Source organism: Boleophthalmus pectinirostris, unplaced genomic scaffold (genome assembly GCF_026225935.1).
Source record: "Boleophthalmus pectinirostris isolate CB_2022bp ecotype Guang Dong unplaced genomic scaffold, ASM2622593v1 HiC_scaffold_3, whole genome shotgun sequence".
In the NCBI taxonomy this organism is placed as follows: domain Eukaryota; kingdom Metazoa; phylum Chordata; class Actinopteri; order Gobiiformes; family Gobiidae; genus Boleophthalmus; species Boleophthalmus pectinirostris.
The window spans coordinates 24,746,772-24,818,860 of NW_026571299.1; the positions used below are offsets into that span (position 1 = coordinate 24,746,772).

The 72,089-nt window shown below is 39.2% G+C and overlaps 2 protein-coding genes and 1 pseudogene across 2 annotated transcripts; 1 reads left to right on the forward strand and 2 right to left on the reverse strand.

Annotated features, from left to right (window-relative positions):
* Positions 1 to 1,923: 1,923 nt before the first annotated feature.
* On the reverse strand, positions 1,924 to 14,290 carry faim2b (Fas apoptotic inhibitory molecule 2b). The gene is made up of 12 exons (XM_020937038.1): positions 14,276 to 14,290; positions 12,762 to 12,807; positions 12,607 to 12,674; positions 11,439 to 11,503; positions 11,297 to 11,350; positions 9,938 to 9,988; positions 9,810 to 9,849; positions 9,694 to 9,731; positions 9,253 to 9,340; positions 7,130 to 7,225; positions 3,771 to 3,824; positions 1,924 to 2,073 (listed from the first exon to the last, which is right to left on the reverse strand). The coding sequence occupies exons 1-12, from the start codon at positions 14,288 to 14,290 to the stop codon at positions 1,924 to 1,926; spliced, it is 765 nt and encodes a 254-aa protein (XP_020792697.1).
* A 12,269-nt stretch (positions 14,291 to 26,559) lies between these two features.
* On the forward strand, positions 26,560 to 26,677 carry LOC129411164 (5S ribosomal RNA; annotated as a pseudogene).
* Positions 26,678 to 29,840: 3,163 nt separating this feature from the next.
* LOC110171298 (nuclear receptor subfamily 1 group D member 1-like) lies at positions 29,841 to 56,780 on the reverse strand. The gene is made up of 8 exons (XM_020936996.2): positions 55,982 to 56,780; positions 39,788 to 40,123; positions 39,222 to 39,310; positions 38,237 to 38,381; positions 33,745 to 34,262; positions 33,280 to 33,465; positions 32,366 to 32,576; positions 29,841 to 31,809 (listed from the first exon to the last, which is right to left on the reverse strand). Exons 1-8 carry the CDS (start codon positions 56,001 to 56,003, stop codon positions 31,613 to 31,615), a joined length of 1,704 nt encoding a protein of 567 aa, XP_020792655.1. The 5' UTR covers positions 56,004 to 56,780; the 3' UTR covers positions 29,841 to 31,612.
* Positions 56,781 to 72,089: the final 15,309 nt, after the last annotated feature.

Consider the following 72,089-nt stretch of genomic DNA (forward strand, 5'->3'; position numbering starts at 1 on the left):
ACCATCAGTGACATGTGCACTGTGCATGTGTTTCGCACCTTTAAACTTATTCTACTCTCCTCCTCTAAAAGGCCACAGTTTAGTTAGTTCGTATGAAACAATTAACTTTTCTGACTCTAAAACTGACCCGTCCTTTGTGTTTGATCTCTGTGCAACTGTTCACCAACTGGGTTTAAAAATATCTCTTTAGAAAAATATGAAATTCTTATTATTACTGATAATACAATACAAAAGTACTTTATAAACACATGTAGTCAATAAGCATGATTTAAAGTACATGGCTAATACTTTTTACTTCATTATATTTAACCAGTTACTTGAACTGAGCTAGAAAATGGAGTAGCTGTTGCTTGAATTGTATGGAATTGTATTGGTCATTAATCATGTTATAAAGGGGCAATGTGTATTTTTTCTGGTATAGGCAAAGGAGAAATTCATTTTTTCTCAACTGGACAAATGTTTATTTAGGTCAAAAATGTTTCTCAGCTCATCCAAGCTGCTTCTTCAGTTCTGGTCAGATGCTGGTGGACACTTCCTTATATCTGTCTGTAGGGAGGAGCTAACTACACTGAAACTACTCTGAAACTAACACACCTACTTATTTACAGTTTCTGTTTGTTGACTAGGCCTATTCATCTGTACTGAGTGGCCTTAATGATTATTCTAATATGCCCCCTCACTCAGGACAGATGAATAGGCCTAACTAACAAACAGAAACTGTAAACAAGTACAGTGTTAGGCCCCATTTACATATACACTGATATTTTTAAAAACTGAGACATTTCCCTTCGTTTGTACCCATGTTTTACGCGCAAACGGAGAATTCACCTCTGAAAATTAATCTTTCTAAAAACTCCGGCTAGAGTGAAGATTCCGGAAAACTACAGTTTCACGTGTACAGTGAGATAAAAGTGCCAAAAGTGCGACCAGTGTTTACCTTTTGCTCTGATGTTGATCATGGAAGCATTCATCATCGTAGCAGCAGTCACATTTCTACTGGTGCAAACACTTTTCATGTGTTTGCATTTGCATAAACAAAAACTTTTTTGAAAATGATGTTATGTGCACAATGTTATTTTGGAAAATGAAGGTTCTTTGTAAACGTAGCCTTAGTTTCAGAGTAGTTTCAGTGTAGTTAGCTCCTCCCCGCAGGCAGACATACGGCAGTGTCCAGCAGTATCTGACCAGAACTGAAGAAACAGCTTGGATGAGATGTGAAATGAGATGTGTGAATTTCTACCTCGAAATGTTTGTCCAGTTGACAAATTGAATTTCTGCATTGCAATGGATTCTACCTGGATGACTGAGAGATTGTATACGCATTTTCTGGTGTAGATCCGCAAGCTGATTGTTTCCATGGACATGTTATAAATTGCTTAGAATGCCCAAAAGTATTGCATTAAATATGTCTATCTCCATGAAGAAAAATAGGCATGCTACTAAAGCCAAGCTACAGGTCAGATCTGTGGAGAGGTGACCCCGCTTGGAATGACAATGTATACTTTTCAATGTACTTTTTTGGAAATAAAACACCTTTTCTAGATATGATATATTTCTAGAAATGTAATGTTATATTATGGACAGTTCCAGGCACCGTAATAACATCTCCATGGTGACAAGCACTGGAAAAGTTACACAGTGCACCTTTAATGTACTGTATATGGACAATTACTAATTATTTTTAACAGCATGGAAACAAAATAGAAAAATTGGTCCTAACTGATAGAAAAAACATATTCTTATCATGAAATACAACAACCAGTTCAATTCACAGTCCAAATAGTAGTTGAGTCAGGTAGGGCATCCAAGATTATTTTCTGGCAAGATTAATTAGCAATATCAGCAAAAAGTGTGTGTGGTTTTTGTTGAAATATGACCAATTCACCCTGGTGCATTCATTGTCCTGTAAGAAAATCCGAGCCCTCAGTCCCGTCCTCCTCCGAAGATGCTGAGCATGAAGCTGAAGAGGTAGATGATGTCCAGGTAGATGCTCAGGGTGGCGAAGATGTACTCCTCTGGGCTGATGGCGTAGCGCTTGTTTCCCAATAACATCTGAGTGTCAAACGCCAAGAACTAAGAAGGAAAAGAAGATGTTAAATGAAGTGCTCCACTGTGTTTTCAAACTTCATACACCTTCACGAGAATCATCTGGATCATTTCAGCTCTGGAATTGCCGATCTCTGCTGAACTAAACGTCAAATGTAGCTGTTAACTTGAAAACTACCACCTTATGACATCACAAGGTGGAACAGAGCATTTTGAGCTTTTGGTAAACAGACTAATACTAAAGTGTTACTCAAACATGTGTGAATGAAACAAAACGCAACTCCATGTCTGTTTTTGTTGGTATGGTAAATACAAATAAAAAAAGGAAAAATACAAGAAAAAGAACAACTTTTTTGCCCAATCACTCTAAAACTATGACGAATGTAATGAAAATATACCATGATTAAAGGGACAGTCCGGAATTTTGAACATAGGGCCTCATTTCCTAGTGAATCAGAGTGTTGGAGACGTGTGGAGACACTTTTCGAAATATTCCATCCAGTCCTTGTATTTGCAGAGGTCACTGGTGCTAGGCTAGTGCATGTCAATGGCCATAGTTATCCTGCCGCTAAAAACAGTCTTACCCACTCCACAAAACACTTGAAGAAAATCTATTATTACACCAGACTGTCAATGTGAATGTCTGTGTTGACAGAATCATTTTAGAAGTAAAACCAACCTTGCATTTGAAGGATTTATGTCTGAGCAGCAGTTGCAAAGTGCAGAGGTTGGGACTTGTGAGTTGTGACTTGGACTTGAGTCAGACTTGAGTCACTATTTTTAGGACTTGAGACTTGACTTGATAAAATGGGCAAAGACTTGGGACTCGACTTGGACTTGAAGGTCAATGACTTGGGACTTGAGGTTATTTGAGAAGACTTGAAAAGATGTTTAAATCTGAATTCTTTCTATTCTGACTGTAATGATTCACACTAAGATCTTGTCAAGACATTTAAAAAGGGAAATTAATATACTATAACGTTTTAAGTGCAATTTATCTTAATATTCATATAAATTGCAAAAATCTAAGTTACTTTGGTTTAAAGACTTGAAATGAATTAAAGCTCAAAGCAGACGACTTGGACTTGATTTGGACTTATGGGCCAGTGTTTCAAGACTCGACTTGGACTTGCCTGTATTTGACTTGAGACAAAGACTGAAACTTACTTGAAACTTGCAAAACAATGACTTTTCCCCACCTCAGTTGTACTTCCTGATAGAAAGCTCGGCAGCGGCGGACTGATACATGAAATGATAGTCCCTCAACATGCGAAGATTCATGCGATGCAAGATTAGTTTTATTTCAAACATTATTCTATCAACACAGACACTCACATGGACAGTCTGGTGTAATAATAGTTTTGTTTCAGGTGTTTTTTGAAGTGGGTAAGACTGTTTTTAGTGGCAGGAGAACTATGACCATTGACATGCACTAGTCTAACACCAGCGACCTCTGTAAATACAAGGACTGGATGGAATATTTTAAAAAGTGTCTCCACACGTCTCCAACACTCTGGCTCACTAGGAAATTAGGTCCTATGTCCAAAATTCCTGACTGTCGCTTTAAGAGGTTCTGGTTTCGTCCTAGTCTAGTCCAGTTTAGTTCTAATTTTAATATGATGTATGAGGTTACAGCCTTCAACATTTGTGTAATTTTCTTTACGATATTTCTCATAAAATAAAAAATAAAGAACATATTTTTACCAAAATTGAAAACATCTTACCAGAGTGAACAAAATGGCTCCTAAAACGGCATAAGTGGCATGTAACCAAGGGATCTGCGGGGCAAAAAAACACCATTACAAAACCAGAAGAGGCTAATTTAAGAGTGACACACAGAGCACAGGCTTACACTGCTCCATCCTATTAACTCTCCCTCTTCCAGTACACAGCTTCATTCAGACACCTGCTCATAATCTCTGCTATTTTAAACCTTCTAGAACTCTCTCAGTCCTCACCGTCTGAACTTAAAGATGTGCTACGTGACTGTTTGTCTCCATGGAGATATTAACGCTTTACTCAAAATATTACACATGATGGTATTAAACTTTGCAATCTCCATGTAGAAAAGCCGACCAAGGTGTAGGCCAGATCTGTGGAGAGGCGATCCAGTTCACAGGGCATTTTTGTGCACTTAATCACCAGCAGTAAATGTAAAAGTCAATGATGAATCTGGCTACGTTCAGACTGCATGGGGTTAATGCAGTGCTTCTCCTGGGGGGGGCGCGAGGCTCCGTCAAGGGGGGCGCGTTTGACCTCGGGGAGCATGCTTTTTTATTTTTTTATTTAGATTTTTTTTTTTACTGTCTTAAGGGCCGTTCACACCAAAGCGTCAAAAAACGCCTTGTCGCCTCTATTTGGAGCCTTTGCATTTGAGTTTAGACGCCCCCGACGCGCATCTTTGACGCCGTGGACGAACGGGACAAAAATACTTGACGCGCGTCCGTTGCCCTGGAAACAAGAGCCCGGTCCCGCTCTTTTCCCGAAACAATGTCAGACCAGACTGAGAGAGTGTTTTTATGACATAAAACATCAAAGGAGGAGATCGGGTCGACGACTTGGGCGTTTATATATTTCTACTCCGCTAATGACACTGGATCAGTCCCGGTCTAGTCCTGGTCTAATACCGGTCTGGTCCTGGTCTAATCACGGTCTAGTCCCGGTCTAGTCCTGGTCTAATCACGGTCTAGTCCCGGTCTAGTCCTTGTTTAGTCTCGGTCTAGTCTTGGTCTAGTCTCGGTCTAGTCCTTGTTTAGTCTCGGTCTAGTCCTGGTTTGGTCCTGGTGTAGTCCTCGCGATCGGCTCGGTGATTGTGGCGTATATATTTATTCTCCGTTCATGTTTGTGGTTCTCGTTCTGGTTCTCGGGTCTTTCTTCCTGATAATAACGTCGCTGCGTCTCTGGATACTCGTCTCTGATTGGTTGACGCGGCGCGTCTGACGCGAAAAGTTCAGCATTTTCAACTTCTTGACGCTGACGCCTTGGACGCGCGTCTTGGCCGCTGACGCCAAAACGCTGAAGACGCGCTGCGCTGGCGCCAGATTCGCGCCGCGCTGACGCCGAAAACGCGCCGCAAAAACGCAGGACGCTCTAGTCGCGCGTCCACATAGACTTTACATAGAAAGTGGACGCTTTGACGCTTTGGTCTGAACGGGCCTTTAGAATAAAGTGCAATTGCACTTCCACTACATTAGGGGGCAGTGGCGCTCTCATTGGCAGAGTGTGCGCAGGGAGCATTCGCTCGGTGGTGTAGGAGTTTTGTTTGCACTGAGCATGCGCGCTTTGCACACAGCACAGAGTTTGAGTATGAAGTGTAGCAGACCCTCATGTGACACCATGAAAAAATATTTAACAGGGATGAGAAGACAGGCGGAGAGAGACGGAGATAAAGAGACAAACGAAAATCTCCCGAAAGCTAAGACGAGGAAATATGACGAAGCGTATGTAGCGCTTGGCTTCACTGTGACTACGGTGGGAGACGAGGAAAGACCGGTGTGTTACTGTGTCTAAAAATGTTGGCAGCGGACAGCATGAAGCCCAATAAATTAAGGCGTCACTTAAATACATTACACCCCAATCACTCTGATAAAACGCTTGAGTTTTTTCAGCGAAAACGTGCCGAATATTGCCGACAATCATCCCGCTTTGTGACTGCTACTTCAGTAAACCAGCGAGCGTTGTTGGTGTCATATAAGGTGGCAGTGTTACGCACAGGTGTACTTATAACAATTTTATAGACAAATGATACTATCTATAGTCACGCGGGGGGGGGGGGCGAGATGTTTTATTCGTCCTGGGGGGGCATGACAGAAAATAATTGAGAAGCACTGGGTTAATGTGATTTTTTTTGCGAGGTCGTTCACATTTCCAAGTAAATGCGACTTGTGTGTGATCTCCAGTGTGAACTTTAAATGCCCCAAAAGTTTCCCGCATGCACATTGGAGGACACGAAAGTACGGAAGAAGCATAACCGCCGTAACCTGATTCATCAGCCGGTTTCACTTCGCAGAAACCCTCTGGCCTCGCAGTGTTAGAATTCGTTCGCTTGACGGTAGATGGGTACTTTTTTATTTAACCAATCGTTGCTATTTTGTCATGATGTATGTAATGCGCCGCTAACTAGGCTAACTAGTATATTAAGCTTTTCCCAAATCCCGTACGAAGAAGGATAATAACGTCTTTCCCCTTGATAAAAATTCACCAAACATTCTCTTTATTCCGGATTTAAATCCTCGAGCTTGGGAATCATTGACACCACTGAATATATGGCTCTTCGCTGATTGGCTGGTGCCCAAACTTGCACTTCTGGGGTGTTTGCGAACCGTCTAGTGTATTCTGATTCCTGACCTAGTTGCTGGAGAGAAATGAAATTGAGCGGAGGCTCTAGATGGTACCAGCCTGGCTTTAAAAACTGGGCTTGTCTCCCAAAATACGGTCCAGTTGTTGGTAAAATGGACAGGTTAGACGTCCACGGCCACTTTGTTTGTTTGAGTCTTTATCCTCCTTGTATTTGTCTCGCAGGCTCTTTATTTTTCGTTGACATTGGAGCCAGGACCGTCTGTAGCCACACTTGGACATGTCTTTGGCAGTTGTTTTAAAAACCACCTGGTTCTGATAAGACGCCTCCAACTTGGCCTGAATACAGAGATTCCCCCAAATATGAATAAATTCACTAACCTCGCTTTCCCTCCACTGACGAGACTCCGACCCTCACTTGTAGGTGGATGAATGTGATTTGGCCGTTCAGACTGAAGTCGCGTGTCAAAAGATCGGATATGTATCGGTTTTAGGAGCACATATCCAAGTGGCCTGGGTCGCATTTGAAAAAAATGAATCTGTTTTCATTCAGACTGTCATTAAAAGATCAAATACAGGAGCATTGGGACGAAAAAATTTGATTTGCGTCACTTCAGGCTGCAGTCTGAATGTCACCTATGTTACGCCATACTGGGAATCCCATGAGATATGGAATAACATCTCTATGGTGGCAAAGAGGCTGTCTGAAAAGTTCCACAGTGCTCTTTTAAACCCTCCCAGTCCTGGTTCTTACGTATCCCAGTCCTGGTTTAAGGTCTGGACTTACAAATCCGAATGGGACGACGATGGAGATGGTGATGGCACAGAGCAGCATCACCATACACAGAGAAAACAGCACGCCCTGACAAGAGGTCACATCAACCTGGAACAAGAAGAAAGAGACAGAGAGTTAGTGTTATCTAAAGCACATGTGAACACTGTGTCACCTGTTTTTATTGTCATTTTTAGGGGTGCACTGATCCAGCTTTTACCGATCCCCATAATACAGCTTTAAGTCTCTGTCAATGCCCGATATAACCTTCTTTAAAACTAAAATAAAATAAGAAAATAATGATTTAAATGCGTTATGTAGCTGCTATTTATTCCTCAAATAACTACAGGACAGTTTTGTATAAATAAAAGTTCAAACATTGCGAGTCTTTCTGGTAAATAGTCTTACTACATCAATGTTATCCAACAGGCGTCCAGCATCAGTTGAATCGATATAGTCGATATAGCAAAATTTTCAGTATCGGCACAGATACCAGTATCAGATTGGTGCATCCCTAATAATTATTATAGCATAGTAATAGAGTACAGTGTCATATATTGAGCATTTTAAAATGATCTCATGAGCCTTTCGGTCACGCTGGTCCAGCGCTCCACCGTACGCCTGGACTGGAATAATTTCTAAAAGTCTAAAGTCCTGGGGTTTGTGGTCATATCTCTGAAACTGTGTCCTACTGTCAGAAAAAGTCGACCAGTGGAGGTCTGAAAAGGTAAACTACTTCAAATTGTGATATAGACAGTTTTGGGAAGTCACTGAATACATGTACCAAGAATATGTTTGGTACAGTTGATGTAGTGACACTCACTGGTACTACAGCAAAAAAATCCCCTCGACCCAGAAAGGATTTTTCTCATAGAGCACAATGTAATCACAAACTGCCCGTGTTCGGCTGACAGGGACCTACTCTTTTCAAAAACCTCAGATTTTTTGGCGATTATTACCTGTTTTTTGCAGCTCAAAACCCTTCAGTTGTCTTAAAAAGAGCTTTTTAATCGTTAGCTCCACTCTGCTCTTGCTCCTCTCACTGTGATTGGTCAAAGCGATCATGTGATACACGAGGCCACGCTTCATGCATGTGCTCTTGACCTCTGTGAAGTTGGCCCCCCATCAAAGGCACACCTCCACAAAAACTATGTTTATCGTTATATTATTGATATGAACAGTTTTATTTTTGGCTGATGGTGTCTTCCAGCTCCTTAAAATGATTAATACTGCTGTGGAAAGTTATGTATCTTTAGTAACTTGCTTTTGATTAATATTTTATATAATAATACAGACTTTGCCACAGCCTGTGATCATTTACCTTTACTTTTGCAGAGTTTTACTAAAGCCGCTGCCATCAGCTGAGCGGAAATTACATCATACAATTTCCACAAAAATAATGATAATTTTAGAAATATACTCGCACAAATGAAAATTGTCACAGCACAAAACAGCACAAAATACAAACGTTTCGTATAATTTCCTGCCTATGCCTTTCTGCCTTTCAGCCGAAAATAAAACTGTTAATATCTTAAGAACCATAGTCACACAAACAAAACTTTTTGCAGCACAAAACAGCACAAACAAAGCACAAATGACAGACATAGTTTTTGTGTAGGTGTGCATTTGATGGGGTCAACTTCACGGAGGTGTGCGCTCGTGCACTGGCGTGTGCCCACAGGAGAAAAGAGCACTACTGCACATGTTCAATGGGCACCACCGGGCCATCGGAAGTACCTCGCCGGGCGACGTATGGAGGCATACGCCGTTGAGCTCGGCCCATTGACTTGGATGGGCGGCCACTTTTAGATCCCGGGGCTTGGCTTATCAACGAAACACATTAACTGTGAATCAAGCCTGTTGCTAACGCTAGAGGATGCAACCTCAGGGAATGAAGGCGTCTAACTGGTAATTATTTATGTTCATATCTTGATTTAGGGACAAAATGGCAAAATAAAAAATTCAGGATGGTGTAGAGCAAATTAGTACAAACAGAGAGAGGGCGACAATATTCCAGTGTAAGTCAACGGAAGCCAGAAGGAGCCAGAAGAGCCTCCTGACGCACTTCCTGTTTAGAACGTGGCAACTAGTGCATTAGCTATGTCCATGTATATAAATGGTCTGTGATGTAGACTGACCCTGGACTGGAAGCTGAAGATCGTGACACAGAAGCAGACCATGGCCGTGATCCCCAAACACAACAGCACTGACTTTGTGTTGTAGAAACTGGAGGAGAGGAAAAAAAACAAACCAAACTTTAGTACAATTTAAACACTGACATTTTGAGAACTCACTTCACCGTAACAATAATAATCCTAGAATATGAAAAGGCCACACTGACTGACTGAAAGACAGAAGATGAAAATAAAATATATGAGCGCCAACATTAGGAGCAAGTTTTTTTTTTATTTTTGGTCCAGTAAACCATTTCAAATTAATTTTACCCACTGAAATGATTTGGGTTCCACTTTGCTCAGTTTCATCATAGTTTGAGCAAGTCGCCATTTACTTCTTAATTATCTCACAATTATGTATTTGCTCATTTGCATCTTAATCAACAATAAAATGTCTTTCATTACCTTGACATGAAGCCCATCATGAACGCCATGCTCAGAGTCTGTATGAACAAAACAGAAAACAGGTGAGGAAAGAGCATTTAAAGACTGTTTAAAACTCAGACAAAATGAAAACGTACAAAAAGAACCAACAGGATGACGTTCCATGGAAACTGTCGCCTGTGAAAGAAGTAATATAAAGAATGAGAAACTGTTACGATTTTAAATAAACCAACATTATTTAAAGTGAATCAAAAAAGAAGAGTACCTCAGATCTCCACAGCAGGACAGCGCGATGTATGTGGCAAAGAACATGAGGCTGTGACACAAGGAAAGTCTCAGTTATACACAAATGTTATTTTAGTACAGTAAGAAAAATAAAGTACCATATTTTCCAAACTATAAGTTGCACTTTTTTTATGGTTTGGGTGTTTCCTGCGTCTCCGGGGCGACTTATATATTAAAATTTTTACACTGACTGTCTCAAAAGGCTCTAGTCTTGTGTGTGAGTATCTGCTGCTCCTGTTCCTCCTGTACCACTGTCACTTCACTCTACTGCTCATGTCTCCTGCAGAAAGAGCCTCTGTCCTGTCTGTATCATGTCAGTCGATCACATCATTACTTCTGCATCACTGAACAATCTAACTTTTAAACAAACTTATAAAAACGACTGAGAAGACTGAACACAAATGCCCCCAAAAAGAAAATCATATTTTGCAGATTACAAACTGCAAGTAGCAAAATCTGCAACTGAAAATGATAATCGAGCAGCAGAAAGAAAGTTTGGAGTGAGAGAGAAACTTGTGGCACTGGGAGGATGCACCATGAAACTTTCCTGAAGTCACTGGATGGATGGACAAAGCCTGGACTTCAGTGACACTGAAATCATCCTGTCGGGATTCAGAAAGACCAGAATAATTCTAACTGGAACTGATGCTGAGTCTGACGACAGCTACACATTTACCTCCAGAGGTCGCCAAGTTGCTCAGAAGTGACACCGAGGGTGAAGAATTGAATGGATTTAGTGATTTGAAGTGAGATGGAGAGTTTGTTAAACTTGTTCTGTTGTTTATGTTATAGTTTATCTAAAGAACTGTTCATATGTGATGTTAACAGTCTGTTGTTGTCTCTTCTGTTGTTAGTAAGTCTTTATTTATATAGTGCATTTCACAGACATATGTCACAGAGCATTTTTTATAGATTCATTATTCTTTTCTCTCCACACCAGATGGTGGTAAGCTGCTATTGTAGCCACAGCTGTCCTGGGGCAGACTGACAGAAGCGCAGCTGCCATGCCAATCGGCACCATCGGCCCCTCCAACCACCACCATCACTCACGCACACACCACTTTCATACTAGGCAATGTGGGTGTGTCTTGGAAATGTCAGCTCCTGGTCTCTGATTTTATAAAATACATTTCCCCCAAAAAGAGCAACTTGTAAACTTTTGGTTTGTTTTTTTTTCTTCTGTGTTACACATTTTTTGGCTGGTGTAACTTATACTCCGGAGTGACTTATAGTCCGAAAAATACGGTATCATATTTCATCTCATTCATCTTTTGAGCGTCTGGAAAATCAGTATACTAGACTACTGCATTATTCTTCATTATGAAGAAACTGTACTCACTAAGACGCAGAGTAGAGGCCTGGGTGAGTCTGGATGTAGAACCGCACTGGCTCACTGTTGGAAGGACACAATATGATGTTAGAGCAAACACAATCCAGTGTACAGAAGGAAATAAGGAAGGAGTTATAGAGAAAAACCTGACCAGAATGTGAAGAGACACACAATCCCCACGGTCATGAGTAACTGTGTGAGCAGGATGGCGTACACCTGAAACACAAACATATGTCATTAACACATCCAGAGATCTCAACTGAAACTGTGTCTCAACTTTCCAACTCCTCGCTTACGCATTCACAACGACCTGCTAACCCTTTAAATATGGAGTAAGAAAGCTTTCAGAAATATTCATGTGCATAGGATAGAAATCTGTGCATATTTGGCTGTAGTTGAGCATAAAATAAATATTCGTAAACTCTCAAATGAGTCCAGTCGTACATAAAAAATGTTGTGTGTATTTTATCCATCTGAGAGTCCATATTGAGCAGAAGAAGCATCGATCGAGACGACGGACTTTTGTGCCCCGTACAGACTGAACCAGGACTAAACCAGGACTGAACTAGGACTAAACCAGAACTGAACCAGGACTGAGTGTTGGGATGGGCCGGGAGGTGCGCCCTCGTAGATTGTCGGGTGACCACAGGCAAAAGGACCCTCTCAAGTCCAAGATTGGTCCTGGTTTATTCCTGGTTTAGTCCTGTTTTAGTCCGAGTTCAATTCTGGTTTAGTCCTGGGATCAGTCCTGGTTCAGTCCTGGTTTAATCCTTGATGTTTCTTCTGCTCATTAAATAATGCCTGTGAAGTGTTGATGTATTTTTACAGTCGAGTCTTGTTCGTACTTGTACTGAAGAAAGTCTAATTGTGAATTTTCATTTCGTGATTGTAATTCTTGATGTCGTAACTTTTCAGTTCGTATTCTGATGGATAAAATACACACAACACATTTTATGTACGACTTGACTCATTTGAGAGTTTAAAAATAGTTTAAAATTTTTATTTTATGCTCAACTACAGCGAAATATGTACGAATTTCCCAAATATGCACGGATTTTTCTGAAAGCTTACTTACTCCATATTTAACAATTCATATTTACATATTCTCACCAAAATAAATGCATAAATACATTTAAAAAATGTATTATCATTAATAAAAAATTGCAATCAAATAAAGGGAATAAGGGCCTCATACTCCATTATATATGCAATTATAACAATAGGACTGTATTTCTGTATCTTCTCCTGGTTGCCTGAGTGGACATGTTGTGCATTAAATGTGTAAAAACATTTCATAAACTGAGTGTGTATTTGTTTACCTTCCTGATGAACGTCTGTCGAATCACTTTATCATCCCACGCAAACTGAGCCTCCATGTCAGGGTAACCTGCAAAATATAACACAAACAAGGATGTGAAACAGACTGAACATGACAGAATCCAACTCTCCCTGACAGACAGACAGATGCAGTTACCTGCTGTGGCCTCCTGATACGTGGGGGGCTCATTGTCGTCTGTGACCTGCTGAGAGACTGGAGCGGTTAGTACGACCACAAACACACCACAAATATAATATTAGCTAATAAAGTTATACGCTGTAATTTAGTCCTGCTTTAGACCTGATGTAGACTTGGTTTAGTTCTAGATCTGGTTTAGTCTAGTTTAGTCTAGGTCAGACCTGGGCCTCGTCCAGCTCCAGATCCACATACGGCCCTTTGGTTGACTCTGATAGATAAGACAATTTGAAATTACAAAATGTAATGTAACATATTTTATAATTTGACCTCATGCATGGACTAAAGTGGCATTGCTTTTATTTGTTTTTTTAAATGGCATTTTTTGTAAGGCAGCCTCACTTTTTCATTTGCTAGTCAGAACATAAACTCTCACCAGTCTGAGCAGCTCGTCAAAACTATACTATTTAATGCTTTTTTTTCATTTTTATTTTTTTTTATAAAGAAATATAATTCATATCATGCAGCCCTCCACAGTATTTTCTGTTTCTTAAGTGGCCTCATGAAAGAAAGAATTGCCCACCCCTGGTGTAGGTGTAGTCTTGGTTGCATTTCCACATTTAGTCATCATTTTGAAGTTGTATGCAAGTGTTAAGTAGTTTATGTTCCTCCTGGGAAGGAAATCATTTTGCCTTTTAAACACATCTCTAATGATTAAATCATTGGAACTAAATCATTTTACCCTTTTGCAAAACTGTTTCACATGAATTCACTTCACACAGTTCTTCTTGTTCTATTTTTGTAAAGGATTTAAAGTCAGTCTCCATGTTTGATTAGAGTTAAGATGGATGCTAGGAGACACGCCGAACACAACATAACAACAAGGACAGTCAAAAGTATCGAAAATCAGATACCAGTCGATACTAAAACTAATATCAAAACCCGATACTCATTTGAGCAGGTATTGATACTCACACTAACAGGACAAAGTTTGAGCTTTCCTGAACATTTAATGCCTTTTGAGCTTTAGCAGAACTTTATATCACATCTTGTGAGAACATAAACAAAGTACTATTACTACATTTTGTGTATGAAAATGACATTCGTTTAGAAAAAATAAGCTTTTTTTATCTTCATGTATCACAAACTGTATAGAGTATTGAGTGAATTCCTTAGTACAGATTGATTTTTTAGTTTTGTGACAATAACAACAAAGATATATATATATATATATATCTTGTGTATTGTATATATTATATATATATATATATATATATATATATATATATATATATATATATATATATATATATATATATATATATATATATAACTAAATAATAAGACTCCTTTCCATTAAATTAAATGATCTAATATTTCAAATGATTAACTACTCATTTCGTCCTAAATCCAAACTTTTTTTTTTAAATATATAAAACTTTGTAAACCATTTGTAAACCTCCTTCTCCATACACAGAGTCCAGGAATGACCAAAAGATAAGATAATAGAATTGTGAGGAAAGTTTCACAGTTACCTTTCCTTTCTTCATGTTTCCTCCTCTGGATCCCGGCTGCTTCTCGGAGCTCATGCAAAATTCAAGACTTCAAGTTGAAAATTTTAAATAAACGTTGATCAATATTGTAAATTCTCAATACTTTTTGTGAAGTTGAACATAAATTCCAGGAAAGAATGTGAGCAGTTGTAAGTGCAGTTCGCTGGTGTGTGTAGCAGGAGAGTGTGGGGTCTGTCCTGTTTGTGAGTGACTGTGTACAGGGATTACAGAGCAGCTTTATACTGGACCATGTGGATAATCTGCCTCTAACCCTGATCCTGCAGCTCCACACTCATCCTCCTCACTCATCCTCACACACTGTACTAACAATATATACAGTCTATGGTCAAACTCAAATTCACAGAGGCCTAAATTAAAAACTGGGACTAAGTCATGGGACAAACTAAAATATTTATTGACAAGTTCTGCATGTTTGCTCTTTTTATGAGTTATGTAATGTTGAACCTTTTCTTATTAAAATAAATGTTTAATAATAGTTTTGCTTAAACTTTTAATCCAGAATAAACAGGATATAAAATAATAACAACATTTTAAACAAATAATGTCTCTATAGCCCAGTGTTTCCCAAACTTTTTTTCATATTGATCTATCAATAGTTCAATATTTTTGCACACCTCTAGTCTGACATAGATTTCAGATGGAAAATTAAGACTGCTGCCATAACAATTGACAAATTAAAACTAAATATTTAATATTTTGAATGGTAAAAAGTGTAAATGTTGCCCAGGAATCTGAAACGCCATGAATATGATACTACACGTTTTGACACAATAAAGGAACATACAATGATACATACATTATAGATATAATACAAATATTATATTGTCATGGATTTTCATTGAGTTGTGATCAAATAGTTTAAATTCCATACTCACTGTTTCCCACAGATTTTGTTCAGACTCCAGTGGTGCAGAAACGTTCTATATTCATAATTTTTTGTGATGCAATTTGTAGAGTTTAAATGTCTTTTTGAACAGTTTAGTTATTTTTTCTGTGAATGACAATACAAGGAGCAAAAAAGTGAGATTCTGTTATGTCATTATTAAGTCCATTCTCTTTTTAGACTATGGGAGCCACCGTAGTCTTTTCTATTAAAGAAAAACACAGTGTAATGACAGACCTGGGGCAGTAAAAGTATGTGGTTTGGAGGGTTCACATTTCACAGGAATACATCTGATTTGTGTGTGTGTGTTTTGTGGCTCTGCTAAATGCCATTATTGTCAACTCTATGTTCACAAATGAACTTAAAAATGTTTGATTAAGATACAAAATGCAATCAATCACATGTTAAACCTTAGCATTATCATCATATATTTTGTATATAGAGATATATTATGCACAACTTTTCTGGAGGAAGGTCCGTTACCTTGTGTGTCTCCATTGTTTTGCCTGGAATGTTCCGTGGTATAAATATATCTATCTCTCATTAACAGTGTTGGGGAGTAACAGATTATATGTACCGGAGTTACGTAATCAGAGTACAAATTATGAGTAACTGTATTCGGTTACAGTTACTGTTTCCATGAGTAATTGGATTACTGTTACTTTGTTGAAATAAATGGATTACACGGTGGTATGTTCTCGTTTTCACATTTTGGGCTATATCTTTTTTTTTTTTCTCGGTAATTCCACTCATATTCTAAACCAGATCTAAACCAGGTCTAAAACCAGGACTAAACCAAGTCTAAACCAGGACTAAAACAAGGTCTAAACTAGATATAAACCAGGACTAAACCAAGAATAAACCAGGACAAAAACCAGGTCTAAACCAGGACTAAAACCAGGTCTAAACCAGGACTAAACCAGGTCTAAACCAGGACTAAACCAGGTCTAAATAAGGACTAAACCAGGACTAAAACCAGGTCTAAATCAGGGCTAAAACCAGGTCTAAACCAGGACTAAAACCAGGACTAAACCAGGCCTAAACTAGATCTAAACTGGGGCTAAAACCAGGTCTAAACTAGATCTAAACCAGGTCTCAACCAGGTCTAAACCAGGATTTAACAGGACTAAACCATGCTGCATGGATCGTGTCTCCTCCTCTTCTATCAATAATATTTTTAATACGGTTAAGTAAAGTCTGTTTTTTTTATTTTCTTTTATCAGACAAAACTTCTTATGTGAAGATTTCCGAGTTTTTGCTTCTCTACAGAAAATCAAGTAATCCAAAGTATTCAGATTACGTTACTCACTTTAAGTAATTTAATGGATTATGTTACAAACTACATTTTGGGGTATGTAATCTGTAATCTGTAATCTGTAGGGGAATACATTTTAAAAGTAACCTTCCCAACACTGCTCATTTATTCATTAAGTGTGTTTCTATTGCTTAAAATTGTAATAATTCCTTGAACAGGGGCGACTCTCCACAGATCTGAGCTGTAATGTAGTGCACTGCTGAAACCTGCTCGTCTCCTTTGGTTTAGTTTGTACTGTGGAACATTCTAGACAAAGCGATAACATCTCCAAGGAGACAAAAAGGTGGCAGACCCTCCACTAGAAATGTTACAGCTTTAAGTAACGATGACTTCACAATATTGTGCAACTCAAAAGCAAAGTCACTAGGAGGATTATGAGTTTATACACAGGGTCAGGACATAACAGGAGACTTCATGAATGGACAGAGGCTCTGGGAAGTGAAGAAGGAATTAGAGAAAACCACTCAGCAGAAAATGGCATCAGTGAATCAGGATGTTGGCCTTTAGTTATAACAAGAACATAAAGATGTGTTTAGTACCTCTTAAACTGAGTATATTTAATAAAGTACATTTCACAGCACATTTATATCAACGTTTGTGTTTTTTTCATCAGGCTGTGGGAGTCCAGTGGAGAATCTGCTCTTATTAAAAGTTTATGGCAGATTCATCATTGTTTATCAGTTGCAAAAACAAACCATGAATTAATCAAAGCTATAGACCAGGGGTGTCAAACTCATTTTGGTTCGGGGGTCGTATCCAAACGACTTTGATCCCAAAGGGGCCGGATCAGAAAACTCATGGCATATAAACCCCAAAAATAACAATAAGTTCAAATATTTGTGCAGAGAAACACAAATCTACTACAGAAATCTTTTTTAATTGATGAACTCTTCCTTTTACAAAATATTATAATATTATGAACAACCTGAGACTTTAACACACAACACAAGTTCATGTTAAAACACAATGTTTTAACATGAACTTGTATGCAAATAGGAATAAATCAATTTTTATTGGAAAATCCTGCACTCGGCTCCACTTTTCTCATGTTGGACATTTTGCTGATGAAGGTGTCACGGTCAACAGTCAAAACGATCGTCCTTTAAGAGCGTTTGGAAAGAGACAAGTCTTCATTTGTGCTGCTCTGGTGGGAGGGGCCACGTACAGAGACGCTGGAGACGCTGCTGTGATAAACACCACAGAAAATTAACAATATTTTAATAGAAAATATAATTCAAAATATTTTAGTAGAAAATCAGCAGAGGGCCAGATTAAAGGTCTTGGAGGGCCGGATTCAGCCCCCGGGCCTTATGCTTGACACCTTTGCTATAGACTGTATAAAGAAGTGAATGTGACATCACCCACAGTGTTCTGCTCCAGTCAAATGAAGCTCACCGAGGGTGGCAGTTGAAGGAGCAAGTTTGAAGCCAAGTTCCATATTAAGAATAGGAATTGATTTACGGGTTTACAGAAGATTTTAAGACCACAGTGAGAAGTCTGACAGCAGCATTAACTTCTTAGGTTCTTTTTAAAGACAATACAGTAAAGTATATTTATCTTGTTGACATGTTTTGACTGCTGCTGCAAGCCACCTTCAGAACTGTCCCCGGTGTTGGTGGTGACGTGTCGTATCAAAAGAAACAGAAAACACACACCAAAATTCTTGTAGAGGTACAAATGCAAGGAGCAGCCAGACAAGGGTGAAAAAATGCATAGCACACTCAGTAGGCCGATGTCCAAAAGCTTTTTTATTAACAAAATAACGTTTCAGCAAAAAAAGTCTTCATCAGATATTCTTCTTGTCTTGGAAGACAGCACACAATATGGTTGCCAGCCCAGGTGCCCATATACCCACTCAATGAATGGGAGGTCCCAAAGTGAGGTCACCCAGTGAGTTCAGCCCATTCTACAACAAGAAACAACAGTTTAGATATTTACATAAAAAACATTTTATAAAATACAGAAATAGTTTAAGTCTATCACAGTCTATCTGGTGACGTGTCGTATATCAGCTGTTGTTACTTCTTGTGGGCGTGGTCAGCCTGGTGGACCTGGCAGGTCGCTCAGACTGACCACGCCTCCCGTCACCCGATATTCTCTGGTGTCCCAGGTGTGTGAAAGGAGGAACGCGCTGTTATCACGGGTTAATCCTGTTCGTGCCTCGTTTCCTGATTTCAATGGCCTCCTTGATCCATCGTTTGAACTTGTTGTTTTCTGATCCAATGACCCGAGCCCCGTCCCAATCCATAATGTGGTTGTTTCTTTTACAGTGCTCTGATATGGTGGATTTTAGGTTTTCCTGTTCTGCTTTATCTTTTTGTGTTCTGGTGAGTCCTCCTGATGTTTCCTTTTCGCATTCCTTTTGGTGTTCCTTCGGGTCTGAAAGCAGCAGTTATGGAGACAGGATCCAGAGTCGATGGAGCTGGAAATGCACCCATGTTCACTCCCTTGTGAAATGAGGCAGCTAGCAGGTTAATATGTCCTAAAACCTGGATGACAGTTTGGATTAAAAAATTAAAAAAGGCAATTTATGGACAGCAAACTTGTTACTTTTATAAAAGATACACAAACACTCATTGATTCAAAACTGATCTTTGATGATAATTGTGCTGTGTGTGTAAAAGAGGCACCAGCGCCTTCACTGTCTGAGGAAGTTGTCCTTTTACCATGTAGATAGAACCATGATGACACTGTTTTATAAAACGTTTAGGGAGTCAGTTTGAACGTTTTCATTGGTCTCATGGTTTGGGAGAGTCTCTGATAAAAACAACAACTCCCTGAATCAGTTGGTTAAATGGGTTAGTGAGGTGATTGTCCATCCTCAGAGCCGCCTGGACTCTCTGTACTCAAAGACAGTTACAGAGAATGTCCCAGAGGATTATGAAAGACCTGCATCCACTAAACTCAGAGTTTCAGCTGCTTCTCTCTGCTCAGAGGCTTTTAGTCCCAACATCTAGAACAAATCATCTTAAAAGGAGCTTCGTTCCAGCTGCTATCATACTTATGTATAAACTGTGATCTATTTATCTATCAATTTTAGTACGATTGTCTTGGAAAAAGTGTGTATTTTAATATATTTAATATTTATTGTGATCTTAACCAAGTGTGATGGATGAATGAACTAATTATTTATGGAACAAACCATTCTACACTGGAGCTCTGTAACACTTTATTTTGTAACTGTGTTTTCATACGTGTTTATTGTACATAATGTGGATGATTGAAATGTGAAATGTAGGACCGGCCTCTCAAATCTGCAACCCATATTTACCTAAGTGTACGGATAAAGTAACCTAACCAACCTAACCTTTGATATGTAGCTTGTTTACTCTTTGTCTTGAGCAGTGACATCATGTTTTGTGTAAGTTTGTTTAGAAACAGACTAATCAGATTAACTCTGAGATGGTTACAGAACACAGTCCTGACCCGCAGCCCACTACAGTCATGTGACCTACCTGAAGCACTCCTCAACTGAGACCTTCTGGAATCATCTTCAGGTGTACACATATGTAACAACAAGAACAACCCTGTTACGTCAGTCGCATAACACATCTTGTGGGTCAAACTGTCCACGTGAAGGGGAATGAGAAAGATTAAGTTAAATTAATAAAGGTAGGCTTAGGTTAAATGAATCGAACTGGTCAGTAGGATCTGGAAGCTTCTGGAAGGTGCTAAACACTAGAATATTCTGATAGGACTTTGTGTATTATACATTTTCTTATTTCATTAAAACCTAGATCGGGAGTCTCTAACCTTTTTCCTCCTGTGAGCTACTTTTTGTAAATGAAAATGCCAGAGAGCTTCACCAGAAATTGAATAAATTGTAAGAGCCATGGCAAGACGTAGATGGGGAACAGTTAGATCTATAAATCGTAAACTATTACCCATTTATTAGTGCACAAATATAGGCAAAAAAAAAGATACATTTACAATCCAAATAGGCATTTAATCAATCAAATTTGAGTTCTTCAGCACAGTGATAATCCCAAGAATTCAAGTAAAAAACTGTCACTTCACTGAAATGAATCATGGGATATGTAGTTCCCAATGTTTATAAGCTGTTGCTACTATAAAACCTGGATTTAAGGAGTCCACGGTATTATTGTGAGACTTTTGAGGATACGATATCACGATATTTCAGTTATTGTTTACATCCTTACTGCTTATACAATGTTTTGCTCGTATACATGGGAAAAATAAATTGCAGGGCATTTAATAGGTTAAAAAAGTTAATAGTCATAAGTTAAAGGTGCATTGTGTAACTTTTCTAGTGGAAAATGCTTTGTCTGGAATGTTTCACAGTATGGCATTAAACCTTTCTATCTTCACGAAGTCCAAACCAGACCAAGTCACAGGTCAGATCCACGGAGAGGCGACCCCGCTCACAGTCAGAATATGTTTTTCTAAGTATTTTTGAGCTATTAAACCACCTGTAACTGAATAAAAGTAAGGTAGAACTGTTTAATGTCACACTGTGGAACATTCCAGGCAGAGCAATGACATCTCCATAGAAACAATCAAGTGACGGGCCTCCAACTTTTCCCAACTTTACTCTTAGTTTTTGGATTTTCCTAAATTTACAATACAATATTTTAGAGATAGAAAGATGTTCGCAGTTGGTCGATATATGAGACCGATATTTGCCCTTTTTACGTTATTGTATATCGTCCATAAATCTCAAAAAAAAAAAATCTCCAGCGGTTTTAATATGCCTCAATAATAACAGTACAGAAATCCCTTGGAGATCTACAGGTTGGAGACCCCTGGAGTAGATCATAGTATCTTTCAGAGTTCATTGTTACGTGCATGTACAGTATAACACAGTAGAATATAAAGCGGAATATAAAGAATAGCACAAAACAGAAGATAGAATAAAATATTGATTTGATGTAAAATCTGAAGTGGTTCTGGATATCAGTTCTCAGCCTGTACTTGTGTGATTGTTTTTGGACTTGATGCCCTTTTGGGTGATGATGATGTTCATTAACAACCTGTATGCATTTATTTATATGTGTGTGCACTTTTAATTTATTGTTTTTATTTATGATTTACCATGTTTGTGTTAATTTGTCTGTGCAGTACTTTGGAAACTGTCGTGTTTATAAAACTTTGCCATACCAGTTTGTCAAAGCCTGATCCCGTCAGATCTCAGAAGCTCAGCAGGGCCAGCAAAGTTTTGTTGTGTCCTTAGGCAAGACACTTCACCCACATTGCCTAGTAGGAAAATAATGAGTGAATGATGGTGGTGGTCAGAGGGGCCGATGGAGCAGATTGGCAGTTTGTATGGGTATGGGGTGAATGAATAATGCCCTGTAAAGCGTCTTTGTGTCCAGAAAAGCACTGTATAAAACTGATGCCTTATTCTTATTCTTATTATTAATATAAAATGTGCTACATAAATAAAGTGGATTAGATTGAGGCTGTGTTCACTATGTGCTGCCTAATAATTAAAAATACAATAAAAACAATGAAGGAAAAAAAATAGAACTCAATAGAATGAAACATGCACACACCACACTCATCCCAGCGTACATTTGTTAATATTGTTTAGCTACAGAATAAAAACTACTTTGAATCTCTTTGTCTTTGTATTTTCATGGTATAAGTCTTGGCCGTGTAATGTAAACCCGTAGTTCAAGTAGTCTAAAAGCCTTTTATTGATTATCTTACTACAAAATGTTGAGTAAAAGATGGCCTTCTTCCATAATGATGTCATTAAAATGTAATCTATACTTGCTATTCCTCTTTTGGTGACTAGATGGCGCAAGAACACAACAAATACACTCTCTTGAACCAACAGAAACGTTTATAACTTGTAAACACTCATAATTTAACCTTATAGGGCTTTACCTATCTTTAGACCTAATAAGCTTAGCCATGATTCAGCCAATGCACTATGACAGAATCAAGTGCACAGAACCATTACGCATTCAAAACCTGGAACATTCTATATTACAAAATAAAAAATCCCGCGTCCGTGCAGCAGAGGGCGCCTGAACCCACCAGTCCAACACTTCCGTAATGCAATGGGAGTGTAGTCTGCTGCCTGCTGGTGCTGGAAACCACAAGTCCCCGTTCCCCACTGCACCAACCGACGGCACAGTTCACACGAGGACACGGCACTTTTTGGGTGGATAAACTTGGCACGGTTCACACTGTCATTCATCACAACGGCTTTGCGCACGAGGCTGACCTACCTGGCTCCCACAGATAGACCATATAGGTAGGATGTAGGCTAGGGAAAGGCAAATGACCCCAAAACAAGCGAAGGTTTACTTTTGGAACGAAAAATGGCACGGATTCGCGTAATTGTAGGTACGCAATAGTATGATTTAGCTCTAAAATATTTGGCCGTAGTAACACTAGGTCACGTTTTAGTATTGATTTCCAGTTAGTCCAGTTGGAAACGTTTACAAGCGAATTTGAAACTGCGTAGGCTTAATAATTTCGATGGAAACCAGTAGTGGGATCGTTTCCGGGAACTGTTTTTTCCCGTGTCCTCGGATGAACCCAAACTTTACGCACAGCTGGATAGTTAGAGTGACTCAGGCTATAGTGGATTATGTTGCTCTCCGTTTCATCTCCCAAAAGCATCGAATCAAACGACACTGGATTCCATGTCAAACGCAAAAAATGTTGATTTAAAGTGCCCCAGAAGCTTTGTAGTTTTTTTGATTTACAAATTTGAACCGTGTACTGGAAAAGCAAATAAAGCCTGGCTATCAAAACAATGGGGAGCCATTTTAAGACGCCGTGCCAGAGAAATGTGGTTTCAGTTTGTTTATTTTGGTAGGATCAATTGCGAGATAGGGTCAAAAGCAAACATGAGTCACGAGGAGTTGGACCATTGTTTCCACTGTGGGAGTGTCGCAAGAATTTGACTAACCCACTTTTGCCACTATCATAACTGAAACATGACACCCAATGTGTAATAAGATGTAATGTTGCGTGTGGTGTGGAAATACTCTTACTCACTGAACAGGAAAAGTTAAAGGCGCTGTACCTGATTTTCACTGTCTCAAAAACAAAATTAAAATAAAATAGTTTGCAGTGGTCCAAAGTTGTTCCTCACTTACCTTTGTCTGCAGAGCATCCTAGTTATTCACAGTGTTGGGAAGGTTACTTTTAAAATGTATTCCCCTACAGATTACAGATTACATACCACAAAATGTAGTTTGTAACATAATCCATTAAATTACTTAAAGTGAGTAATGTAATCTGAATACTTTGGATTACTTGATTTGCTGTAGAGAAGCAAAGACTAGGATATCGTAACATAAGATATTTTGTCTGCTAAAAGAAATTTAAAAAGCCCAGACTTTACTTAACCAAATTAAAAATATTATTGATAGAAGAGGAGGAGACATGGTCCGGGCAGCATGGTTTAGTCCTGGTTTAGACCTGTTTTAGTCCTGGTTTAGACCTGGTTTAGATCTGGTTTAGTCCTGGTTTGGACCTGGGTTTAGTCCTGGTTTAGACCTGGTTTTAGTCCTGGTTTGGACCTGGTTTAGTGTCCGGTAATGAGTGGAATTACCAGAAAAAAAAAAGACCATATATATATATATAGCCCAAACTGTGAAAACAGGAAAATACCTCTGTGTAATCCAATTACCTCTCACTGAAAAAAGATATAGCCCAAAATGTGAAAACGAGAACATACCACCGTGTAATCCATTTATTTCAACAAAGTAACAGTAATCCATTTACTCATGGAAACAGTAACTGTAACTGAATACAGTTACTCATAATTAGTACTCTGATTACGTAACTCTGGAACATGTAATCTGTTACTCCTCAACACTGGTTATTCACCACGATGACTTTATGAGAGCTTTTCATCGCTCACGACAGTAAAGATCATAACAACTAGCATGCTAAGGTGCACTTCCTGATTCCCATATAATAAAATGCTTTCTATTTAGAAGCAGACAGCACGTATTAGGTTGCAAGGCTGGCGCTACCTAGTGTCTTCACTCAATTTCATTTCTCTCCATCGAGTAGGTCAGGAATCAGAATAGAAGTGCGAGTTCGGGCACCAGCCAATGGCCAAAGAGCCAGACATTCTGTGTTGGCAACGATTCCCGAGATCGACGATTTAAAGCCAGAACAAAGAGAATGTTTGGTGAATTTTATCAAGGGGAAAGACGTTATTGTCCTTCTTTCTACGGGATTTGGGAAAAGCCTAATATACCAGTTAGTCCTGTTAGTGGTGCATTACATACGTCATGACCAAATAGCAGCGACTGGTTAAATTAAAAAAGTACTCGCCTACTGTCAAGGGAACGAATCCTAATACTGCGAGGTCAAACAGTTTCTACAAAGTGAAACCAGCTGATGAATCAGGCTACATATTCGGCTTACTGACCACAGCAACTGCTTATTAGGAATACAACGATATCCAAATCTCTCTGTACGATATTATCACGATATGCATCTCACGATATTATGATATTTATTGCGATATTTTGAAGAGACTCATATAATTGCAGATAATTGTAGACACATTTTTACTTTTAAAATACTTTGACAAGATTTTGGTTGGAATTATTTCCGTCATAATCCCAAGAATTCAAGTAAAAAACTGTGACTTCACTGAAATGAATCATGGGATATGTAGTTCCCAATGGTTGTAAGATGTTGCTACTATAAAACCATGAATTTAAGGAGTCCACGGTATTATTGTGAGACTTTTGACAATACGATATCACGATATTTTGATTATTGTTACATCACTCCTACTTATACGATATTTTTCTCGTATACATGGGAAAAATAAAGTGTAGTGCATTTAATAGGATAAAAAAAGTGAATAGTCATAAGTTAAGTTACACTGTGTAACTTTTCTAGTAGAAAATGCTTTGTCTGGAATGTTTCAATATTTCACAGTATGGCATTTAAACCTTTTTATCTTCACGGAGACCAAACCAGACCAAGTTACAGGTCAGATCTGCGGAGAGGCGACCCCGCTCATAGTCAGAATGTGTTTTTCTAGGTATTTTTGAGCTCTAAAACCACCTGTAATTGAATAAATGTAAAGTAGAACTGTTTAATGTCACACTGTGGAACATTCCAGGCAGAGCAATGACATCTCCATAGAAACAATCAAGTGACAGACCCCCAACTTTTCCCAACTTTACTCTTAGTTTTTGGGTTTTCCTAAACTTACAATACAATATTTTAGAGCTAGAATGATATATATCAATTGGCCGATATATGTGACCGATATTTGCCCTTTTTAGCGTATTGTATATCGTCCATAAATCTCCAGAAATTACCGATATTTTGTTTGTCTTAATATGCCTCAATAATATCAGCATAAAGTGTCGTTTGAACATTTTAGTCCAAAGAAAGTCCTCCAAAAACGTGACTACATTGGATAAATAAAAAAGGTTGCGGATGAGTTTGTACTAAATTATACTTTGATCGTTTGGGGAAAATGACCAAAATCAACTCATATCAGCCCAAAAATATTGTCAGAGGTCATTGGCGATCAGTTTCTAATCGGTATCAGCATCACCTATGAAAAAACGCATGGGTCGATCTTTATTCCTGAGTTATAGCCATGCAAAACTGAGAAACTGTGAGTAGAGCAAAGCCTCAAGAACAGCCTGACAGTTGTTCTGGTGAAGTTGCATTATCTCAAGGTGAACGATCTAAAAATATTTTCAGTTTTATTTTTTTATATCCACTCAAAGATACGTGACATTGTGAAGGGTTGAGGACACTGTGTTAATTCTATGTGGGTCACGTCAAGGTAATTGGGTCTCTGTGTTTGACCCTTTCTTTAACTCCGCTGGGGCGGTCTGTCAGGAGCAGGGGGTGGAGGCAGCACTGGGGGAATTCTTCTTCACATCTGAGCCATGGAATCTGAGCCACAGAAGAGCTTGTGTGGCATTTTGAATATCTGAACACTTTAAAGGTCCTGTGTTAAGCAAAATAGACTCCTTTGAGCTTTTAGTTGTGTTTTAATGTTGTTACCTCCTCAAAAACAGACCTGGAGTTGTGTTTTGTTTCATTCACACATGTTTGAAAAACCAGTCTGTTTACATCTGTGGCCATACTGGCTTGTAAAAACCTGATCCTGTCAGATCTCAGAGGCTCAGCAGGGTCGGGTCTGGTTAGTACTTGGATGGGAGACCACTGGGAAAATCAGGTGCTACAGTGAGGCGCCAGTGGCAATAACTGTCCTTGTGTCCTTAGGCAAGACACTTTACCCACATTGCCTAGTATGAAAGTGGTGTGTGTGGTGTGTGAGTGATGGTGGTGGTTGGAGGGGCCGATGGTGCCGATTGGCATGGCAGCCGCGCTTCTGTCAGTCTGTGCCAGGGCAGCTGTGGCTACAATAGTACTTTACCATCACCAGGTATAGAGTGAATGAATAATGCTCTGTAAAGTGTCTTTGTGACAGAAAATGTCTGTGGAAAGTGCTATAGAAATAAATACAGACTTACTTACTTAAATCTCCAAAGCTCAAAATGCTCTATTCCACCTTGTGATGTCATGAAGTGGTAGTTTTTAAATGAACAGCTACCTTTTATCTTTAGTTTAGTAGAGATTGGCAATTCCAGGGGTGAAATTGTCCAATTTGTGTTCAAAAACACAGTGGAGTGCTTCAGAAACAGAGCGTTTTCTGTTTGAGAGAAAACCTAAATGTGCAGGATTTGTGTGTTAAACACGTGTGAATGAAACAAAACACAACTCCATGTCTGTGATGAGGAAACATTATAACAGATCAGAAAATAAATAGTGTAATATGGGCCCTTTAAGTATAGCCAGGCTGGCGCCACCTAGTGCCTCTGCTCAATTTCATTTCTCTCCAGTCACTAGGTCAGGAAGCAGAGTACACTAGACGGTTTGCAAGAACCCTGGAAGTGCGACTTCGGGAACAAGCCAATTAGCAAAGAGTCATACATTCTGTGTTGGCAATGATTCCGGAGATCGAGGATTTAAAGCCAGAACAACAAGAATGTTTCATGAATTTTATCAAGAGGAAAGACGTTATTGTCCTTCTTCCTACGGGGTTTGGGAAAAGCTTAATATACCAGTTAGCCCCAATAGTGGCGCAGCGATTGGTTAAATGATAATAAGTACCCACGTATCATTGAGCGAACAAATCCTAACACGGATTTCCACAAAGTGAAACTGGCTGAAGAATCAGGCTACTTTAAGTATTCTAGTCTAATAAAAGTAGTAAAAATTTTAAAAATATTTGATATAGCCATATTCTTGATTACTTTCCCACTGAGTCGAAGAATGACTCAGTAAAATGAAAGTTACCTCCTGCCCTGCTTCAACAGCTGTGAATAGGCTCTTGAGTTATTACAGGAATACACCCCATTAGTAATATATATTTACTTTTGTTAACAATTGAACAGCTCATCACTAATGGCCCATTAATCTTTATTTAAAGGTTCTATAGTGCACCAACTGCCTCTTGTGAGCTCTGAGTCATGTTAGAAAGTTGTTACCTTTCATTTGCACGTGTTTGAGTATTCCTTTATTATTAGTCTGTCTACATCTCCAAAGCTCAAAATGCTCTGTTCCACCTTGTGATGTCATCAAGCACTTATTTTCAAATTAACAGCTCATTTTACCTTTACTTCATTAGAGATTGGCAATTCCAAGGCTGAAATTGTTCAAATGATACTAGTCGAAGTGTATAGACACGGTGAAGCACTTCCTGTGTTACCATATGACATCACAAGAGTGTTTTTGGTTTTGAGAAAATAACTCAGCCTATATCTGCAGAGTTTGTGTATTAAACATGTGTGAATGAAACAAAACACAACTCCAGCTAAGTTTTTCAAGTGGAAACAAAATTATAACATCAGAAAATAGAAGGATGAACGATCATCATTATAACATCAGAAAATATGGGCTCTTTAATACTGATGCTCATTCATGTGCATTGTTCCTATTCAAAAATAAATATCTTCTCAAATATTTACTGTAGAAAAAACACTATGTCAGGCATGTCCAAACTATGACCTGTGGGTCAAATGTGGCCCTCAGACAAATTTTTCTTGGCCCTCAGGCTTCCAGGAGACTTGGCCCAAACTACCTTGCATCAATGAAAAATTAACTTTTTATTGCAAGTTTTTGGAAAATCTACCTTGATAAAGCCAATATTGAATATTTAGTGTGTGGTTTTAAGGATCTTAGCGTGAATAAAGTCTGATGGCTCATTGTAATGTGTTTATAGCGGCAGTAGCTCAGTTGGTAGAGCATTTGCCCACTCATCTGAAGGTTGGTGGTTCAAATCCAGCTCTCGACATAAACATCACAGGTTGAGTGGTCAGATCCACTGACCCACAGGTTGGCTGGTGTGATTCCAGCTCCCACAGATAAATGCTGTCGTTGTGTCCTTGGGCAAGACACTTAACCCACCTTGCCCATAGTGTCTGCGTACACTGGTGTGTGAATGGGTGAGTGGTTCCTTGTTGTAAAGCGCTTTGACTGCCTTGAAGGTGAAAACGTGCTATAGAAAATTGTGACCATTTAACCTGCACATATTTCAATTATTCACTGTATTGAGCACCAGTCTACAGCCCTCGATCGGCCCTCTGCTTCATCTGTGTGAAGGTGTGTGTCCCTTGATGAAAAAAGTTTGGACACCATTGCAGTATTGGCTAGTGCCGCTTCACATTTGTATATGCTTTTATGAGCCTGTCCAGTATTACTTTCATTATAAGCAAAGGTTCATCATTTGTATTGAACTTTATTCTTACTCAACATTCTGTATATAGCTCACTTTTCTACACCGTTGACTCCTTTATGTAAGATATAACCCTGTGTCACGTCAGTCACTGTTTCATCTCTTTCTCCTCATGACCTCTATTTCTATATTTTTGCTTTTCCTTGTACATATATTTATAAAACCTTATTTGACACCAGTCTCTTGTTATTTTTGCGGTGTATTTAGAATGTATTATCATATTTTTTCAGTAAAGTTTGTCTGAGTCTAAGCGACAATTAAACTATGTCCATGTCAAACTATTTTGTAGATATAAACCAGCTCCTGCCTTGAATGTTCGTTATACATTTATTAAGAGACCGGATTTCTGTGGTTGTGGATTCACTGTGTCATTTTCATCCTCTTTCGGTCACCAGATTCTTTCTCGTCTAGTGTCTCTTCACATTTGCATATCACCTTCAGCCTTTTCTAAACAGTCCACTGATATTTCGGAGTCTGTAATGGTCTCTAATGGTCCCCGGTCCTGTGCTGCGATTGGCTGATTGCTGCTGTTGCTAGGTTACCGCTCTATCTTATATGTCCTGCAGGAAGAACTGTCAAAATGTAGAAAGAACATAACTCCCAAGACCAAGAATGTGATTTACGGTATAATGTTGTTTAATAATGGTACGCTACACCATTGGAACATTTACAAAATATCTGCAAATCTATGCCGTCCATAGGTTGCGTTCGTGCGATGTCTAAAGTGTTGGAAATTGAAGTGAAGGACAGATTGTAGAATTGATTTTGTTTCTCAAGAGTCACAATGCAGATGTTTTGACCTGGTTTATGGTTACATCTTTGTAATTACTGGGTCAATACTCAAAGTTATAAATCTTCCGTGTCAGCAAAAATCGATTTTGTGATAGTGAGTCTGTGAACCCAGTCCCTTACAACTACCACGTTCGACATTTGTGGATTTCCTCATTTCATACAAATAGAGCTCTGTGTAAATAGCTTGTGCTCTCTGTTCTGTCTGAAAATAAAATAACTGGACCATGAACGCAACCTATTGACATAACATACATATATATATATTTGTCAAACATCTCCAGAGTGTAATTTTGTCCAAACCCTTAAATGACGTCAACATCATATTATCAATCGATACTACATCTCTACACGTAATCTACAGTAATAACCAAGAATAATCATTTTTATATGTACAACTCAAACACCTCATGTCGGATATATGGTCGAAAATGACCAAGTAGTACTCCCTGATTACTGCATACAAATACAATGCAACGTACTTTCATTTCTTAAAAATGTTATACAGAACTCAATCACAAATGGGTGATTTTTCAATAAAGATATTCCACAGGATGACGTGTGAAAATAGCTTATATTATCATTATCATTATTAAGGACATATACAAAGAAAGCATCCTCCATACCGTGAGTTAGACATCTATATTGCTATATGATAAGAATCCAGTGCTTCTCAAACTGTGGTGCAAGGTCCGCTTACGTTCAAGTTATTTGCAAGTTCCTCTTCCTGGTTAGTTTAGTGATTTTTGAGCGATCTTTGTCCGGTTTTAGACCTGGACTGACCGGGCTTAAATTTACAGAGCACTGATGCAGCCTTTTCAGTTCCGATACGGATTTCGATACTGTAGCTTTAAGTGTCTGCCGATGCCTGATAACAACCGGTATCAGCGCAACACAAATTCGACTTTTTGGGCCACTTACGACCAGCAAAAAAGCCTTATTACATCGATTTTTATGACCAACCATGATATCGCCTGAATCCGGATATCAAATCCGGGTAATATTTCAGGATTGGCTCTGTGCATTCCTATTTTTGTCACGATTTGAACCATTTCAAATTGTTTTAGACCCCCATTTTACAGTGTTTCAATACAAGTCTCTGTATTGGTGCCCAAGAAGCCCGATCTTTTCTTTTCTTCTTTTCTAGATAGTTGATGCAAACAGTTTGAAAAGCACTGAATAGTATAGTCAATATATATGGAAAGGTGCGCGTCACACTCAGAGCATGAATGTACAATAATAAAACATATTTTGTACATATAGAATTCTGTATAGGGAGGTTGTGCTTCCGAAATCGCTTTAGTTTTTGTCTGTTTGGACCAAGGAGGCCAGTCTTGCACCACCCAAAGGAAGAACAGAGTTTATCAGACAGTCTGTGGAAGCATTTTCGGGTGGAGTGCATGAGTTTGAGTCCTCTTTACTGCTGGAGCACTGGTTCAACTTCCATAGCTTTATCCTACCACTACTGCCCCAACATGCACGGGACGGTTTCGTGGCTCAATTCAGACAGGAAAAGGAAGCAAAGTTACGCTGCCGTGTTTCCGAATCTTCACTAGGCCCAGGTTTTTAGTTCAGTTTGTGTTGAGTCTTTTGACTTCACGGGTCGATGCGGAAGGCGAGGAGCTTGTCTGAATGTTGGTTGTTGAGGGTGCGGAGGTCTGGTAGCCGTAGCAACAGTTTGGGGAAGAGGGTGCTGTCGTCCGGGCGACGTCTGGTGATGAGGGAGCGCAGGGCTTTTATCAAGTTCTCCTGAAGCTGCTCCACGGCTCCGGTGTCCACGATGCCAGAACGATCTGGAGTTAAAAAAAGGAAATATTAGTTGAAATGGAGCGAAAAGGAAACGGGACTGCATGGTTTGGTAAAAAAAAAAAACTATCTCTATCTTTACTGGATTGGGTATTATTTCTATAATATCGGTTAAGTCGATATCCTGCGTGGGCCTTTAATTTGATGTAAAAGACTATTTACAGGCTGAATTTGGCCTAAAACATCTCATAATGTTTGAACTTTTCATAATTTGAAGGATACATAACAGTTACATAACACTATTGGATCTATTGTGTAATAAGTGTTGTGTTTTAAGAAAATAAGTGCCATTTTCTGTCCTCGCACTGGTATCGGTTAATATCGAGTAATGGCAGATACTTGAAGCAAGTATAGATATCGGTATCAGAACTGAAAAAGCTGGATCGTTGTATCCTATATTTTATTATATTTTCCATACATAAACCTATGGGTGAAGATTGTACTATTGTTTACACATGTTGATACTAGCCTGGCCAAAGGCTTTCTCCATTTTGTTTAATCTAAAGTGAAACAAAACAAAGCACAAGAGAAACCTGCTCGTACCTGCAGACACCAGCACCACCGCCATAAACAGTGCCATCTCATCTGGCTCCAGCCCCATTGACCCGAGCTTCTCACTGAAGTCGAACATGGCGTCGAGCAGAGAGCCCATGCCCAGCGCTCGCAGAGAGGACAGGGCGTAGGTCTGCCCATTCAGGAAGGTCACTGTCCGCTCTTTGGGGTCGAACAGGGAGCAGAACCTCACCATCAGAACCTGACGAGGAAGGGACAGTTTAGTGTTGTGATTCGTTATTCATATATATGTCAATGTTTTTATATGGGTCATTAAACGAGAAACACAACAGAGATAGATTCGAGGAATTGCTTTGATCTTTGGACTAGACCTAGTTTAGAAGTTACTAATTCCTGGTTTAGTCCAGGTTTGTGAGTCATGCCATTGCTCAAAGCTGGTCTAGAGCTACATTTGTAATGGTTTAGTCCTTCTTCAGTCTTCATAGTCCTAGTTTAGGCCTATTGATTTAACTTTGCTTGGTTTACACCCACATTTTTAGTAAGAAAAGACTTTTGAAAGACATTGTCTACTGAACACTCCACAAGAGCTGCATTAACCCAGGACTAAACTAGGACTAAACCAAAATGAAAGCAAATGATACCTGCAACCAACATGAATAATCATTGCAGCCATTGTGCTATGGATTTGGACCTGGTTTGATCCCAGTTTAGTCCTGATCTAGACTTGGTTTGGTCCTGCTCTCGTCCTGTTTCACTCCTGGTCTTATTCTACCCTAGTTTGTGGAAGTTGAAGACTTGGACATTGTATTTAGAGGTAGTTTATATAGTTGCCATCTTCTGAATCTCTGTAAAGCTAAACTAACTTGTCTCTTTAGGTCCTCAACCCACATAGTTTGAGAGATAAGACAATAAAGCTGAAATAGTTGCAGATGGTCTTCATGTACCTGGAAAGTGCCGGACTTGAGCAGCATGACCTGGTCGTGCTGGCTCAGCGTCTGGAAGCCCGGGATGCTCTTGGCGAATTCCACCACCTCCTTAACGGCCGGAGTGAAGCACTGAGAGAAGGACTCCCACACCTCCTGACTGGAGCGACCGGCTGGGGCCACGGGGCACGAGTTCAGAGGGCACGCCTGGAGAAAGGAGGTTAGTTCAGTTATTATGCTCATTTTAGACATTATAGGCTTAGTTAAAGAGGAGTTATTACACTTCTATATGGTATTTATTGAAACAGACTGTATATTTAGATCGCCATGTTACCTTTTATAGTTTTTAAAATGTCCAGGTTCTAGTGAAAGGTTTTAGTCTAAGGTTTTAGTGAAAGGTTCTGGTGAAGGGTTCCAGTGAAAGGTTCTAGAGAATGACGTTTTATGTGTTAAAATAGATGTTTAAAACTAAAATAAACAACTCACCAGCACTTTAGCCCCAGCGTGAAGCTTCCATGGACACGTCGTCTGTGTTTGCGTCTCAAAGCTGTTGTGATTGGTCGGATAGGGCTGAGGCGCGATGCTGCCGGTCACTGGACACTGACTGTGATAGCCGTAGTTCCCGTTATCGATGTCTAAGCTGGACGTATTCTCGATCTTGGGACAGATCTGCTGGTAGTTCGACGTGGGTTGCTGCTCCTGGTGCAGAGTCTGCGTGCTCGCGATGGACTGATTCTGCTCCGGGCCGGTATGGAAAGTGCCGTGGCTGCTGGGAGACATCTTGAGGATGGGTTTTTCATCCTGGGGGCCCGGGTGGAGGCGGTAGGATTGCGGGATAGGGTCGTTGGGCGGTTGTTGTTGGGGAGGGGGGCTGCAGGGCGTGTCTGGAGTTGGGGACAGCTCCATCTCAACGGTGGAGGACTCGTTCAGACTGTTCATGTAACTCTGCATCTCGTCCAGGAGGCGCTGTTTCTCTCGCTTCGGGATACGGCCAAATCGCACAGCTGAAGAAGAAGAGAGGAGGAAGCGTTTGGTGTTAAAGCTTGTTACGAAATCTTTTTAAAAATCAGAAAAAAATGATTTTTTTTTTCCATTATTCATTTAAACACAAAATCAAAAACTGAAAAAAATGAATCGTAATCTGTTTTGTTTTTATTTTGGTTTTGGAGACAAATAATAATGAAAATAGTTGTTTTTTCATTTTCTTATTTTTGGTTTTATGTTGAAAAACTAATGAACAAATGAAACACAGATTAAGCTGTTGTATGAAAGTATAAAAATTAGTAAATGAGCAAAAACCTCCAAACAAGTTCAGTATGGAAACTCTCCCATATTAGTTGGACTTTCCCAGTAAATAAACCAAAAATAAATGTACAGTACATTTTTATACTTGGTAATTTTGCTGACTATTTTATAAATGAGATAATGAGGTGTACTTTGACATTGTAATTACAGAGCCGATGATTTTATATGCACAACTGCAGCCAAGAAAAGAAGATTGCACACCTATCACCAGTATATGAAGTAGTCAATGGTTTTAATAAGATGATAAGATAAATTTGAACCCTCCGTTGTAATCGACTTCTTACTGAATGAGTGCGTATTCTCGACGCTGTGTTCTGGCAGTGGACACTTTGACACTGGCAGCTTGTCTTTTACACTGACCATCTGTAACTCTCTCCTCCTCTGAAACTACTGCTTTAATCTGCGGGATTTACCAGCGCTCCCATCATGAAACCACACTTCAACCGGGATTCAACCAGGCTTCAACCGGGATTCAACCGGGCTTCAACTGCGCATCACAGCTGTTTATGGAACTAGTTTAACATAGTATCCATTCAGTTTGGTGCTTTACAATGTACTGTGACGTCATTTGGTGTAGGTGTCGGGCTAGATCTGGTTTAGTCCTCATTCTAGACTTTGATCCTGGTTTAGTCCCAGTTTAGGTTTAATCCAGGTTTAGTTCTGTTTAATATTACAAATGGTATTTTAGCATATTCTAGTCCTGGTCCAGTCCTAGTTTATCCAGGTTCTAGCCCTGGTTCTAGTTCAGGTTCTAGTGAAAGGTTTTAGTCAAAGGTTCTAGAGAAAGGTTCTAGTTCAGGTTTTAGTCCCGATTTTAATTCCTGGTTCAGTTCCTCTTTAGACTTTGGACCTCGTCTGCATGCAATTTAATCCTCATTTAGAATTGCGCAATTTTGACCACATCATCTCATGAATTTCTCCTCCTGAGCTAAAAGAACTCTTGTGCAATTCCACTATTCAATGACACCACTATTTAGATTTGATTCTGATAACACCAATATTATCCACATTTCTTCCCCTTATAGATCTCTGGCTCCTGGTCCCCTCCCCCCTTCACCGCTGCACCTCCTCTGGCTGACAGCCCTATTTATAGCCTCTGCAGCAACTCTTCCTCCTCTCCTCCTCCTCCTCTTCCTCTGCCCCTCTCCTCCTCCTCCTCCCATCACTGCAACTAGGCCACTGGGTCAACAACCCCATGTGATGTCATTAAAATGGCCACTGTGGAACTTTTATGGTCAAGGTTCTGCCAGCTGATCGTCGCCAAGGAGATGTTATTGCTTTGCCTGCATGTTCCACGGAATGGCATTGAGCTTATCTACTGTATATTCATGAAAACAAAGAGTGACCAGGCCTAGTTACAAGTCAGATCTGTGGAAAGGCATCCCCAATAGGTATGAATCCATGTTTTTACAGGTATCACATTTGGATTTGGAAGGGCACCTGACATAAAAGCACCTCTATGCCTATGCAAAAATGACTTAATGAACCAAGTAAAAGATACTTGTGATGATGTTTATGGACCACAGAGACTGTCACGCCTCAAAATGTCTGCTAGTCACCAGTTTTAAAGGTTCACAATGGAACGTTTGTGCTCGTTTCTGTGGTGATGTTATTGCTTTGTCTGCAGTGTTCCACAATACAGCATTATGCTCAACTAATTTTCACGTATAAATACATGATCTATAAGTTTAACATCATACTGGCCATGTTTACATGATGTTTTTTAACTGTTCTCAATTAAATACTTTGGAATTAAAATATTCTCCTTTGGGATATGTAGTTTCTGACATTCATAAGCTGTTGCTATTATAAACCCATGCATTTAAGCAGAGGAACTTTTAATTCTGTATATTGTGACAGCCCATGATATTTTTTGTGAGACTTTTGACGATACGATATCACGATATTTCAGTTACTGTCACATCCTTAATACCAAATAATCATTTTCATTAGGAATTAAGTCTTTACATGGTCTTTTAAAAGCAGAATTCAACTGTGCAGTATTCCAGGAAGAACAATAACATCGCCATGGATACGAGCAGGTGACAGTCCACCTTCCAGAAAAGTTCCACAGTGCAGCTTTAACTGAACAAAAAGGACACGCAAAGTTGTTGTCATGGACCTCGTTTTATAATCCCTCCTTGTTAGATAAAACTTGCTTGCCTCTGCATTAGCCATTTTTCACCTGCATTTGGGCTTTTTTGGGTCAACTAAAAATGTTTGCTCCAGAAACGCCGGTGATTTATGAGCGCCCGCTTCCATCCCCTCCCCTGAGATCACACACACTGACGCTACAGCCATTTTATTCAAATTTAAACACATAAGTAAACACCTCCCGGATTAATTATTAATGAGGCCGGCATGGACTGTTCCTACCGGCTCCTTGTCACTGTCTGTGTCGTAGGAGGCAATCAACAAAAGTCTGTGCCCCAATTTCCCAATATAAACTATTTTTGGCATGACGGATGACTACAGGGACGCGGTGGATGCTCGGACCATAAATCAGGAAGAGGAGGGGAGAGGAAGAAGGGACCAACCGGGACACAGGAAGGAGGAGAGAGGGGGTAAGGCAAAGCAAGTTGGGCGATTCCCCAAGAGAGAGGGACAGAGGGGGAGAGGGGGAGAGGGGAGGGGGTAACCTGGTTTCACTAGCGGAACATTTTGTCCCATCTTGCTAAAGCTGCATAAATTTGAGCTCAGGCTTGAGAGCGACCTACTGTCCACAGAGCGGAGAGAGTCAGTGGAAGAACTGTTGCTCCAAAAATAATACTCATAAAGAAGCAGTTTTGACGGGTTGGGATTTGGTTTAAATTATAAAAAAAACATCAGGCTTTTTCAAATTTTGGTTAATTAGTAAATCATTTGTCAACTAATAATGACCACATTCATATAAGTACAATATTTGTAGTATTAGTTGCGCTAGAAGTACATTTTTATAACCTCAAATGTTTAAATATTTTTCAGAATTATGAAGACGTACTGCTAGACTGGTCCTGGCTTTGTCCTGGTTTAGTTCAGTCCTGGTTTTAGTCTTGGTTTTTTCTCCAGGTTTAGACCTGGTTTAGTCTTGAATTCAGTCCTGGTTTAGTCTTGGTTTAGAGCTGGTTTAGTCCTGATTTAGTCCTGATTCAGTCCTGGTTTAGTCTTGGTTTAGAGCTGGTTTAGTCTTGAATTCAGTCCTGGTTTAGTCTTGGTTTAGAGCTGGTTTAGTCCTGATTTAGTCCTGATTCAGTCCTGGCTTAGACCTAGTTGAGTCTCGGTTTAGACCTGGTTTAGACCTGGTTTACAGCTAGTTTACAGCTGGTTTAGTCCAGGTTTAGCCCCGGTTTAGATCTGGTTTAGACCTAGTTTAGTCCTGGTTCAGTCCTGATTTAGTCCTAGTTGAGTCTTGGTTTAGACCTGGTTTCAGTCCTGATTCAGACCTGGTTTAGGCCTAGCTGAGTCTTGGTTTAAGTCCTGGTTTAACCCAAATTCTGATGCTGATTGTGCAGAAGTGAGTGCATCTTAAGTATATTTTGAAAACTAATCCCAGTCATTTCACTACATTTGATTTGTGTGCTTCTTGTCAGTGGCTCATTTCCATGTCATGCGGGTGGTGTCGCTGGTGTATCTGGTGTATCTGGTGTCTTTGGTGTATCTGGTGTCTTTGGTGTAAGGTGGTATGTGCCCTCACCATCCCGGGACATGCCCACGGACAGGCACTTCTTAAAGCGGCAGTGCTGGCAGCGGTTTCGGTTCATCCTCATGATCAGACAGTTCTCATTCTTCACACACATCTTATAATGGATGTTCTGCTGGATGCTGCGCCGGAAGAAACCCTACAACGGCCAAACAAGAGGGACAAAAAGGTCAAAACTAACTTGAAACATTTTCGTAAAGGCACACTGTGTAACTTTTCTGGCGCTGTGTCAGTCGGCTGTAGTTTTGTGAAGCCCTGATGTCAATTTGAAAACTCCAACAATATTATTTCCATTCAGTTCAATGTATTTTTGTAATGTTCCACAGTATGGCATTACAGGTCAGATCTGTGGAGAGGCAAGTCCAATCACAGTAAGAATAGGGGTGTGCAAAAATATTGAAATATTGATATATCGTATCGTTTAATGTGATACAGTATCAATATTGTGGGCTGCTGTATTGATATATCACCAAGAATATTTTTTGGTTTATTTTACCAAATTATTTTGTTACAGAGCTACAGTTTTGTTGCTTGTTTAGAGGAAGGAAACTCATTTATGCAACACATTTGGCATTTTCACTTCAGTCTCGATGATTAAAATGTTTGTTTTTCATATGAACTTTTCACAAAAAGTGATTTAACAAAAACTTTTAGTATCACAGACATCACTTAGTCATTATTTTTTATTGAACCATATCGAATTGATTTGAAATATATCAAGGTATATATCGTATCGTGGCCTATGTATCGAGGTATCGGCAACTTCTTAATGCCACCCAACCCTAAGTAAGAATGCGTGTTTTTAAAGAATTCAAGGTTATCACGTTACAAAAATTACCTAAAAACAAAGTTTAATGCCAAATTGGGGAACATTCCAGGCAAAATAGCAGGAAGGCTATCCCACTGCCAGAAAAGTTACATAGTACAGCTTTAATAATGATGATTGGAATTAGAAAAATGAAATGTTTTTTGTTATTACCTTGCAGCCTTCACACGCATGGACTCCGTAGTGGAACCCCGACGCGATGTCCCCGCAAACTTTACACAGCAGCACCATCCCTCCAGTCTCTGTAAGGCAAAGGATAGTTTAGACCTGGTTTAGTTCTGGTTTAGTCCTAGTTTGGGCCTGATTTAGTTCTAGTTTCGTCCTAGTTTGGGCCTGATTTAGTCATAGTTTAATCTTAAGAACTGGTTTTCATAATTGCATTTCCAGTTTTTAGACCTGTTACTGCTGGCTTTTAAGTTCCATTATAGGTCTGGTTTAGTCCCGTTTAGTCATGGGTAAGACCTTGATCTAGGGCGGATAGCCTAGCCCAAATTGTGAATGAAGTTTATTTTTGGTTGCTCACGTTTTGCAAAAGTACTATGTCAGAAAAAAAAACTACTCTTCGAAGTGATATGCAGTAGAGTGGTTTGCAAAGCTTCAACGTTTTTTTCACAAAATAAAAACACAGATGTCAGATTACGTCCATATTATAATGGGAAATTTCAGAATTACAATGGATAATTTGAATGAGTAACGCTGAGAATTCGGAGTGGACTTACTGGTGAAAGTCCCGCTGAAAGTGCACTGTTTTTTTGCCGCAGGGGGGTGGCTGTAGTTGGCAGATGGAGCGTTGGAGATGTGGGCGACGGGGGCATTGTTGACTTCAGGAAACTGAAAGACCATTTTGGGCGTGGCTCCTCCCCCTTGCTCCGCCCTCTGCTCCCCCCTCTGCGTCGGCTGCTGCTTCAGGGCCCCGATCTCCTGGAAAGACACTCCCCCCTCGGGTGAAGAGGGCTGGGAGTGGCAGGAGGGGGACTGGGTCTGGTACCCGCTGGAGGGACTGCCTGGGCTGGGGCTGGCGCTGCCCGACGAGCCTGCGTACAGGATCACTCCACCTGGGCACAGAAACGACAACATCCCCTCAGTATGTTTGACCAAAACTTACAATTCTATGTTTTATCAAATACAGACGAACGCATAATATTATTTTATTTAATACAACGGATGTGGTCCTGGTTTAGTCCTGGTTTAGTTCTGGTTAAGTCCTGGTTAAGTCCTTGTTTAGTTCAAGTCCTGGTTAGGTCTTAGTCAGATCCTGGCTGGGCCCTGATCTAGTCTAAGTCTAGTTCTGGTGTGGTCCCAGTTTAGTCCTGCTTTACCCCTGGTTTAGTCCTGATTAAATCCTGGTTAAGTCCTTGTTTATTTCAAGTCCTGGTTAGGTCCTGGTTAGGTCTTGGTTTGGTCTTGGTCAGATCCTGGCTTGGTTCTAGCTTGGCCCTGATCTAGTTCAAGTCTAGTTCTAGTCTACTCCAAGTCTAGTTCTGGTGTGGTCTTGTTTTAGTCTCCTTTTAGTCTCGGTTTAGTCCCGGTTTAGTCATTTATTTCAAGTCCTGGTTAGGTCCTGGGTAGATATTGGTTAGGTCTTGGTCAGATCCTTGGCCCTGATCTAGTCCCAGTCTAGTTCTGTTTTAGTCCTGTTTTAGTCCTGGTTTAGTCACAATATATTCGCAAATTTCAGAAAGACACAAAGTATTCTGAATTGAGGCAGTATTTTGAACCTAACAGGAAAAAATAATTGGAAGCGAACGTGTGCTCCTATCAGCACTCGTGGAATAAAACCTGGACTTTATTGACGTTATTGATGTGCAGATATCGTCTTGAGAACAACAACAATAGTAAAGGGTGAGAGTGAAGTGGAGCAGAGCCTGGCCTACTTTTATTCACTCACTTTTGGCAGGAAGCCACGCAAACAGCCAAACAGCACGTCGAGCAGTGCACACGGCCCAAAACTGAGGGGAACTCAGCTGTACAGAGGGGTTTTTAGTCCTGGTTTGGATCGTGTCAAGTCGTGGTTTAATCCTGGTTTAATCCTTGTTTAGTCCTAGTTAATTTCATGGTTTAGTTCTGGTTTGAATCTTGTTAAATCCAGTTTTAGTCCAGGTTTAGTCCAGGTTTTAGCCCAGTTTTAGTCCTGGTTTAGTTCTCATTTAGTCCTAGTAAATTTAATTGAGAATAGTTAACTTCATGGTTTAGTTCTGGTTTGGATCTTGTTAAATCCAGTTTTAGTCCAGATATAGTCAAGGTATAGTCCAGGTTTGGTCCAGTTTTAGCTTCGGTTTAGTCCTGGTTTAGTCCTAGTAAATTTAACTGAGAATAGTTTACTTCATGGTTTAGTTCTGCTTTGGATCTTGTTAAATCCAGGTCTAGGTATAGTCCAGGTATAGTCCAGGTTTGGTCCAGTTTTAGTCTTGGTTCAGTCCTAGTTAACGTAATTGAGAATAGTTTACTTTATGGATTAGTTCTGGTTTGGATTTTGTTAAATCCTGGTTTAGTCCAGTTTTAGTCCCCTTTTAGTCTCAGTTTAGTCCCATTTTAGTCCTGTTTTAGTCCCAGTTTAGTCCCGGTTTAGTCCCAGTTTAGTCCTAGTTAACTTAATTGAGAATACTTTTACTTTGTGGTTTAGTTTTGGCTTGAATCTTCTTTAGTCCAGTTTTATTCCAATTTAAGTCCAATTTTAGTCCAGTTCTAGTCCAGTTTTATTCCAATTTTAGTCCAGGTTTAGTCCTGGTTCAGTCCTGTTCGGATCCAGTTTATTTCCACTCTTTGCTTTACTCTTTGCTTTTGGTGCCCCTTCACCCTTCTGTAAAATGATTTCAAATTTATTGGTAATTATGGTTAATCCTTGTTCAGTTTAGTCCTGCATCGTTTAATCATTTACCCCAAAATCAGAAACAAAATAGGTTTAAGTGAATTATAAACCAGAAAAACCAGGCCTTGCACCACATTCTCCATCTCACTGTTCACGTTCACCACTGCACTCTTGGCACTCGCTTCCATTCACTTGTTGATCTTAAACTTGGCTCACGTCGCAATAGCAGAACACGGAGCGAGCATTCAAAACAGAAACGAAAAACGCCAACACTGCTGACCCGTGAACCCTCTCACCCACTCTACATTTCTAATCTCTTCTTTGATAAATATTTGGATTACGATTCATAAAGTTATTGCCATTTGAAAACACACAAGCAACGTTCCAACTAAACAGCTCCATCTTTCATTCAGGGTTTTATTTGAATAAAGTAAATACAGGTTTGACAGTGTAATCGCAACTGCTCTGGGGCTGGCCTAGTCTAGGTCTAGCCCTGGTTGAGTCCTTGGTCTAGCCCTAGATTTAGTCCATGGTTCAGTCCTTGGTATATTCTTAGCTTAAATCTTGATTTAGTCAACATTTAGTCCAGGTTTAGTCCAATCTTAGTCCAATCCTAGTCCCATTTTAGTCCAATCTTCATCCAATTTTAGGCCAATCCTTGTCCAATTCTAGACCAATTCTAGTCCAGTCATTGTCCTATTTTAGTCCCATTTTAGTTTTGGTTTAGTTCAGGTTTTGTCCAATCTTAGGCCAATTTTAAGTCAATTTTAGGCCAATCCTTGCCCAATTTTAGTCCAATTCTATTCCAATCTTCATCCTATTTTAGTCCCACTTTAGTTTTGGTTTAGTTCAGGTTTAATTCAATCTTAGTCCAATTTTAGTCCAATCTTAGTCCAATTTTAGTCTAGTCTTAGTCCTGTTTCAGTCTTGTTTTAGTCCTGGTTTCAGTCTTGCTTTAGTCCTTGTTTTAGTCCTGTTTCAGCTTTAGTCCTGTTTCAGTCCTGCGTTAGCCCTGGCCCAGTCCTGACCCGGTCTTATCTTTACGTATAGTCCATATCCTTTTCCTATTTACATTCTGATCATATATTATTTGGATGTGTGCATGTTTTTCTATTTTGCAGCCCAAATATCAAACATTACTCCTTGTACTTTAGATTAGAATCTGGACATAAACAAAGTGCTGTTTTGAAGGTCTCGTAATGGGAAATACATCAGCAGCAGTAGAGCAGCGGCAGAAGGCAGACACAGGCTCTTGTTTTCAGTCTATGTTCCCTCTGGGTGTGACCCCGCCCCTCACGTGCGCTGGCTCCTCCCCCTCCCTCTCCTCCTCCCTCCCTCGCGCCCGCCCTCCTCCCCTGCATCCACCACTCGCCTCGCTCCCTCCTCTCCAGCCCTCTTTTCTCTAATCCAGCCTCGTGCCAGATCTCAGCCAGAAATAATGGACTGAACCGGGGCTGATCCAACTGCAAACTGCGACGAAACAAACGAGAGAAATTTTTGGTGCCTGCAAAAATGCGGAGCCAAAACTGGATTCTAACCAGGATTTGAAACAGGTCTAGACTCCAGAACTGAACAATAACAAAGAGCAGACCAGTTTTGAAACAGGGCTAAACCATGACTAAAAATAAACCAGGTCTAATCCTGTAATTTGAGCTCTGCAGACAGGACTAAAAATAATCCCTATAGAAGTATGTGTGGTTTTTTAAATGTATTTTTAACACATTGTTAATAATGCAAAATCTATAATATTTTTGAAATGTGATTTTATTTTAAAGCAAATCACTAGAATTTAGAAATACAGAAGACCATGCATTATCGTTACCAGTGCAAAATGTGATTAAAAACACAATTTCTGCATTTTTGTTGTTCATTTTACAGTCTAGAAAATTAATTTAACCTAAACCAAAAAAAAATATTTTTTTGTATTATTATTATTATTAATTTAATTTAATTTAATTTATTATTATTATTTATTTATTAATTTTTTGTATGCGTGTTTTATATTTAGTTTTATATTTATTTTATTTTATATTTTATATTTAGTTAAGTCAGTCTTTTTGTGGATGTGCTGGGTATTCAATCTCTCAATCTTGACAAATTATAAAGAAAAAAAAAAGAAAAATACATTATGATTATTATCATATTTTACACACCCGATTTGCATTTTTGACACACTTCTTCATTATGTTTTATTCAATCAATGCATTCAAAACTAGAATGGTGCAAGAGACATGCTCTGAAACCAGCTCTCTTTCTCTCCTCCCTCCCTCCTTCTCTCTCTTCTCTCTCTTCTCTCTCTCTCTCTGACTGCCACCTGACCAGCTTCTCACATGGACCCTTGACATAGTTCCCCGGCTGCCTCACACGGCCGGCTTTGGCGCAGTCCCGTGTATACAACAGCAGAGCAATAACAAAGAGCCAGATCACGTTTGGAGCGAGGGAGAGTCGGAGAGGAGGAGGAGGAGGAGGATGAGGACAACGAAGAGAGACGCTTTTAAACGCCATGACTACAGCGAAATGCGCGTGTGGGGCGGCGGGAGGGGGGAGTTTAAGTGCATTCCTACTGAGAAATTGTTAGTTAGGTTAAATGGAGGCTGGTCACGTGGCCGGCTTTTCAATACGGTATCAATGAGCGGAGAGGAGATGGCACATGTTTCGGCGGAGCTATGTTCACAGTTCGGTTCACGTGGGGTGCACAATCACTGGCGAATAAAAGATTTTAACACAATAAGGTCAAATTAAACCAAACTGTGCCAAAATATAAACTCAACCAAGACCAAAACAAGACTGAAATAGAAAAGGAAAAACATGACTAATATTTGCCAAAGTTTTCACATTTTAGTAATAAAAAACAGGAAATTTCTCTGTCTGTGAGTGAGTAGTGTTGCAATATTGCGACACAGGCTTTTAAAAAATATCGAAAGACGGATACTAAATGATGCTGAAGCTAGTATCGAAACTAGATACTCACTTGAGCAGGTATCAATACTTTTCCTGCTTCAAAATGAGCTTGAACTGCATCCGAATAAGCATAAGAGCATATAAAAATCTACATTACACAGATATAAGACCAATATAAAAGAAAGTACTACTATAAAAAAGTTGAAAATCATGTTCTACTGTTTAAATAAATAGTGTTTTTTATTATCATTGTTCATACGTCATGCATTTTTACGCGATAAATTGTACAAAAATACCGTATTTTCTGTACTATTAGGCGCTCTGCATTATAAGATGCACTGTCACTGAATGGTCTATTTTCGAACTTTTTTCACAAATAAACTGCACCGGACTTTAAAGGAAACACAACAGTGTGATGGGATTTTTGTGGGTTTAAATTAAAGTTAAAAATATATCTATTCAGTTGCAAAAAAGTGGCTGAAGATGAACAAAAATGAGGTAGACAGAAAAACAGCAAAATACTTGTGGACTATTCATGTCGTGCAACTTTTTTTTTCCAATTTCTACAGGTCACATCTGTGGAGAGGCGATGCCACGCATGGAAATATTTCATGTTTTCGAAGTTGTTTTTGCGCGATAGACGCTCACTATCGTCATGTGAATCATCGTGTTAATACCACTATGGAGCGTGAAAGCAGCAACGACAAAGGTTCCACAGTGCAGCTTTAACAGAAACACCCCGTCCTCTCCATGTGGCAGCGTTCCCATGGGCTCAGTGTAACGAGAAACTGAGAAATGGAACTTGCAGATCGTGTTGCTTTACTCATAATGTTGCACAGAAGAACTCTCTACAAGAAAAATTCCACAGTGCAGCTTTAAAAGGCTTATATTAGGCAATTTTCTGGTCCATGTTATACTATTTCCTTCTCAAAAACACAAAAACACCTGCATATTTAAGCTGAATTCTTGTTTCAAATGGAAAACCGAACTGAAAAAAAAAAATCTGTTCCACTTTGTGATATCATGCTGATAGACAGGAAGTGCTCCACTGTGTTTTTAAACTCCAAACATCTTCACTAGAATCATTTCTGCTCTGGAATTGCCGATCCCGACTGAACTAAAAGTCAAACGATGGCAGTTAACTTGAAAACTACCACTTCATGACTTCACAAGTTGGAGAACGGTACATTCTGAGATTTGGTAATGTAGAGAAATGATAAAAATAGTAATAAAGCGTTACTCAAACTTGCATGAATGGAATAAAACACAACTCCAGGGATGTTTTTGAGGAGGTAACAACATTCTGACACGACTAACCTCTCACAGAACCTTTAAAGGTTGTATAGAGAATTTTTTTTTTTGTTTCAAATTGTCATTGAAAGTTTAAAATACCATTACAGAGACGCAGCAGCCTTGTAATTATGATCACCAAAAAAAAAAAGAATGAAAATCTATCAACTGTGGACATAGTGAGGCCAGATAAACATCAGCCAATAGAAAACAAGGTTCCCTCTTTATCTATTGGCTGTTAGACTGTCAATCAAACTCCCTACATTTCTAATGTAACTGACTCATCGGCACGCAGGGGATTACGTGGTTTATGCAGCGGTTTTTAGAGGCTTTTTTAAACTGCAGCTTCCTCACAGTTTGCACAAAGTTTGTTGCGATGGCGGATGAGAATCCACGACCAGTTCGCCGCAAAAGAAAGTCCGTTTTTGAGGTCGCTGAAAGAAGAAGAGAAGGGGAAAAGGAGCAAAGACAAACTGAGGTGATTCTTGGAGATTCCTTCCAGCGATGGTGCGAATGAAGCTGACGAAGGGTCTAAAAAACTGACGCGTCGGTCGCTAAAGTATTTCCAGACAGGACACTTCAACAGTAATTCTGAACGCGCACTGGATGTAAACAAGCGTGATTTCTAGAGTAAAGAGGCGGGAGGAGATGTTTCTACTGAGGGAGCTGTGGAGGAGGAAGGTGGTGTCACGCATGCACAACATTTGAAAAAGGACTGTCGCTGTATTTCACTTCCCTTAAAAAATCCTCTATACAACCTTTAATACAGAACATTTAACAGCAAAAAGCTCAGCCGGAAAAGTCCCACAGTGCCTCTTTAATGAAACCCCCCCCAACCCCTCCTCTCCGTTCCTCTCCTCTCCACCTGACGGCGTTCCCTTGCGTTCAGTGTGTCAGCTCCAGTGTCTCGTGCGGCGCCAGAGCGGGTCCTCAAAACGGTGCATTATTCATTCATAAAGTGCGTCAGTGCCTCGTGTGGAGATGACAGGGCCGGGCAGCGCTTCAGCCCCAGCCCCTCCGCCTCCCGTCTGTCCGTCCCACGTTACACTTTATGGTTATAGGCCAAAGGGTGCGCTGCCCAATGGGTCAAAGGCAAGGGACAAACTGGGAGCGGGAGCACAGGGGTCAGCATGTGGGGTGGAGGAGGTTCACTTCTGTTTTAGAACTAAGACCTGGTTTAAGTTCTGGTGTGGACTTATTTTTGCTGGAGAAGTATTTTGGTGTGGTAAAAGTTATGATATAATAATTCTAGGTGTTTCTTGTTTAGTCTTGGTTTTGTACTTGGTTTGGCTGTAGTTCTAGACTTGTGTTAGCTCTCGTGACCTGGTTTAGACCTGGTTTAGACCTGGTTTAGACCTAGTTTAGACCCAGTAGTGCAAAAGTTAAGATACAGTTTCATATTATGGCGTCTGGTCCTATTCTGGCCCTGGGTTAGTCATGTTTAGTACTAGTTCAGACCTGCTTTAGAGCTAGTTTAGACCTGGTTTAGACCTGAGACTACTAGTGCAAAAGGCATGGTGTAGTATCATATTACACCGTTTGGTTCATTTCTGGAATTCTGGACCTGGTTTAGTGCTGTATTAGTACTAGCTAAGACCTGGTTTAGTCCTGGTCTGGACCTGAGACTAGTCAAAAGGTATAATATAGTTTCATATTACACCATTTAGTTCTGTTCTGGACCAGGTTTAGTTTTGGTTTAGATCTGGTTTTGTCCTTGTTTAGACCTGGTTTAGACCTGAGACTAGAAGAGCAAAGGTATGATGCAGTTTCATATTACAGCGTTTGGTTCAACTCTGGAATTCTGGGTTTACTCCTGCATTAGTACTTGTTAAAACCTGGTTTAGTCCTGGTTTCGACCTGGTTTTGGACTTGAGTTGGTTTAGTTCTTCTCTTGACTTTTATTTGCCTTCATTCTGCAGACCCCATTTAATTGCGGTTTAAACCTGGTTAAATCTTTGTTTAGTACTAGTTTGGCCTCATTTAGTTACCCCATCTTTAATCTTAGTCTAGTCCTGGTTAAATCCATGCTTAAACCTGGATCAGACCTTCATTAAATCTAAGTAAACGTCTTCTTTTGCACACTATTTCAACCACGCATTATGTAAATCAACAAGCTCCTCTCTATCCTCAGATCAGATGTGCGCCCGGTCTCATGGCGCTGGACTGTACGGGTGCCAAGTGTCAGACCTTGACTCTTCCCTCCCTCGGCTCTTGTCTCCTTGAAAGTCCACGTGCGTGTAGTGTTTAGCTTTGGGTTAGCGCCTCTTTAATTCCTCTGCTCCCTCTCTCTCGCTCTCTCCCTCTGCTCGGCTCACACGTGTCACCGCTCCACAGCCTGTTCTCCTGCCGTCTGTCAGAAGCCTCGTGTGGGCGGGTTTTTGAGACTCGGCTCCGCACGCACGCTCACGGAGGGGACCTGTCGCAGTTACGGGGACAAAAATGACGTACGTTCTTCGTGATTAGATCTGCGACGTGGTTTTCAAGTTCAGATATGAGGCGAAATATGTGACAGTGAGCGTTTACGATAAAGGTGCACTGTGTAACTTTTTGTTTCGGGTTCTAACACCTGCTTATTTCTATGAAGATGCCATTGTGTTGCCCGGAACCTTCCACAGTGTGACATTAAACAGCTCGACTTTACATTTATTCAATTACATGTGGTTACATAGCTCAAAAACAGACATTCTGACTGTTATTGGGGTCGCCTCTCCACAGATCTGAGCTGTGACTGTCTGGTTTGGTCTCCATGAAGATAGAAAGCTTTAATTTGACGGACCCTCTTCCCTTTAATATCAGGATTGTTTTCAAAGTTCACATTTTTAAAAGTGTTGAAAGTCCATTTACAAAGTCCTGGTTGAGTTCTGGTTCAGTCCTGGTTTTGGGTCCTTGTGCAGTCCCAGTTTAGTCCTGGTTTAGTTCTTAAGTTCAGGTTTTAAAACACGTCCAGAAGAATTGACAAGAAGTCTGAAATCTGAACTGACAAACTAATAAAAGGACTTCGGATCAAGTTTGTACAGATCTAAACTACAGGGTTATCTGTTTTTTTTTTTTGTTTTTTGTTTTTTTGCAGATTCTATTCTTTGTAGATGAAATTATGGTACTTGAAAAATTGCAGCCTTTGCGTATAATCTTGTAATCCTAGTTTAAAGTTCAGTTATAGTTAGAAATTGGTTAGGTTGGGATCAGTGCACAGGAAACAAAGGCGGATGAAGTCCATGTGATGTCCTCAAGAAGCGTGGACGGCCGACATGTGTGCGCTCTGAGCGAGTGAGGGGAGGGGGGAGCGGAGTCACACACTTGACTTTGCAACACTGGCGGAGTTTCCTCTGTACAGACATGTGCTGTGCCTATGAGCAACGCACGGTCACGCCCTACAATTCCACTGAACCACTAATCGCTAATAGCTGAAAATTATTACCTACGGCTGCAAGGTGACTCCAGACTGAATCCAGATTTGAGTAGCTCTATTATCAAAACGTGATCTTATTGCAGTTCTGTTAATAAATGTTCTAATTAGAATTTTTTCCCCGTGTGTTCAGCTCTATTATTATCTAGGTCTAGTGCTCTCAGACCTGGTTCTGGAGTGTGAGAAGTCTGTATATTCAGGCTTCAGCTCTGGGGTTTCTTTGGTGCAGAATTTGATTAGCAAAGCGTCCATGCAAATACGAAGTAGTGATAACAGACCTCTCTAGGTTTAGTCCTGGTTTAGTCCTGGTTTATTTCTGGTTTACTCCTGGTCCAGTTTTTAGTCCTGGTTTAGTCATGTTGTTAGTCCTAATTTTAGCCCTGGTCAAGTTTTGGTCAAGTCTTGATTTAGACCTGATTTAGTCCTGGTCAAGTCTTGGTTAAAATTTAGACTTGATTTAGACCTGGTTTAGTCCTGTTTTTAGTCTTGGTCAAGTCGTGGTCAAGTACTGATTTAGAATTGGATTATACCTCATGTAGACCAGACTTAGTCCTGGTTTAATCATGTTTTTAGTCCTAGTCAAGTCTTGGTCAAATCTTGGCCAAGTCCTGGTTTAGACCTGGATTAGACCTGATTTAGACCTGGTTTAGTCCTGGTTTAATCATGTTGGTCAAGTCTTGGTCAAGTCTTACTTAAGTCTTGGATAAGTCCTGGTTTAGACCTGGTTTAGTCCTAGTTTAATCATGTTTTTAGGCCTGGTCATGTCTTGGTCAAGTCTTGGTCAAGTCTTGTTTAAGTCCTGGTTTTGTCCCGATTCTGATTTTGTCTTGGTCCTAGTTTATTCTTGCATTGGTTATGTTACCAGATTTTTTTTTTTCCTTCTACCACGTTGCTATTTGTTTTTCAATTTCTTTGCACAGCTCTACTAACCCACTAGTCCACGATGCAGACTAATAACCCATTCATTACACTGATGATTTGTAAATTACATAATGACATGTATGTGACTGAATCAACATGAGATTCAACCACAAAAACTATTACGCAATTTGTACCCTAATGACCTCTTTCAGTTCACTTTAGGTTGTGAGGTCAGTCTAGAAACCGAACTCACCAAACCTGCATGACCAGCTCAGCACGTTTCATATCAGTTTATGCATACATATTTGGTGGACTGCAAAATTCTCTAATCTGGAAAAAAAACAATATCTAGGCAAGTTAAAATCACTTAAATTAAGAACATTTTACTTTTATTTGAGTCGATCCAACTTGACAAGTCAGTCTGTGTGTGTGTGTGTGTATTTTAAGTGCAAAAAGTTGTTGTTTTTCTTATTTTAAAGTGAAGCAAGATGTATTTTCATATTTTAACTACAAAAAGTCTTGTTCCATTGGCAGATCATTTTACTTGTCAAGTGAAATGTACTCAAATCATGATAAAACTTTCTTAATTCAAGTCATTTTAACTTGATTAGACTTAGTTTCTGGCAGTGCAAGATTTTAAAGCTTATATCAGGTTATTCATCTTGGTTTAGTCTTGGTTTGGTCTTGGTTTGGTCTTGGTTTGGTCTTGGTTTGGTTTTGGTTTGGTCTTGGTTTACTTTTTGTTTGGAATCTTGGTTTAGTCTTGGTTTAGTCTCGGTTTAGTCTCGGTTTGGAGTCTTGGTTTAGTCTTGGTTTAGTCTCAGTTTAGTCTGGGTTTGGAGTCTTGGTTTGGTCTTGGTTTAGTTTTTATTTGGAATCTTGGTATAGTCTTGATTTAGTCTTGGTTTAGTCTTGGTTTGGAGTCTTGATTTAGTCTTGGCTTAGTCTCGGTTTAATCTTGGATTAGTCTCGGTTTGAATCTTGATTTAGTCTCGGTTTAAGTCTTGGTTTAGTCTTGGTTTAGAGTCTTGGTTTAGAGTCTTGTGTTCAGATTTATTATCTACTTACTAGTTCTGATTCTAGTCTATAACTTGTCAAGTAAAAGTATCTTGCTGCATGGACAGATCATTTCACTATTTTTAAGTCATTTTCTGATAGATTTAAGTGTTTACATCTTACATTTTGTCCAAGCTTTTTTGCAGTGCGTTTACAAAAGTACCACATTTCCTGCTTCAATATTACATAAAGTTATTGTTTTCACGGCCGGTCACCCTTTCCACTCTCGCGCTCCTCCTATCGGGGCGAAAACATTCTGATCCCAGTGAACCACCTGTAGCCACTTCCTAGAATCTGTTGTGAGGGGATGCCAGACTAAGCTCTGGGAATATACTGGGCCTTCTGTCAAGTCATGCACCGCAACATGTGACTGCCTCATGCGAACCAATACAAAAACACACACACATCTTCACACACACACACACACACACACGCTCCCTCCTCCATGGGAAAACCTTGTCCGGCCCCTCCCTCGTCTGAAACATGCTACATACAAAGCGTGTGCGATATATGGAGAGAGGAGCCGCCCCGGTTCATTCATGCGGACTTTAACGGCGTGGCTTCCAGTGTCTGGACACGTGAACTGAGGGCTAGCATGTAAAAAGTGTGTTTACAAAGTCCTGCTTGAGTTCTGTTTCAGAGAGTTTGGAGAACTTGGTTTAGTCTTGGTTTAGTCTTGGTTTAGTCTTGGTTTAGTCTTGGGTGAGTCTTGGTTGAATCTTGGGTGAGTTTTTGTTTGGAATCATGGTTTAGTCTTGCTTTAGTCTTGGTTTTAAGTCTTGGTTTGGAGCCTTGGTTTAGTCTTGGTTTAGTCTTGGTTGAGTTTTTGTTTGGAATCTTGGTTTGGTCTTGGCTCGGAGTCTTGATTTGGAGTTTTGGTTTGGAGTCTTGGTTTAGTCTTCGTTTAGTTTTGGTCTAGTCTTGGTTTAGTTTTTGTTTGGAATCTTGGTTTAGTCTTGGTTTAGTCTTGGTTTAGTTTTTGTCTAGTCTCGGTTTAGTCTTGGTTGAGTTTTTGTCTAGTCTCGGTTTAGTCTTGGTTGAGTTTTTGTTTGGAATCTTGTTTTAGTCTTGGCTTGGAGTCTTGATTTGGAGTTTTGGCTTGGAGTCTTGGTTTTAATTCTTGGTTTTGAGTCCTGGTTCAATCTTGGTTCAGTCTTGATTCATTCAGTCCTGGTCTAGTCCTAGTTCAGCCTTGGTTTAATCCTAGTTCAGTCCTGGCTGACTCCTGGTTTAACTTGCTTTCGAGTCGTGGTTCAGTCTTAGTTCAGTCCTGGTTTAGCCTTGGTTTTGAATACTGATCCAGTCCTGGTCCAGACCCGGTTCAGTCCAGTTCAGTGAAGTGTGGACACGTGCCCGAGCAGCATGTAAAAGTGTATTTAGAATAGCACTGAAGCCATTTAAAGCAGATGGGAAAAGCTGTTTATTCAGGATCACGTGGGTCCGGAGTGATGCTTTATAGACGGACAAGTCAACATTCATCTGAAGTGGGACACACTTTTATGGCACAAAATGGACTTAAGATTCATTATTTATTAACTGGTGATGTGGCAGATCAGGGTGAGTCCTGGTTTAGTCCTGGTTTAGTCCTGGTTCAGTCCTGGTTCAGACCTAATTTAACCTACTTAGCCCCATTTTGTAATATGTTGGTTTAGTCCTAGTATAGTCCTGGTTTAGTCCCGCTTTAGCCTGTTTAGTCTTGGTTTGTAACATGATGGATTAGTCTTAGTTTAGTCCTGGTTCAGTCCTACTTTTAGCCCTGGATTAATCCGGGTCTCGTTTTGATATCTTGTCTTAATCCTGGTTTAGTCTTATTTTACTCCTCCTTTGCTTCACGGTCTTCACATTATCCGTCGCATCCCATCTGATCCCTCACAGATATCGCGTGTTTGTGGCGTGAAGTGCTTTTTTATTTTTAATTCGAGGCTCGCATGTGCTCGTGTGTCACGCACACACGCCACCCGGCACCGGTTACCGCGCTGGCATCGGGACGCATTAAGCTCATACACCGCAATGATAGATAGAAATTAGAGCACGGAACAGTAATGGAGCAATAACGAGGATTTTAGGTCACAGGGTCAACGGGAAACCACGTACTGTAGATTGCATTTAGGGAGTTAAATTACTAAAACACCACATTACACCGATTTTAGCATCGTTGCAGCATCCTCCAGTTTGTTTTAGAACTGATTTGAAGATTTTATAGTTTGTTTTTAAAGCTTTGAATGGACCGACCCCACGTTACGTTTCAGATCTCGTACAAATTTACTCCCCTGGGGTCCAAAGTCGAGACTTAAAACCAGGGGGGACAGGGTCTTCTCTGTGGCCGGTCCCAAAGTTCCGGAAAGCTCTGCCCCCCCCAATTTCGAACAGCCCTTACAATGGACCCACTTTCATTCTCTGGCTTTTACCACCGTGTGAATTGTGTGCCCCTCTGTGTCTTCTATTTATGTTTTGTTTATTAACTTTTTATTATTTATTGGTATTCTTGCTCTTATTTGACTAGTTTTATACAAGGACTAGAGGAGTTAAGTTGAGCTTTATTTTTTATATTTATCTTATATATTATTTATATTTTAGATTTCTATTGGATGTTTTATTTGTATTGTGCTGCACTTTGGAAACTATTGTATTTATAAAATGTGCTATAGAAATAAAGTGGATTGGATTGGATAAAATGTTTTTGTGTCATTGTCATTGTGTGTACTCTCGTTTTAAATTGTGTTTTTGTCATTTTAAAGCATAAAATTGCAAATTCCTGTTGTTAAAGAATAAAAAGTAAATATAAAAACTGCTGATTAATGTAAAACAAAGCTTGTTATAATTTGAATTATGCACTGCTGGTTCTGTTCCATTGCTCTTATTTCTACACGAGACACGATATTGAGTCTAGCAAATCGTTTTTCAAACCGATAGAAGAGATTTCCCATCGCCTGAGCTTTGGGAAATCCAATCCTCCAATAGTCTTGATATGAAACGTGTCTGCTGAAGGTTTAGTGACTAGGACGCAAGGAGAGGGCTGCCTCGTGCCGCTCTAACCCTCTGTGACCCACTGACCAATCTCTCACTCAATAACACCGTGCACGCGCGTACAGAGGGATCCCCGTGCGCGCGCGACCGGGGGTGGGGGTGGAGTGGAGGGGCGGTGGCGCTTCCGAATCATGTGCAGCACGTGGATGACGAGGATGGTACACGTGCTTTACGCGCAAAGGCGGGGTAAGGCACGCATTTTGAAAGAGAGGGAAAGAGAAAAGGAGGTGAAGAAGGCGCATGATTGCCTACATAATGAAGACTTCCCGTGGCGCATTGGCAACAGACGAAACGAAATGACTGTGCTGAAATGTAAGCCACCTCTGCGGTAGGTCAGGGCGCATAAGTGCTGTTTACAGGCGCAAAGTGGGCGCGTGAGTCATGGAGCTAACGGGAAATGTTTGGAGGAACCATTCATTCAAGTCTTTCGCTGGAATCCTCCATCAAAGTTTAAAAGGGCGTATTTTCAACTGCGCTGCTCTGCACTCCAAGTCCGCAACAGTTGGCACCAGCGCTTGTTTTGACTGTGTGGGCGTGTACTGTATGCTTTAACTCCAATGCCAAGTTCATCAAGCTTGTCCAATAAGTATGCAGTTACCCAATATTAAAACATGTGCCTGTCATGCATCGTAGAACTTTACTACTTTAGGTGTGCCACGAACTCTATCCAAAACAAACACGTGCGTACAGTATAAAATATAGGCTACATTAAAAGCTGGGGGTGGCAAAACGTGCCCAGAGCAAGAGGGCATTCTAGGACTCGGTCTCCTCTTCACGTGAGTCTGTTTACATGAACTGAATGTACATGGGACTGTATGTCTATAGGCTGCCTGAAGAGGAGGGGAGTTCCTACTGACACCTTGAAAACGCGTTTGGAGACGTGACATCGTAACACAATTAACACAGTTGCGTCTCAGGCAATCACGCCAACTGACGTACAAATCAAACGCAAAATGAAACACTTTGCAACTTTTTAACACCTTTAGCTTGTGTGTGTGAAAAGAAACGAACTGCAAACATGTCACACCAAGCAAAGTGACTGCACAGTGCACATTTAAATGACACCAACTACTCCAAACAATGCCATTTGAAACAATATTTCTTGTGCGTAAAAGGCGACCTCTTCCGAATATAAAATCACAAGGAGCTGCATACATATAACATTAATCCAAGTTATTGTACAGTGCACAAATAAATGACACCAGCTACCCTAAACAATGCCATTTAAAACAATATTTTTATGCGTAAAATTGTGCGTAAAAGGCGATCTGTTCACAAGTAGCTGCATATATACAACATTAATCCAAATTATTGCACAATGCACATTTAAATGACAACAACTACTCCAAATAATATTTAAAATAATATTGCATGTGCCAAAATTGCGACCTGTTCCAAATATAAAACTGTGCGTAATATGACCAATGATTGCGCCAGTCAACTATAGCCTATTTAACTGTGGCTATATTGGCACCTGCCCCACTAAGCAACATCACATTTCAATACATTTCACTGTGCAATGCTTGAATATTTATGTAGGTTAATGAATTGGGGTCCACTTACCACCTCCGGGGCTGTTGTCCATGATCTTTTGGTTCTGCTCAGCTGCAGGACGTTCTTGGTTAATTGCAGGGCGATTTCAGTGCGTAGATGTTTTTTTTTTTTTTTTCTAGACTTGCTTCCTCTGCTTGACACCGAGGAGTTTGGTCGAAACAGGTGAAAGAATCGCGAACTGCCAAGGCGGGGAGAAAGTGTCCAAAAAGCGGGAGTAACGTTGTGCGCAGGGCATTGGAGGGGTCTTGACAAAATCCGGTCAAACGCAAAAAAAACCCCAACAAAAACCCGAAAGAAAAGAGTGGATGTTAACGCAAGTCCAAATTGTCTCCTAGGAGTCAAAGAGATGGGTGTTGCGCGCAATTTGGCAACCCGTGTAAAATGCTTTAAAGGGGCTTCTCTCTAGATTACAAGAGGACCCGAGGCGTACAGCTGCTTGCCATGTACAGTCACCACCAAAACATGACAACGGTGGAAGTAGTTTAAACACACCCCCGTCATCAATAAGAGACACGAGTCCGAAAATAGCGCGCACGTTTTCAGGTGCTTAGAAAATGTGACCGTTTTTTTCCCCCTTGTCTTTCTATGCGTCCTTTTAACCGCCTATTTGTTGATGTCTATCTGTTTGCTCTCTCTCTCTTTCTCTCTCTCTCTCTCTCTCTGTCACGCTCTGAACACTTCATCCACCTCTTTGCCCCCCTCCACACACCCCCACGCCGCGTTTTTTCTGACTTCCCGGGCTGCGATTGGACGGGAGAGCCGCGTGGAGACCGAGCACTGAGCTGGTCCGACAGTGGAATGCTGCCTGAAAGCTTCAGAGCATGTGCGCATGGCATGTGAGCGCGAGCTGCCCTACTGACACACATTTTATGCTAATGAAGCGCCTGGGCTCGACGAGGAGCCGCGGAGGGAGGCGGGGATGGGCCAGCGGAGACAGAGCGCGCACTCTCTCTGGATGAATGCGAAATATAAGGTTTACACAAAAGAAGCTGCAGCGTTTCAAGCAGGAACGAAAGAAGAAAGGTTTTTATTATACAGGGTGCCCCAAAACATTTGAAATCATTTCGCAGGCCAATAATTTCGTCAATTCTTGTTGAAATATCAAAGTTTCATATCCATTGCTGTAAATTTTCTAGTCAGAAACCCAAATTTGTTGTGTTTCAGTCCCTCTTGTCCTCTTATATAAATTATCTTAATTATTGCACAAATCCTTGAAGACAAAAGCACATAGTATGCATGTATTTATTTATTTTTCTACATTTGTACATGTTTATCAATATATTTTCACTGTGCTGCATATGGGTTATTAATGAAGATGTTGCGCATATTGAGCCCTGTGAACATATCAACTCTTAAGACTCTAGTAATGTTTTTGTTTATACCATTGTATATTACATTGTGTCTTTGAAATTAAAATAAATAAATTCTTGTTGAAATAACCTCAAATTTTCACAGAATGTACAGAAACAGATCAAGCTTTTATATTTAATGTTTTATTTTTGTTCTGTTTTTAGGTTGAGCCTCGCTGTTCACTCCTAAACACAAATCATTTTGCATTTTGAAATACGCTCACACACATATGTTTTAGGTGACTGTGTACGAGCAGATTCCAAGAATTGCTAAAACTATTGGCCTGCGATTCTGCAAAATGATGTCTAATGTTTTGTCACACCCTGTATTTCCATGATTCGTGCTGCAACTGTACAAACAGAATTAGAATTTCTTAGTCATTTCAGTATAAAAAATTCACAGAAATGAATCACTGTACTCAGGTCCAGTTTATCAGCTGCATAAAAAAAACAATAAATGGATTAAATTCAAATATTGTGTATTAAGTGCCCACACTTGTCGCCAATTTAGATGCTAAAGAATCTACTCAATACTCAGTACACTCTTTCTGTAGACAATAGAATGTGATTTTCAGCATTAAATCATAGTACTTTCTTTTCTATTCCCATGTGGTATTACGTGTGTAATCCTCAGTGGTCGAGGAAGGTTTCATAGTGGTTATAGTAGTTCTGATACATCTCAAGACATTCAGGAAAGGTTCATTTCTTTTCTGTCAGTGGAACTTGTTTATCTGTATCTAGCATCGATCCTAGTTTTAGTATCTGATTTTCAATACTTTTTAAAACCTTATTCCGCATCATACAAAAAGCAAATTTAGTTGGAATCTTTTGAAAGTTTTTTTTTTAAAGTTTAAATATTTGTGCAGAGAAATGCAAATCTATTACAGAAATCTTTTTTAATTGATGAACTCTTTTTTTTTTTTTACAAAATATGATAATATTATTGAACAACCTGAAACTTCAAGATAAATGCAATTTCAACACAATGTTTTAACATGAACTTGTATGTAAATAGGAATAAGTCAATTTTTCTTGGAAAATCCTGCACTCGGCTCCACTTTTCTCATTTTTGACATTTTTAACTTTAAATGAACTGTTTGAAATTAATTGTATGTACAGTGAGTGTGTTGTACATATAGTGAGTGTGCTGGTGTTGTGTACTTTTGTGTGATTGTTGCTGTACTTTTCCTCGTCCTATAGATGATTTTACATCAACCTGCCGAGGGACTGAAGATGGAAATTACCCACGTTGGCTAGAATCTTTACATATTTACATTTTTAATGTTCATTAATATGTACTGTTCCTTTACAAATAAATAAAATAAGAAGAAAAATAAGACATTTTGCTGATGAGGGTGTCACGGTCAACAGTCAAAACGATTGTCCTTTAAGAGCGTTTGGAAAGAGACAAGTCTTCATTTGTGCTGCTCTGGTGGGAGGGGCCACGTACAGAGGCGCTGGAGACGCTGCTGTGATAAGAGATGCAGAAAATTACCAATATTTTAATATAAAATATAATTTAAATATTTTAGTAGAAAATCAGCTGAGGACCAAATTAAAGGTCTTGGAGGGCCGGATCCAGCCCCTGGGCCGTATGTTTGACACCCCTGTTTTAAACCATCACATTCTCACTCTAGAATTCTCAAGGTTATACTCTATACTTATATAATATACTTTGATAATTATTGACAAAACATGAACAAATTGAAACAAGGAATCTGTTTCGGTGATGTGATGCAACATAAAGCAATAAATAATGAATAGCTGGAATAAAATAGGGCCGAGCATAAAAAATGCATTGACACACATTCTGGTCATTCACGAGGCTACCTGTGCGGCACACTTTACTGCAGCGTTACTCTGCAAAAGTGCTGCTTTGCTACATGTTTTAAAGGTGTTTGTAAGTAATTCTCTTATTTTGAATGCTTTAGTTTGATTTTAAGATCAGGTGAGTCTGTGATGAAGAAGGAAATAGTGATAGTAACAGAATAGAAATAAATAGTAGCACTTGTCATAGCCTTTTCAAAGATTTAGGAAAATGTTTGGTCACTAAAAATATGAGTGCGAAAGATTTGCAATTCCACCTGTACCGTAGCTTGTAACTCCAGAAGCAAAGTTTTAAAATGTTTACTGAATATTGATTGAAAATTGTTGTGCAGTAAAGTGACCTGTAAAAGAAAATGAAATAAGTAAAATAAGTGCATTTAAATTGAAGTAACTGTAATGTTCCAGGGCAGGCAAATATTTTGTTAGGAGGAGGGGAGCACAGATATTTTAACTTTTCTATTTAGTATTTTTAAATGAATAATAAGACACTGCTAATTGAATAAACAGATATATTTTTGTACTTGATGTAATTGAATATCTAGAGCACTGTTTTGATATCTAACTTTTTAAATATTGAATGTAAATAGTTTGAACGTACCTGCACTTTAAGATGAGCTCACCCAATTAAAGGAGGTGGCCTATAAAAGGAGCCAGCTTCACCCCTGTCTAGCCCTCATGCTCTCCAGGAAACCCAAAAATTTTATCTTCTTAGGTTCTTTTAAAGACAATACTATAAAGTGTATTTACCTTGTTGACGTGTTTCGGCTGCTGCATCTTCAGAACTGTCCCCGGTGTTGGTGGTGACGTGTCGTATATCAGCTGTTGTTACTTCCTGTAGGCGTGGTCAGCCTGATGGACCTGGCAAGTCGCTCAGACTGACCACGCCTCCCGTCGCCCGATGTTCTCTTCTGGAGGGGGGTGTCCCAGGTGTGTGAAAGGAGGAACGCTCCGTCATCACGGTTAATGCTGTCTGTGCCTCGTTTCCTGATTTCAGTGGCCTCCTTGGTCCAGCGTTTAAACTTGTTGTTTTCTGATCCAGTGACCCGAGCCCCATCCCAATCCATAATGCCCAAAAAATTGTTTTCTCGCCAGGTGAGAAAAGGTGAGAAAATTAATTTTTGGGTCTGATTGACCCTCCCCAAGAGAGCGGGAAGGGAAAAAAAAATTCTTCGGGTGAATGTGACCCCGAGGAGAGCATGAGGGCTAGGAGAAGGTGCTGTGTGAGCTCATGCCTGTTTTTAACTTTGTACTTTTGTAAATATTTTTTAGATTTTTGTTTGGTTCTTGACTAAATACACTTGGGATCTGCACTATAAATCGGCTCAACTCTACTCTGTTCTTCTTGTACCACTAAGGTTCCTCTCCAGGTTATTACACCACTTTATTCCAGAAGTTACCGTAGTGCTGCCGTCATTATTTTGGTTGTATTATTTTCTGTGGGGCTGCTGATCCTAACAGCAAATAAGTTCAAACGGATGATAAAGCCGTTTTAAAGCCTGCAGCGAGTCAGTGCAGTGTGACTTGTTAGTGCACATAAACACTGAACATTTGACACAAATGAACCGAGTTTATGTCATTTAAAATGCAAAACCTTTCTCAAATTCACCTTTGACATGAATGGGATTCCTGTTTAACCAGAAGTGCCACCACAAAAAAGTGCGGTTTAGGAGCGCTTAGAGGCTGGGTGGAATTAAGTGAAAAGGGAAGAAGAGGAATCAGAATTAGTTCTTTAGGTTCTCATGTAAATGTGGGTTAAGTCAAACTTAGTCAAATTCAGTCAAACCACGCAGTGCTACAAAAAGAAGAACACTTGTATGGATTCAGATGATACTCTTTAATGCAGTGGTCCCCAACCTTCCGACAGTATTTCACAGATCATTTTTAGACATGGTTTAGCCCTGGTTTAGACCTGGTTTAGTTCTGGTTTAGTTCTGGATTAGAGGTGCCACCCGCGCAACATATGGGAGGGGGGACGGGCTGCATGGCATATGGGAGTGGGGCAAGGTTCATGCGGGGGGGTTTGCGCTTTCGCTGCCTGATAGCAAACGACCCACGGCCCAGTACCAGTGCCCAGCCTGGGGACTGGGGAACCCTGCTTTACAGTACAGTTCTAATGATACCCTCAAATTCGCTCATTTAGTCTGCCTCAGAAGACCGATCTGACGCTCTGAGGACACACTGGGACTCACACAGCACACAGACATGACAGATATCAGCTACATTTTCAGATATCTGGGGAAATCTTCAATTAATGTACCACTTTGTCTAGTCAAAATGTACACTTTGAATGAAAATATCACTTCTAAACACTTCTAAAGGAAACTGAATCTCTTTAATAAAATGTTATATAGAATGCTTATAACCAGCCACATCTCTACCCCGTGTACTCTTTGTGCAACTGCAACATATATACAATGATAAAGCACAACGGTCTTTGATATAAAATGCAAAATCTGTTCCGCGTAGGGAAATTTGATCACTGCATTTGACCCATCCAATGGAGGGAAGCATTGACAGCTGAAGTATTACCTAAAAATACCTATTTTTTGGACTATAAGGTGCACTGGATTATAAAGTGCAATATCAATAATGTTGAATTCTCTCGTCTATTTTCATACATAAGGTGCACTGGATTATAAGGCGCATTAAGCGAGAAACAAACCGACGACACTTGAGACTGATTATGAATGTGAATGTGGGTGGATCATTTAAGTTTGTTTTTTTATTTCCTACGAGGATGACCCGAATATACATTGAATAATAATGTGTTTAATGCAGCTTTGTGCACATTTGTTTACATTTTACAGAAACTAAACTTAAAACCACATGGCTCAATTGCATAAACTATAAGCGCTGAAAAAAAAGAAAAAAAACAGCTCGCTCCTTGTGTGCTGATGTGCTTCAACTTCTGTTGGACTAAAGGACATGACTTACTCTGTGAGGCTCCTGACTACAGTAGCTGTAATGCTCTGACAATCCATCAAGCAGTGCAGGTTTGTAGTTTACCAAAGTCATATTAAAATATTCTGGCAGATTTTTGAGCGCTGTGTACCACATAAAATCGGTCCCAGGTCAATAAGCACAACCACAATTAATACATAAAATGCACTGGATTATAAGACACTCTGTAGATTTTTGAGAAAATTAAAGGATTTTAAGTGCACCTTATAGTCCAAAAAATACGGTAAATATAAGGACCCATATTACACTGCTTTCTGGGGAGGTAACAACATTATGACACAACTAAAGGCTCACAAGAGTCAGTTTAGTGTAATTTCTAGGGATGTAATAATAACCAAAATATCATGATATCGTATCATCAAAAATCTCACAATAATATCATGGGCTGTCACAATATATCGAATTACAAGTTCCTTTGCTTAAATGCAGGTTTTGTAGAAGCAACACCTTATGAACATCTGAAATTAGTAGGGATGTAACGATATCCAAATGTCATGGTACGATATTCATTGCGATATTTCAAAGAGGCTGATATAATTGTAGATAGGACACTTTTTTTTTGCTTTTAAAATACCTTGACAAGATTTTGATGTGAATTATTTCCATCATAATCCCAAGAATTCAAGTAAAAAATATATTTTTCCATGTTGTTTGCACTGAAATGAATCATGGGATATGTAGTTTCTGATGTTTATAAACTGTTGCTTCTATAAAACCATGAATTTAAGCAAAGGAACTTGTAATTTGCTATATTGTGACAGCCCATGATATTATTGTGAGACTTTAGACAATACGATATTTCGATCATGATATTTTAGTTATGTAGTGGGATATGTAGTTTCTAGGGATGTAATTAGAAACTACATATCCCATGATTCATTTCAGTGCAGACAACATGAAGAAATGGTTTAGTGTGTTTTACTTGAATTCTTGGGATTATGATGGAAATAATTCACTCCAAAATCTTATCAAGATATTTTAAAAGCAAAAAAGTGTCCCATCTCCAAAATATCCCAATAAATATTGTACCGTGAGATGTGTATATTGATAATATCATACTGAGAGAGTTGGATATCGTTACATCCCTAATAATTTCCAATAGTCTTGATCGGGAGTATTATCGTTTATGTTTTTCGTGAACTGAAGATTTGGAAAAAAAAATATTTAATTGCAATTTTTCTTTTTTACATTTTTACATTCCATTTGACATTATGGCACTTCGAAAAACTTGCGATTTGCTAATTACGTCCATTCAAATTGCGATTTTGACTGGACTGCGATTACTCTTGCACCTCCAACCGACACCAACATTGTGCCCCTCTGTAAAAAGCTGGACCATATTTCTAACAGCGGTTGCTATGGTTACATAATAGGTATGTATACAATGTGAATCTCAGTTTTTCACTGTGAATTAAAAGTCAAAGGTGACGTGTCTGTCTCTGAACGCAAATATTACCCTGACCTGGTCACTTGGTCTGTGTCTGTGTATTGATCGATCGTAGTAAATCAATGAAACTCGATGACTGCATACCTGAGATAGTGAAGAATGAACAGAAGGGGCTTTACGTGACATTTATTTCTCCAATCTGCAACGTGTTCTGATTGAAATATTTTAAATGCAGAAACTCAAGAAACTGCCCATTGTCAGCAAGTGAAAGCGCAAATATAAAAGTGCAAGAGCCAGTTTTTTAGTAAATGGAATTTTAATTAAAAATCTAAAAAACCAAAGAGGTTATTTACTGGGTATTTTTTAGTAACCTTTCTTACAAAATTTCTAGTGCTTTCTACTTGTGATAATGTTGACGGAAAACAATAAGTGTGCTGTGTACCGTATTTTCCGGGCTATTAGGCGCGCTCTTAAGCCTCTAACCCCATCAAAAAACGGCCGCGCAATCCAGAGCGCCCTATACACGAATCCACTCTGGTGTCCCAGCACAACTTCAGTAAACTACAAAGCTGCACCACCCGCAGCGCACGTAAACACACACGGAGCAGACAGCGACCACACAGCGACAAACACCCACAGACACACTCATCACTCCACGCTGACGAGGAACAGAACGGAGGAACGAACCGAAAAAGTGAGTGCAATGTGCCACTTCTCGACACAACTGAACAACTGAGTCGCTGCGAACACGCCAACAATCCAGTGGTCCCAGACAGCACCCTCCCTACACGCCACAACTGAACAAAGCCCAGAGTCACCGTGAACGCACCAAACAAAGTCCCACTGACCCATCCAACTCTTGTGTTTCCTTTAAAGTCCGGTGTGGTTTATTTGTGAAAAAAGTTCGAAAATAGACCATTCTAGTTCTGTTGTAAAAATGTAACTCGATATTTCTGTACACCATCCCAAACATCTAAATATTCTGATCAGACTAGCTGCTGGAGGTTATGTGGTCAAGTACAAGCTAACCATTATCATATTTTCTGGAGTTGTCCCTCTGTGGCTCCATTTTGGAGACGAGTTCATGGGGTACTGGAGGTGGTCTTTAAAAGGAAGATACAATATAATTTTAAAATAATGTATTTTGGAGATTTTGTTTTATTGCACCTTTCTAAAGCAGATTTATACTTAATGAGAGTTTTACTGGTGGCTGCCAAAAAAGGAATAACTCGAAAATGGCTTAGACAGGAAACACCTACAATAAATGAATGGATTGACTTGATATATAATATTTTTTAAATGGAAAGGATTACATTTAAGATGAAGCTACAGAGTGATATATTTGAAACCTATTGGTCAAAATGGTTGAGGTATGTAACGACAAAAACACCCGACTTTGTATGACGTAGTTATGTCTTTATATTTACCCCCACTGTCTTGTTTTGTTTTGTTCTTACTGTTTGAATGTTTTTAATATGTGTCCTTATAAAAGATGAAAATCCAATAAAAAGTGAATGACAAAAAAAAAGAAAAGAAAATAGACCATTCTATGACAGTGCGTCTTATAATCCAGAGCAACTAATAGTGCGGAAAATACGGTAACCTAAGGGCTAGATGTATTGTTACTATACTCCAACTTATACAGAACAGTGTTTTTTTTATCTGTTGTGTTATGAATGGTTTGTTGTCAGGAAACTTGGATTAAATTTGTATAGTCTCTTTGGCATTTTGTTTTTAATTATCACGTGTCTGGAGTCATGACCCCTATAAATGGTCACACCTGCTGCTCACTCCACCAGCCCTGATGAAGACTAAGTAATCAAAACGTGTTGGTGTGTCATTGAATAACTACACCACAAATCAGAGCCTCTGCCGTCCTTTTTTCTACTCAACAAGAATTCAAGCCCTCTGGTCTGACAAGCACCTGTATGTTTAAGTTTTGATCCAGTGTAGCACTCCAATATTGTGATTTTTAAAAATAGATCAAACTTCATTCTGTTAGTGAAGCAGTGTGTAAAAATATTGAAATATCGATATATCGTATCATCAAGAGTATTTTTTTTGGTGTATTTTACTAAATTATTTTGTTACACCTACAGTTTTGTTGCTTGTTTAGTGGAAGGAAACTTGTTTTATTTATTTATTTATTTATTTATTCATGCATTTATTTTGGGTAAATAAAGATTTTACATTCATATCCAATGAAACATATAACATAAGTAATAGAAATGAAAATAACAACAAAAAATTACTATTAGTATTATTATTTTGCCCAAAAAGGAGTGGGAAGAAGAAAATGTATTTAATCCCACCCCTACTCTTCATAATCTAACACAATGAGCTATGTTTTGCGTTTATGCGACACATTTGACATTTTCACTGTTTTGATGATTAAAATGTTTGTGTTTCATATGAACTTTGCACAAGAAGTAGTTTAACAAAGACTTTTAGTGTCACAGCCATGATTTAGCCTTGATTTTTTATTGAACTGTATCATATCGATTTAAAATATATCGTATCAAACCAAAAATGCACCGTTTCGACATATGTATGTATCGTATCAGCAACTTCTTAATGATACCAGTCCTACATGGCTCAGAACATGACGGATTTTATTAGAACATGAATGCGCATAATAACAATACTCATTTTAGTTGACCTACATTTTCATTAAAGTATAAAGCTTTATGTTTGGAAAGATGTAAAGCTCTGGAATGAATGAATGAATGATGCATTAAATTTGGTTTGTTTTCATTTGTATTTTGTCTCTTATATTTACAGTAAGTCATAAGTGAAATTGTAAATGCAAACTTACTGTTCATGCGCTGCTTTTCTTTCTGGGAATTCTGGAAGTGATTTTACTTCAGCCTAAACCCTTTCAGTTGTGATCCATGGGGATGTAATCTATTTTTGTACCACAACATACTCCAGAGAAAACATTATAACATACATCAGAAAATAGTGTAAAATGGTACATCCCAGGTTTGGGTTGGTTGGTAATTACAAAATTGTGAAACTAGTGCATAATTAAGGAAAATTGTTATGTACTCTGCACTAAAGTGAGTCAGTATGTCACATTTTCTTTGTGTTTTTTTTTTTTGTGTGTTTTTGGTCATTTTTAAGCAGCTTTTCTGTATTTTACCTAAACAAATGACAATGTATGACTTTGTTTACTGTTGACAGGGATCAGATTGGTCCAAAATAGGAAAATGGGGTCAGACCTATGTTCCCTCAGCCCTGTGTTCCCTTATTTATAAGATTTTTCTTATTTCTGTTTTTTTTTTTTCTTCTAAAAATTAAATTCTAAGTCAAGTAATTTTTAAAATATTTTTATACCTAGTTTAAAGGGACGATTCGGAGTAATTTCAACCTAGGATCCTTTGCACCATGACCTCTACATGGAGAATAGGTTAGGTGTAAATGACAACCAAATTGGGAGAAATAGGGATACATTCTCATATAAATTGATTAAAAAGGAAATGTGGGAACACAGAGCTATTTTTTTTTTAAAGAAAAGAAAAAAAAAAAAAAAAAAACTTTAGAAATAAGGTATCATATGGGCAAAAATAGGGACACCTGGGACATTTCTTGTATAAAAGTGGGACAAATCACTGGTTTTGTATAAATCTGCTGTTACAGGGGACACTGGACTCAAATCTGGCTCTGTCCCGGGTAAACAGGCACGTCTGCTCACCCTATTTAAAGATATGAAAGAACGTTCTCATCAAATGTAGTTATTTCTCGTCAGCACCATTTGGGCTCGTGTTTGTGCAGCGGAGTGATACATCCTCTCCCTCCTCCACGATCTCTCGCTGTCAGCGCCGGCACGTGCGGAGGGGGCGGTGCTCAGCGTGACTCCGGGGCCCCTCCTCCACTGGCCTCACGTTTCCTTTCTCCTCCGCTGCAGCCCCCGTGTGTGTGCGTGCGTAACTGTGTGTGTGTGTGTGTGTGTGTGTCTGTGTGTGTGTGTGTGTGTGTGTGTGTCTGTGTGTGTCTGTGTGTGTCTGTGTGTGTGTGTTTTCGAAAAGCCAAAATATCGCAGAGGACTGGCTGATTGGCTGAGCTGCCGAGCGAATGTAGGTCAAGAACTGCGGCTTGTGCAAACACGGGGCCTGTAAATTCAAAAACGAACCCAAAAAGCAACCGCGCGCTCTGCTGCATGTGCGTCTGGCTGCGTGCGCCAACAAAAGACCTATATGTATCGACGGCTGAAATTAGGTCACCCAGAGCACCCCGGGGCGCTATTATTCTAAACCAGTTTTATCTGCGAAGGTGATCCCTGTGAGAATCCTCGCGCGGCCCTCAAAGAAACTGGGGCAAGCATCTGCGTGCGCAATCTTCACTTTCAGACGATATAGAGCAAATATTACACTAGTGACTACGATAGGACGCGGACATGACACGCCCTGTTAAGACACTATGCAAATACAGCTACTTGTTTTAATACTGGTGGTATTTCTCAACCATTTTATGTTTATTTTATACATATAGATAATATATAGATAACATAATTTGATGTAATATAGATGTATATAATATAAAGTGTCAAAAAATGTATACAAGAGTTTGGATTTTTTTTTTTTTTTACATTTTTGCATAGGCTACCAAGATATATTAACTTTTATTTTATATGATAGAACTACATGAGTTTAAATAGCAAAATACACCATCACAGGTTCTGATTAGCAAATATAAACAGTATTATATCCTCATAGATGTGCTGCCCTACAAAGGCAGAATGCTGTCACATGTTTGGTCACAAATGAGTTAATGTCTTTTTTTTTTTTTTTTTTTTTTTTTTTGTATTTGAGAGCTCCTTTATCATGTGAATAAATATTGTGAAATATACTGAGCTCAAAATTGAGTCGTGCAAAGTCAAAAGTATGTAAGCCGAGAGGACTCATGGCAAACGCAAACGCCGCAACAAATACAAATGTGACAAACACAACAAAAACCCCAACAAACCAAAAAGAAACACAATCGCACAATGGGACTAAGCAAAGTGTTAAAGGATCAAGCAGGAAGTGAATGGGAAAAGTTGAAGAAGAAAAGTAAATGAACGGATAAGTGAATGAAGTTGGAAACATAATTAAAAGTAATTTATTGTTTTGTGGCCAGGATCGATGTCACTGACCGTCGCTTGGTCTGTTGGAAAATAGAGTACCGCCGTCATTTCCGTTGTGACTTTTTGTTGTGTTGTGGCATTTGTATTGTGTTGTGGCGCTTGTATTTGTTGCAGCATTTGTGTTTGTTATGAGTCCTCCCTGCTTCTGTACAAAAGGCAGTAACAGTGTATGTTTTGTTTGTGATTTAGTTCAAGAATATATTTCATTTTAAAATCCAACCTTTGACCTCCTTTTTGTTGTTGCAGCCTTGGCACATTGTCTGAACAAATTCAATAAATAAACCTTTGTATTCAGTTATACTTCAGTGATCTTTATTGTGAAAGTATTTGGCGGCGCTACCAGTAGGCAAAAATAGGCGGCTGCTTAGGACCCCCAAACTTGAAGGGACCCCCAACCAACTGCCCTGAGTGCCACTAATGGTCAAGGCCTCAGAGCAATTTCATTTTTTCTCAATATAACATTAAATAAGAGTAGTTTACTTTTAAACAATAATAACAATTCAACAATAATAAGAAAAATAATCATATGTAATGAATGTAAAGAAAAATGTAATTGTACTAGCAAACAAATAAAACTACTTTCAGTTCTGGTTATCTAGTAGGCTACCAAACTAATAAAACAAGTTTCTAATCCACCATAATTCAAATAAATAGAGATGTGCATGTCTCAAGAACAATGGGGATAAACAGACAATAAATATATTAAACAGAACAAAACAAAACAAAACGGTGCATTAACGGTGTTTACCTGTGTAAGTGTCGCTGCATGATCCTGATCAGCACTAAACAGGAAATCCATAACTCTTCTCTATCATTTCAAACAAACACACGATGACTGGATCTTGGTGAGGTATTTTTCTTATAATGGATGGAAGTCTGGAGAAAATCAAGCAAATAATAATGATCATGTCAGTTTCTGCCTATTGTCTTTGCACGAAAACTTATTTTTAGCTCATGATCCAAAGGCAGAGAACAGGAACTGACAAATAAGGGTCAAAGGTCCATTTTGACCTCAATATTTTTCGGATACAAATATTTTTTCATTATAGCAACTAGTTAGTTATAGTAACAAATTTTGGGAATGCTGCCTATTCTCTTTTTGTCTGGACAAAACAGAAACTTTGAAGTCATTTTTCTCAGTTTCACACTCACACGAGTTAAGCTCTTTTGCCTTTGTAGGGCAGTGTGTATATATATGTCCAACATTTTGGGTTGTTCAGGCACTGAAATAGGTTTTTGCAAATCATTATTCAATTGTGACTTAATTGTGTTCCATCAAAATTATTAAAACATGAAATGGATGTTTTATGTATCATATGTGGACATAATAATTGTACATTAATTGGTAAATAAGTGGACATTAATATCCAACTACTTATTTGTGAAAGGGAAGGAAACTATAATTTAAGAGGCTTTTTAAATTTTAAAGTACCTCGTACTTGAACGACAAGGAAGAGTTTTTGTGTCTCTGTTTGTGGTGTAAAATTATTATTAAAAACATGAAAATAGAACAAAACTTTGTCCAAATATACATCTATTCAAAAGTGCAGTTAAAAAGGGATTATTTCAAAATACTGTGCTGAAGAAATGAGTACTTAATGTATATGTGTGCATGTATGTGTATATGTATATATATGTATATATATGTATATGTGTGTGTGTGTATATATATATCTATATATATATATATATATATATATATATATATATATATATATATATATATATATATATATATATATATATATATATATATATATGTATGTATGTATGTATGTATGCATGTAGGTATGTATGTATTATACCTGTGTATATGATATATATTATATCTGTGTTCATAATATACATATATTTGTTGCTGTTGTTAGATTTGTACTGAAATGCAGGTACTGTGAATTATATCTTATATTGTACAGGAAAAGAGACGTCTATATGTTCTATGTTAATTTGGGACAGGAGAAAAAAGGGGTGGGGTTAAATAAGTATTCACTTCCTCCCACTTCTTTTCAGACACATTATTATTACAGAAAAGAAATATTTGCTTTCGTGCTGTCAAGCGATTAAAAAAATGAGAGATTAATTCATTATGATCTGTGATTAATTAATCTAATTAATCTCTTTTTTAATCTCACCTAAAAATTGCTGAGAAAAGCCTCAACTTGAGGTATTTTCATTTGAATTCATTATTACATTATTTTCTTACTATCATTAATGTTTTTATATAAGTATCATCATTATTACTGTTATTAATCTGCATAAATAAACTCAACTTTACAACATATAAACATAAACACTCTAGAGTCACATCAGCCCGTTTGACATTATAATGTGTTTAATGCATCTTTGTGCAAGTCTCACAGAAACAAAACTTCGCATGGCTCATTTGCATAAACTAAGTGGAGAAAAGAAAAAAAAAACGCTCTTGTGTCCTGATGTGGTTCAGCTTCTACTAAAGGACATGACTCAGTGGAATATAGTTGTTCTCTCTGTGACAGAGGGATGTTGATGCTGAAGGTGAGTCTGTTCTGTGTCTGTGTTGTGATGTTTTCAGAGATCAGACGTGTGCAGGTTTATCGCAGATGCGGCGAGAACAGGAATGAAAATTAGGCTACAATTCTTTGCGAGAGCGAGCGGAGCAGGACTGCACAGTGCGGGACTGTGTCCTAACACATAAAAACAGATTTTATAATAAGGCAACTCGCATACAGAAACAGTAAAGTTAGAGATTTAAAATAAGATTAACGCGATTAAAAAACATAAAGAGCTAAATGTGACTGTAATTAATTAATCGCAATTAACACGATAATTTGACACCCCTAATTTACTTTATGTGTTATATCTATGTATTTATGTTCTTTATGCATGTTCTATGTATTACTGTCTGAATAAACATTCATTCATTCATTCATAATTTTTCTCAGAAACTACATCATGTAAAAATATAATTCTTTGTTTTTACACATACCAAGTCTAAATGAGCCCCAAAACAAAGAGAAACCAATAAAGCCATGGAAGAGTTCGGGTCCTAGGAGGTTTTAAGGTCATTTTAAACGCAGGACATTAAACCCCAACATGATGCATTTAAGCTGCTGTTTTTTTCGTGGCTACACTGACTGACTTGGCGTAGGTAGATCATGTTTCAGCTGTAATCTTTGTAACTGTTTACTGTATCGCTTACAGTGGGTCTGTGAAAATAAAATGACAAAAAATGAGGACATTGCTAAGCCTATATGTAATTAAATATATTACAGCAGCTCTTGTGGTCGTCTTTGTTACTTCCTATGTCAAAACCACACCCACTCATTGTCTGCTGAGTAATGAGAGCCTAACGCAGCTCACTATCTCTTACCCTGTCATTTAAGCTCCTGTATTACTCAACATTGACTATTGTGAGCTTTAGTCGTGTTATTATGTTATTACCTCATCAAAAACATACCTGGAGTGTTTTGTTTCCTTCACGTGTTGGAG

What these genes read in the sequence shown, in the direction of transcription:
- LOC110171298 (XM_020936996.2), bottom strand. Translation starts at nt 56,003, where the DNA reads ATGGACAACAGCCCCGGAGGTG. An exon ending in ATGCGTGTGAAGGCTGCAAG is followed by an intron (nt 38,382 to 39,221) that starts GTAATAACAAAA and finishes TGGCCGTTGTAG; the next exon opens with GGTTTCTTCCGGCGCAGCAT. An exon ending in GGTGGTGCTGGTGTCTGCAG is followed by an intron (nt 31,810 to 32,365) that starts GTACGAGCAGGT and finishes TTTTAACTCCAG; the next exon opens with ATCGTTCTGGCATCGTGGAC.
- faim2b (XM_020937038.1), bottom strand. An exon ending in GTATCAGGAGGCCACAGCAG is followed by an intron (nt 12,675 to 12,761) that starts GTAACTGCATCT and finishes TATATTTTGCAG; the next exon opens with GTTACCCTGACATGGAGGCT. An exon ending in GACAGACGTTCATCAGGAAG is followed by an intron (nt 11,504 to 12,606) that starts GTAAACAAATAC and finishes TTTGTGTTTCAG; the next exon opens with GTGTACGCCATCCTGCTCAC.